The following is a 72,089-nucleotide window of genomic DNA, read 5'->3' as shown; positions in this document are numbered from 1 at the left end:
GTCCCGCTAAAGTGGGGGCTAAATGTAGTGTCCTAAATTGCACCCCATTGCAATTTTGACTGTAGTTTGAGCCCTCACCTTATCGGTGTCATCCCCATGCTTGATCAAGACAATCAAAGTCTCATTGGAGCTATGAACAATCTTGTACAATCGAAGTCTCAACTAGAGCCATGCACCAAGTCTCACAAGATATTTCCTAATCTATGAGTACAAGAGGATTACATCAAATATGTCATCAATTATAAAGTACAAAGAGGTGTGGCACTTTATAATAGTGAGTTATAATATAGCTCATGCAAGAGAATACAATTTGACAATGCAAATATGGAAACATGAAGATGCCCTATAGAAAACTGCAGATGAAAATGCCTCTGATTGGAATGTTGCCAAGAGATATAAAGGAGAAAACCGACCCGCCACACCCTCCCCTCGCCCCTGCCCACCCCTTTCCCCTTTGGATACTGGTTGAAGAATGTTGCAAGATAGGTATGTAGGCAAGGAAAAAATACCTTCCCCAAATTTGCTTATTAATGATTTTTTTTTTTAAGATTTAAAAAATCTTAATAAAAACATTTATTAAATGCCCAAAAATAGAAAACTTTATTAAATGCAATAAAGAAAATTTTGATTTTTTAAAATTAAATATAATAAAGAAAATTATTATTATTATTATTATTAATTATTAAAAATCTTATTAAAAAACTATTAACAACAATTTTTTTATTTAAGAAAAAACATTATTAAAAAATGTTTTTAAAAAAGTGATTTAAAAAAAATATTAATTAAAAAAAACTTGTCCGTAGAGCTCTATGTCCCCTACAAGTACTCTATGGGGGTTGCAAGGTCCCTACGTCACCCACAAAGGACTTGTGGGCTACAGGGTTTACCTACGGTAGCCGCAAGTACACCTACGTGCTGCAAGTGACCTGCTACCTTTGTACGGAAATTACATTTTTCCAATTAAAAAAATAACAAAAAAAACGCCACTAAATGTATTATGTTTAAAAAAAAAAAAAAATTAATAAAATTAAAAACTACGATTAAAATAAAAACACAGAAAATTTAAAAAATATTATTATTTTTTTTAATAAAATTGTACCTGCAAATCCGTATGGGCAACCAAGGTTTTTTTCTTTCCAGCTCAAATTGATGGAGGTCGATTTGGACGAGTGAACAGGCGATCTTGGGGTTTTTTTTGCCTTCTGAGGGCGATGGCAATGACCTAATTTGCCCAAAATGCTCCAAAATTGTAGATCGTTGTCAAGACAAGTCACCACCCTCCATCTTCAAATGGCTCTAGATTTGGCCTCGGATGTCGGATTTGGATGAAACAAAAGGCGATTCTGACTTCCTCAAACCTCCTCAATCCAATGGTAACATCATATTTGACCCATCAACCTCCAATAATTATTTACAATAGAAATCTCCAAAATGGAAAACCCCAAATTACATCATATTTCTCTCAATTGGCAAACCAATGACACTCTAATGGTTCTGATACCATGCAAGAATTTGCCAGGATCTAGAGTCCAATTGATAACACAAATAAGAGAGAATAAAATATGTGACAAGAATAAACTATATTCCTATCAAGATGCAAAACACCCAACTAACTGAGTTGATTGAATTGAATTGATTTTTTTATTGATTAGATATAATGTAAATGAGCCTCCTAATTCCCAAGTGTGTATCCTTCTAGTTTTACCTCTCATCTCAAACATGGTTCTCCTTATATTTATTTGTTTTTTTATGAGTACTAGGCCCACAAAACATTTAATGCATATTATCCTTACCTCCAATGACTTCGATAATTTTGACACCTCGTCTCCAACCAAGAAAGGAGAATATTTTGATAGTGAAAAATTATTCTGATTCCCCGTGCAAAATAATCATGCAGACACAACCAACTGTGACCTCACCATCAATAAAGCCTAACTAACTTCACAAACTGCAAACCTTTTTTAAAAATTAATTGAATATAATCCTAAAACTAGCGCTTGCACCAAAAGGAGGTGCAATGGTTAACCGATAGCAATATATGTTTTGGAAGTAGAAAATCTCATGATATAAAAATTACATTTATTAATAATAAAATATTGACATTTAACCTAAAACCTCCATAATAGAAAATCAGCTACATTTTCTATATGCTCTCTCTTCAAAAATAAGAATACACTTACAAATTTTTTTACTTGTTTCTATTATTAGTAGAAAGTGAATTACAATTGGGAGATATCATACTATATAATATAAACATATAATCTTATTTTAAATGTATTAAATTATATTTGTAATTGTATTGTATTTTTATTTAGAAATAGTTTTGCATTTAGAAATAAGTAGTTAAGGTTAGAGCTACTATTAATGTCTGGATTATAAGTCTAATGGAAGTTTAGCTTTAACAAAATGCTTGAAACCCCGTATTTAATTGCCCGCATTCCAATATTTCCAACAATTCAACTATTAAAGTTTATAAGATGAAGCACTATACAATTTTTTGAGGGTTGAGGCGTTTATTTTTAAGCAAGCTATATTCAGTGCATAAAATTTCATTCCAGTATAAATTTTGCCAAGGTTCCCTTGCTAGTGATAAAATTGAGGGAAAAAAAATTGTAAGCAAAAGCTAGAATGCAACCATAATAATGACATCCAAAGCACAACTAACTCAAACTTGAAGACCAGGGAAACTTTCATGTAGTTATGATCAGTGAAAGAAAGCACAAATTGGATTTGATTAAAAATATTTAAGCAACATTCAATCAAAAACAATTCAACAGGTGTATGAACATCCATCAAAACATTAAAAGAGAAGAATTTGACATATAGATTAGTTGCAACCACATTGGTACACATGTATACAATGCCTATTTTTAAAACATGAAAATATGTGTGTATGAACTCTAAATGACAATGGAATGGCTTGCATATTGAAGTATATGTGTGTGCATGAACTCTAAACAAGAGTGGAGTGGTTTGCATATTGATTTTCATCTTTGCATGCTTTGTATTGTTGGAAGTCGTATTTTGTAAGTTTTGCATGCTCAATTTTTCCATTTGTTCTCCTAACATTCTATGAGCCATATGATCTTGATTGCAGATTAGATCTATGGTTTATGGTACTTTGTTTCCATGCCTTCTTAAAAACTTCTAGAATCTTATACGTGCCTTTGATAGTGTTGATATTAGAGAATCTTATGGTTGTCACTTTATGTTACTACCTTTTTCACTTAAATAGTAGAATGAAACATTCATTGAAACTATGATAAGTGATTTACTTCAAGATTCTGCACAAATTGTGTCATGCTATGAACAATGTCAGTGAGAAAATATAAAGCTCACACTAAATTTTAAGCTTAAGAAATATATAAAAACAATAATCTTGATTGAAATAAAATAATATTTTAAATCAAATTTTAAAACTAATGTGAAAATTCCAATCTAAATTTAAAATATTTTAACAATTCTTAAACAATTTTTTTAATAAATTTCTTATAAGTATTAATGGATATTCAATAATCACTCTAAATCACAATTATAAAAATAGTATTATAAAATATCAAATTTCTATTTATAACCATTATAATTATTTGGATCTATATTTAAATAAATGTAAAAAATAGTACCATTTTAAAACTCGTTGGTAAACTATCCTATCGTGCTACATGAGTTAAATGTATTAGTGCGAAACAACTAGTCTATTCACATGGGAGTCTACGACAGGACATAAGAACATATTACAATACATTGTTTACACTGCGTCAAGGAAAAGATCAACATTGAACATAAAATTTATCTTTATCCTTCTCTCGCTAAACATATTTAAACATATATAATAATAACAATCCATATATAAATACATGCACACCAAAAAAATTCTTAATATAAATTTTAATTTTAAAATAGAAATAATACAAAAGTACATAATTTTTTTTAATTATAAAAAATATTTTTAAGAAAAATATTATATATGAAATTGATGAAAGTGTATGATTCAATATAGGGTATTTAGTTTATTATATATTTTGATTCTATTAAATTTAGGGATATCTTTGATTTCTAATTTTTATTGTCTTTTCACAAATTTACATTTAAGGATTGTTGATCACTTATTTAAATTATTACATATTTTGTTATTTAAAATTATGATAAAAATATCTTTTTTGGATAATTTTAAAAAATAACATTTTATTATTATTTAAAGTTGGGAGGCTATAATCCGGAGATTGGATAACGTTATTAAGAAATTATTTAAAATTATTAAAGATTTATAATTGAATGACCTCAATCTTATCTTCCAAATAAGATGTCTTTAACTTCATCATTTAAAATTCAAAACCCCTTATCTCCAAAATTTAAACATAACGTAATAAATGTTTAAATGAATTAGATCACACTAAATATTTAAATTAGACAAATCACTACTCTTCACAAAATATTATTTCATCAAGTATAAGTAACATTGATACATTTTTTATATTTTGAACCTTAAAATTTTTATTAATTTTAATTCATTAGTCTTCTTTAATATAGATGTTAAAAGGAAACTATGGCTCTGCGTGCGAAAAATCGATGCAAAGCATCGACAGCCATTTTCGAGCACCCAATCTGGCCGCGAGCAATCCATAGGGGCTTCGCTAATCGCTTCACTGTTCTAGCAAACAACTCTAGGATGGAGGATCCTGGTATGGCCATATCACGAACCCACGATCAAGAAGCCTTCTTTGCAAAAAACAAAATATTCTTTGATTAAGACGGTTAGGGCTCCCCCTCTTCCCTGTGAGGGCTGGGATCGGGACTGGCAGATGGTGAGTCGAAGAAATAAAAGGGCAATAGGGCAACCATTTTGCCACAACCGGATTTCTAATCACTTTCAGGGGGAGGGTTTTGTAAAACCTAATCGGTCAATCAGTGCCTATGCTCGAAATACATGATATTCCCCGGATAAATTTACTAAGGGTAAGGATATCCCAGGCCGCTGCTCTATCTTGAATCATCAACATTCAAAGGAAGTAAAGCATCCTAAAATGATTTCACCTACGGACCCTCCAACATTTTCAAACTGGACGATCATTGAAATTGATACCCAAATTCAGGCCAGGTATCAAATGCATTGCAATGAGCGCATGATCTTTGCTCGATGGAAAGGCTGGGGGATTCTGACAGAAATAATAGCTAACTGGTTGTCTTCTTCCTACAATAACCAGGTAAAAATCGACATCCTTCATAATAATTTCCTGGCTATTGAATGTGGTAATCAGGGTTTGAGAAATAAATTGCTAAATAAGGGCATATTATCATTCAAGGGTTTTGGGTTCGATTGTTGGGATTGGCAACCCTTCTTTCTCCCATCTTGTTTAAATTCCTATATGGTTAATAGAGCAATTTCTCTTGAAAAATTTCCTGTTGAATTACGTAATAATGAAATTTTTAAGAATAATAGGCAATAAAATTGCTAAATTTGTAGAAGTTAGAAAATCAGCCCTTAGCATCTTTAATCAGCTTTTGATCGTTAATATGAATATAAACATTAAATCTTTAGAGCCCATCACACTGAAATGCGACAATTACAGTCTAACCCTAGAATTACCCTTTTATAATGGCCCTTTCGATGACATTATCCCAAAAATGACCCCTTCTGATAAGCCTCACCCTGGATCGTGTGATGGCGTTTCATTCAGATTTATGGTCGGAGGGGGTTTTACTTTTGAAGGTTGTAAAGCTGAAACTAACCCCAAGCTTCACACTTCTGAGAACCTATGTCCTCTCTCCCATCCCATCAGCTCCCTTGCCAAGACCTCTCGCCCCCTTCTACCCACATTGCCAACCATCAATCTACCTATAACTGATCCATTGCCTAGGGTTATAGACCTAGAAGATGGCGAAATTAGGGAGTTTCCCCCTCTGGAGGGTCAACTAGGATTGGCTAAAAATTCATCATCTAGCCCTCTCATCCCACCAAAAAGGCTCTCCCCCAATTATGAAACTATCTCCCTCTGTGCAACTGGTGAAGAAGGATAGCGGCTCCCCGGTATTAGGAATGGCTCCCCTGAAGGGTCAATCAATCCCTCAAGTCTCAAGTGATGAGGCTTTTGAGGGGGCAGAGGATCACCATCTTCCTACGAAGGGTGTTTTTGAAACAATTATAGAAACAGAGAGTGACTGAGTGGCTAGGGAAATCAACATCATTGCCAATTTTGTAGGGGAAGAAGTAGTAAATGACCTTATGAATCAACTTGTTGATGAAATCTGTGATGATGAGGAATTGGAAAGACAAAGGGATCTCTACGTCAAAAATCTAGTGGATATTGCCAGAGTCAACTTAGAAATAGAGGAACTCTTTCTAACTCTAGATAAATTAGAAAATGATAATCCAAACACTCTAGGTATTCATATCTGTGCAGAGAGCAAGGACTCTCCAGACTGCGCTAAAATCAGCAGGAGAAGAGGCAGAAGATCCCTTGCTGAACTAAGATCAAAGGATGGGGAAGCAAGGGGTCAGTCTAAAATCTCATCTCTTTTTAATGCAGGGGAGGGGAAGTTCCTCCCCACAGAGCCATGAAAATCATAACATGGAATGTTAGGGGTCTGAATGCCCCTAACAAATAGTACATCCTAAAGCGTTGCATCTCTGATTCAAAACCAGACATAATTTTAATTCAAGAAACTAAAATGAATGCCTCTGAGATTGGCCTTTTTGAGAAAAAACTTGGCCCTCGACAGCTGATGCACTCCCCAGCTATAGGGGCCTCAAGAGGATTAGCAATCATTTGGGACTCTAGACTCATCTCGTTTACACCTCTAGAGATTAAGCAAAATTGGATAGGAGGAGCAGTAGCAAGCTATAAGAATAAGCTAAGATTCAATCTGATTAATGTTTATGGTCCCACCCAAAATAGGGATAAGGCTCGAGTGTGGATGGAACTTGAAGATTTCCTCAGAAATCACCCAAACGATGTCTGTATCATTGGGGGTGATTTCAATGCCATTACTAGGTTAGAAGATAAAAGAGGAGGAAGTAGCAGACTTCCTCCAGCAGTTGTCGATTTCAATCATTGGATCAATAGGAATTCCCTGCTGGAAATCCAGACGACAGAGAATGCCTTCACCTGGAATAATAGAAGGTTAGGTTTCAGTAACATTGCAGAGAAATTAGATAGGTTCTTGATCTATGGGGAACTCTTGGAGCTTAAGCACAACATGGAAGCAGAGCCTTTGCCTTTATCAGGATCTGACCACTTTCCACTCCAACTTAATTTATTGTCAGACCACTCCCCTAGAAATTGTCCTTTCAAATTTGAAAGCATGTGGTTCCGAGATGATAACTTTCTAAACCTTATTGAGAATTGGTGGAAAGGCTCTTCATTCTCAGGATCAAAGATGGTTATTGTTGCAAACAAGTTAAAGCTTATCAAAAGGAAGCTCTTGGAATGAAATAGGATAAATTTTGGGAATATTTTCGACAAAAAACTCTTAATAGAAAATGATCTTAAGAATGTTAACTTTGAAGTTCTAGAAAAGGGGATGGATGAACATCTCTTCCTTAAAGAAAAAGCACTACTCTCTGAGTATGAAAAGATCATGTCAAATGAAGAGATCTTCTGGAGACAAAATTCTAGGGAGACTTGGTTGAGTGATGGGGATCGTAACACCAAGTTTTTCCACAATAGTACCTGTAGACGTATAAAAATGACCATATTCCTAAATGAATATTTTATGTTCATTCCTCTATTTTAGTTAAATCTAATTTAACTAAATCACCCACATTCCTCTATTTAATTAAGTGAATTATTCAATTTATTTAATTAAATTCACTATAACCTTTTGCATCATTTAATTGAATAAATCATTTTATTTAATTAAACCCCTCTCTATCTACTTTTAATTAAATTTACATTTAATTAATAGTCCACCCCAAATTGAATAAATCTAATTTATTCAAATTCCCAAATTGCAACCAAATTGAAATAAAGCAATTTATTTTAATTAATTCTATTTTCCTCACCCACTTGCATTTTCCTACATATCCCACTTGCCTTCTAAACCCCCTTCCTAAATTCTTCTAGATTCTTCTAATCCTAATCAATTAGCCCAAGCCTATTCATTATCCCCTTTCCCTAAATTTGAGGAAGTCACTTCTCAAATTTGGAGTAAAGCCTTTGCCCCCAAATTTGGAAGGACTCTTACAAATTTGTGATAACTCAATGATGAATGGATAGTACTAACCCGGTACTGAGAGGGGGGGGTGAATCGGTATAGACAAAAATACAGTCCTAAACCGGTTTGACAGCAAACACTTCAAATGAATGGCAAACAGTGACACCGGTTTGAAACAGAGTGCAACCAGTAAAGCTAAGAATGACTGAGACAAGCATTAACCGGTTACTCACTTAGCTTTTCACTCAACTCAAGACTACACTACCATTTCACCCTTATGCATAAACATGTAATCTATCATTAGATCATAATAACAGCTAGTTCAACATGTTTTATTGACAGGCATAAAACAGAGAACCATCATATGCTTGATAGACAATAGGAAAGCATCACAAATGACACACATATTTTTCACGTGGAAACCCAACTGGGAAAAACCACGATGGGGATGAATACCCACAAGCTATTTTTGAACTCTTTAGAAGTCCGCTCTGTTAGGAGCCTTGTCCGGTTAGAGACATTACAATAGGTTCTGCTAGGAACCGATCCTATTAGGGATCACCCGGTTAAGGGATGGCTAGAATACCCAGTTAAGGGTTAAACCCTATTAAAGGTTACCTTGTTAGAGGATTTCAAGAACTCAATAGCTAAAGGATTTCAAACTCAATAGCTTTGAATTACCCTGTTAAAGGATTTACAACAAGCTGGTTAAGGCTACCCTGTTAAGGGATTTTCCAACTGTTGAGGTGGTTAGAGATTAACAGGTATTACAATGATCTGGTAACAACACTCAATGCTAATGCAGATCCGCTCGAGCTCCTCTTCACCTTCTGCACTTACACTCTACAGGCATCACTTCTCTCCTTTGGGTCTGGCAGGAATCACGTATCCATTCTCTTGGATACACACACACAACTTTTGCCAACAACCTCAGAAAGAGACACAACATCGACCTTATAGGAAAACAGATAGGTCGGTAGCATAAACCCTAAACCCTAAACCTGTTAGGTTAAGGAATTCAAACGGTTCAATCCTGACTGTTGAGTACACTGCATTAAATGTAGCAGTTCTTGATCCAATCTCAAGACATTCTCCATTGTCCATTTCCACCGATTTTATGGCGGCTGATAACCCATCACCGTTTTACAAACTTCTCACATTCCCGAGGTAGATAGGAACAATCTCCTTCATGCAAGATCCTTCACGCGCACAAGGCTTACATGGCAACACGATCTGTTCTTTGTTACCAGGCTAACTCATCACACAAAGTCACCGGTTGAGCCACACAGGCTTGAAGTACTTAAACCGGAAACCCTAAAGTTGAGACTACCAACCAGTAGTCATACAATACTTCCATGAGCCAATTCACATAACTATATGCCGGTTCATCATGAACAAACACACTGCTTCACTTTGGCACAAATGCCGGTTCACAGTGTTCTACTGGTTCTCTCATATGTCGATTCTCACTTCTTCAGCATATTGACATCAATGACAATATACAATGTCATTATGTCCTCATATTGGTTTACATAATGCCAACAATCTCCCCCTTTGGCATTGATGGCAATAAACAAAGATATCTTCTCCACTTCGCTTCTTCTCCCCCTTTGACAACAATGCCAAAGTGGAGGCACAAGCTTCCCTGTTCCATTATGTTGCTCCCCCTGAGGAGTAGCATCCTTCAACACATCAATCTTGAAGAAAAAATTGACTATACAATACCTGACTGATGTGGAGCATATACCTTTAGTTTACCTCTTGAAGGGGCAACACCCCTAACTCACCTCTTAAGTACATAAATGTAGCCTTTGGGAGAGGCTTGGTGAATATGTCTACTAACTGCTCCTGACTGGAAACATGTTCCAGTGCAATCTCTTTGTTCTGAACCTTTTCCCACAAGAAATGATACTTAAGCTCAAAGTGCTTGGTTCTAGAATGTAAAACCGGATTCTTGGAGATATTAATTGCACTAGTATTGTCACAAAATATACTTACCGGTTTAGATACAGGAACTTTGAAGCCATTTAATGCATGCTTCATCCAAATTGTCTGAGTGCAGTTCATGAAAGCTGCAACATACTCTGCTTCCACTATAGACTGAGAGATACAACTCTACTTCTTACTCATCCATTAGACCAATCTACCACCGAGAAAGAATGCACCACCTGTTGTGCTTTTCCAGTCATCTATATTGCCTGCCCAATCAACATCTGTGTATACTTTCAAGTTGAAATCTTTGCTATAAGGATACCATAATCCATAGTCAACAGTTCTTTTCAGATACCTAAGAATCCGCTTGACTGCAACCAAGTGAGATTCTCTTGGGCTTTTCTGGAATCTTGCAGTAATGCCAACTGCATGTGCAATATCCGGTCTGCTATGCACTACATAATGCAACTTACCAATCATCGATCAGTATTCCTTCTTATCAACCAATTCTGAGTCGTCTTCTTTAGATAGTTTACAACCAGTCACCATCAGAGTACTAACCAGTTTGCTATCTTCCATGCCAAAGGTCTTCAACACCTCTTTGACATACTTGGACTGAGTGATAAAGATTCCATCCTTCATCTGCTGGATTTGCAGTCCAATGAAGAATTTAATCTCCCCTATGAGTGACATTTCAAATTCTTTCTTCATCTCATCTGCAAACTCATGACTCATCTTGTCATCTCCCCCAAAGATAATGTCATCAACAAATACCTCACAGATCAGGATCTGATCTCCTTCAAACTTCAAGTAGATATTACTATCTTCACTTGTTCTCTCAAATCCAATCTTCACAAGATGGGAATGCAGACGTTCATACCATGCTCTAGGTGCCTGCTTTAGTCCATATAAGGCTTTATGTAGCCTACATACCATGTTACTGTCTTCAGATAGGGAAAACCCATCTGGTTGCTCAATATACACCTCCTCTTCAAGTACACCATTTAGGAATGCAGATTTTACATTCATTTGATATACTTTGAAACCTTTAAAAGTTGCATATGCAAGAAGCATACGGACTCCTTCCAATCTAGCTATGGGAGCAAAGGTTTCACCATAGTCTTCTCCTTCTTCTTGAGCATATCCTTTGCACACTAATCTGGCTTTGTTCCTAATCACTATGACATCCTCATTCAGCTTATTTTTGAAAACCCATTTAGTACCAATGACATTTTTGTGCTCTGGTCTGGGTACCAAAGACCATGTACCATTTTTCTCTATCTGGTCAAGTTCCTCTTCCATTGCCTTGATCCAGTCTTCATCCTTATGTGCCTCTTTGAATGATTTAGGCTCAAATTCAGAGATCATATATGAGTTTTCTCTGACCTTTCTTCTTGTAAGGATTCCTGCATCCTTATCTCCTATGATCTGCTTAGGATCACGATTCGGCTTGACATACCGAGGAATGGTCTTGATAGATTCCTCTTGCTTTTCTTCTTCATCCTCATCTCCATCAGTATCAACATCTACATTTGTTAGTGTAGGAACATTGTTACTGGTACTTGGTTGGCTGTCAACCGGTTCCCAGAAGGTTGCAACCGGTTCGTTTACCGCTTGCTCACTGTCGGTTTCCTCAATTTTCTCAAAGGTTTCATCAACTATTGCATTGATGCTTTCCATAATTCTCTGAGTCCTATTGTTGAAACACTTGAGAGCTTTGCTCTTGGTGGAATATCCTAAGAATATTCCCTCATCACATTTCGCATCAAATTTGCTCTGGTGTTCACTCCTCTCGATGTAACATTTGCTACCAAACACTCTAAAGTAGCTAACCACAAGTGTCTTACCGGTCCAATATTCATAAGGATTTTTATTCTTATTTTTCTTGATGAGTACCCGGTTCATTGTGTAGACTGCAGTGCTCACCGCTTCTCTCCAAAAGGTGTGAGCTACCTTTCCTTGAATCAACATGGTTCTAGGTGCTTCAACCACAGTCTGGTTATTCCTCTCTGCTAAGCCATTCTGTTGTGGAGTCTGGGGGGCAGACAATTGCCTCTTGATGCCATGTTCTTCATAGTACTTGTTGAATTCACCAGAAGTGAATTCCCCTCCTTGATCAGTTCTCGGGCACTTGATCCTTTTACCGCTTTCCTTCTCCACTAATGCTCTGAAAGCTTTGAACTTTACAAAGGCTTTAGTCTTGTCTTTCAAGAATGTGACCCACATCATTCTTGAGCAGTCGTCAGTGAGAATCATGAAGTACCTATCACCCTGCACACTTCTAGTTTTCATAGGACCACACAAATTAGTATGCACAAGGTCAAGCAAGTTGTCAGCAGTGAAAGATTTACCTTTAAAGGTTAAGGAAAACATTTTCCCCAATTGACACTCTCTGCACAAGATATTATCCGGTTTGCTTAGCACCGACAACCCTCTAACTACCTTGATCTTACTAGCTTTCACAATGTTATCAAAGTTTACATGGCAGAGTCTCCTATGCCATATCGAGCTATCATCAAATTTAGTCATAAGACATGTACTTATATTTGCATTCAGGTGAAATAGGTTACCTTTGGTCTGCATGTCAGTGGCCACCAATTCACCATTCTTTCCTTTGATTCTGCAAACTCCATTCTTGAATTCCAGAATGAGGCCACTGTCATTCAACTAGGCAACACTCAAAAGGTTGTGTCTAAGACCATCAACCCAATACACATTGTCAGCACTACTCTTTCCATTCAAAGAGATGGACCCTCTACCTTTGACCATGCATGGTGTATCATTGCCAAAGTGAACCACACCACCATCATACTCCTCCAAGGATAGAAACTTGCTCTGGTCACTAGTCATATGGTGAGAACAACCACTGTCAATGATCCACTCATTGGAATTATCAAACCGAGAGACAAGAGCCTTCTTATCTGACACATCTTCCTTGATAGCAACAAACACAATATCTTCATTTTCTTTATCCTCTCATTCTTCATCTGTGACACCTTCATTAATGGCCACAAAACAGTTTCTCCGGTTTCCTCCTTTGAATTTCTTGAACCTTTCCGGTTTGTCCTTGTTGTCACCATTAGGATAGTTTACAACAATATGTCCTATCCAGTTACAAGAAAAGCATTTCAAAGGAAGCTTACCTCTGTATTTGTCAGTTCCTTTAGGAAGTTTCCTGGAAAGGAGAGCTTCAAATGCCATCAGAATCTCCTCATCATCCATTTCTCTGCCCTGTCTTGGTTCACCACCAATGCTAGCTTCTTTTCCTTTTCTGGATGGTACTGCAGAAGCTTTAAAAGTTGATTCAGTCTTTTGAACACTGCCATCGAAACTATTTAGCTCATAGGCTGTCAACTTTGCAATGATGGAGTTTAGAGATACCTTAGTCTTATCTATTGATCTTAGCTCTTGAATAGCAGCAACCCTTATTGCATAGACCAGCAATGGGGATCTCAGGACTTTGCTTACCACAGTGGAATCTTCTATTTACCACCTGCACTCTTGATATCTCCAACAATTGTTTTGATTCTTATTCCATACCGTTGAATGGTCTCACCTTCAACCATCCGCATATCTTCAAACTTCCCTCTAAGGCTTTCTTCATTAGCCTATTTTACATGCTCATCACCGCCATAGATATTTTCAAGAGTATCCCATACCTCTTTGGGATTTACCTTATCCTGAAAATCAATAAACTTAATGTCAGATAAACTACTAATTAGGGCTTCCATGACTTGCCCATTCTCCTGCATCTCTCTCTTTTGGTCATCGGTAAGGGTACCGGTAGGAGCAACATAGGCAGTCTCAACATAGCTCCAGTGTTGAGAACCCATGCTTCTGATGTATATCTTCATTCTGTCTTTCCATATACTGAAATTTTCTCTATTAAACTTTGGACCTTCCCTCTTCATCATTAGACTAGGATCTTTACCTCAAGCGGTTAAGCTTATAGCATAGAGGACCTGGAGGACGCTCTGATACCAATTGATAACTCAATGATGAATGGATAGTACTAACCCAGTACTGAGAGGGGGGGGGTGAATCAGTACAGACAAAAATACAGTCCTAAACCGATTTGACAACAGACACTTCAAATGACTGGCAAACAGTGACACCGGTTTGAAACAGAGTGCAACCGGTAAAGATAAGAATGACTGAGACAAGCATTAACCGGTTACTTACTTAGCTTTTCACTCAACTCAAGACTACACTACCATTTTACCCTTATGCACAAACAAGTAATCTATCATCAGATCATAATAACAGCTAGTTCAACATGTTTTATTGACAGGCATAAAACACAGAACCATCATATGATTGACAAACAATAGGAAAGCATCACAAGATAAAAGCATCACATATGATACACATATTTTTCATGTGGAAACCCAACTGGGAAAAACCATGGTGGGGATGAATACCCACAAGCTATTTTTGAACTCTTTAGAAGTCCACTCTGTTAAGAGCCTTGTTCGATTAGAGACATTACACTAGGTTCGGCTAGGAATCGATCCTGTTAGGGATCACCTGGTTAAGGGGTGGCTAGAATACCCGATTAAGGGTTAAACCTTGTTAAAGGTTACCTTGTTAGAGGATTTCAAGAACTCAATAGCTAAAGGATTTCGAACTCAATAGCTTTGAATTACTCTAATAAAGGATTTACAGCAAGCCAGTTAAGGCTACCCTGTTAAAGGATTTTCCAACTGTTGAGGTGGTTAGAGATCAACAGGTATTACAATGATCTGGTAACAGCACTCAATGCCAATGCAGATCTGCTCAAGCTCCTCTTCACCTTCTACACTTACACTCTGTAGGTATCACTTCTCTCCTTTGGGTCTGGCAAGAATCACGTATCCCTTCTCTTGGATACACACACACAACTTTTGCCAACAACCTTAGAAAGAGACACAACATCGACCTTATAGGAAAACAAATAGGTCGGTAGCATAAACCCTAAACCCTAAACCTATTACGTTAAGGAATCCAAACGGTTCAATCCTGACCATTGAGTACACTGCATTAAATGCAATGGTTCTTGATCCAATCTCAAGACATTCTCCATCGTCCATTTCCACTGATTTTATGGCGGCTGATAACCCATCACACGTTATCACCGTTTTATAGACTTCTCACATTCCTGAGGTAGATAGGAACAATCTCCTTCATGCAAGATCCTTAATGCGCACAAGGCTTACGTGGCAACACGATCTGTTCTTTGTTACCATGCTAACTCATCACACAAAGTCACCGGTTGAGCCACACAGGCTTGAAGTACTTAAACCAGAAACCCTGAAGTTGATACTACCAACCGGTAGTCATACAATACTTCCATGAGCCGGTTCACATAACTATATGTTGGTTCATCATGAACAAACACACTGCTTCACTTTGGCACAAATGTTGGTTCACAATGTTCTACCGGTTCTCTCATACGCCAGTTCTCACTTGTTCAACATATTGACGTCAATGACAACATACAATGTCATTATGTCCTTATACCGGTTCACATAATGCCAACAATTTGTCCCCAAAGTCTTCAAATCATTAATGGTTAACTAACCCTTAGTGGCATGGTTAGGGAATTTTTGCCTAACTTAACCTCCATCTAACCCAAGGGTCTCGTCAAGCATTTATTGCTTTGACCATGGTTATTCCTTTAACCTTTGCACAAGAGTTTATGTCTTGGGTAAAAGCTTTATCCAATGGGTAAGCTTAACCTAACCTTAACCCTTACCTCCTAGGGTAACCATGAGGTCTTCTCAAGCATTTAATCCTTCTTACCTCTCCTCTCAACCAGCCTTATGTTGACAATTGTCACCATTTCATTGGTGAAAATTGTAAACATGGATTGACAACTTTCAATCTTGACCCTTGATCAACTCTTTCATTCTTGACCATCAATTGCCCTATTTTTGCTATAAATAGAGCTCTCCTTCCTCCATTTTAAAGATCCATGCAAGCTTTTAGTATCTCATTTATGCTCAATTTTATCAATATATCTAGTCTCTCTTTGCAATAGGAATTAATCTAATAAGCATTTTAGAGTATTTCCTTTATCATTAGCTTAACTCATAAACTAGTATATCATGTTAGGATATTATTTATACTAATCTTGTCATCTTATAATCTAGTTTATTGCATTTGTAGAATCATGCATAGATAGGATGCATTTTCATAACTAAAATGAATCATAAGCATCCCTCGTTCTTGCATTTGTCATCCCTAAACCACTTTGCTCAATGATCTAAGAGAAAAGGTATTGGTTTGAGGGACCTTGTGAGATAGAGAACCATGGAACCAACCTTGGGAAGTTGATTCATTCTTCATGACTCCATAACTTGCACCAAGAAGTCTTGTGGGTGTGTGAGAAAGCCTCTTTGAGCTTTATTTTTCACATTTCAAGTTTCATTGACCCGCTTTCCCCGCATATAGTACCAAGCAGAGGCGATGGGTTAACAAAATTTCTAGTATTAAGAATTGTTAGGGCTCCAGCCTATCGGAACCAGCTGAGATTGCCTCTGAGGCAGTAAGGTTCTTTGATAAAATTTTAAACAATTCTGAGGGCTCCAACCTAAAAGGCCAACTCAATATTATCAAGAATCTCCCAAAACTCACCAACGACGACCACAATAAAAACCTGCTTAAGAAATTCTCTGAGGAGGAAGTTAAATCTGTCCTTATGAAGATGAATCCCGATAAGGCACCGGGCCCCGATGGCTTCCCCACCAGCTTATGGGGATAGAGATTATGAAAGCTTTAGAAGGTGTTAAGAATTCAGGTAAGATTCTCAAGGAGATCAATAATACCTTCCTAGCACTCATTCCCAAAAAAGAGAAACCTGAGAGCTTCAATGACTTCAGACCTATCGCCTTATGCAATACCCTTTATAAACTCTTAACCAAAACTCTAGCAGCCAGATTTCAGAATCTTCTTCCTATCATCATTAGTGAAGAACAAACTGGTTTTGTAGCAGATAGATCTATCTATGATGGGATCATAATAGCCCAAGAGGCTATTCATTCAGTCCAGATCAATAGCGCCCCAAGCATGCTAGTTAAACTAGATATAAGTAAAGCTTATGACAAAGTTGATTGGTGCTTTTTATGTAAATGTCTGGAGGCATTTGGATTCTCCAAATTTTGGATCAACCTAATTTTTGAGTGTATCTCCATCTCTAAATTCTCTGTTATTGTTAATGGTTCCCCGAAAGGCTTATTTAGTAGTTCGAGAGGGCTTAGGCAAGGAGATCCTATGTCCCCCTTCCTCTTTATCATCATGGCAGAAGCCCTAGGGAGATCCATCTCTAAGGCTAAAGAGGAGGGAGGGATCCAAGGAATCCCTATTAGCAGTGGCCTCCCCTCCTTTACTTGTCAACAATTTGTTGATGATACTATGCTTTTTGGTCAAGAAAGTTCAAAGGAAGTGAGGGCATTCAAAGGCATCCTCAATTCCTATATGTTAGCTTCGGGGCAAGAGGTGAATCTGGAATATTCAGTAGTCTTCATGTTCAACATAAACCCCTTAATAGGAATGGAGATCTGCAAAATCCTAGAGATTAGCCAGGGGACTGTTCCTTGTAAATATCTTGGTATTTCCCTGGACAAGGGTAGGAGATCTTCAAAATTGTGGGACAACTTGGTGGATAAAATCAAGTCCAAGATTAACACCTGGAAAAAAAAATGGCTATCATCTGCTGGAAGGGCAACCTTGGTTAGATCAGTTTTGTCAGCGATGCCCATTTACCAGCTCTCCTGTGGACATCTATCTTCTTCCAAACTTGCAGAACTCAACAAGCATATCGAAAATTTCTTCTGGCAAGGTGCCAATGACGACCGAAAAATATCACTTGTGTCTTGGGACAAGATATGCAAACCTAAAGATGAAGGAGGGGTGGGAATTAAAAACCTCTGAGATCAAGGAAGAGCCCTAGGTGCCAAATTGGTTTGGAGAATTTTAGAAACCCCCACCTTAAGTGGGCAAGGTTGTTGCAACACAAATACCTTAATGGAGGGAACCCTATCCAAATCTTTAGAGAAATAAATCCTCCTAGAGGATCTTGCTTATGGAATTTCTTGCTAGATTGCAGGAGTATTATTTCAGAAAAACTTACATGGAATCTAGGGACAGGGGATAAAGCCCTCTTTTGGTCTGATTCATGGAGTGGGTATATGGAAATTGAGAATATTTATGACTTTGGTGCCACCCGTTACCTCCTTGAATCACACAAAGGACTCTTGTTAAAACTCTATATCTCCCCTTTAGTGGAAGGGGGAGGATGACAGTGGATCGAGAGGTATGATGAGGATATTCCGTAAGGGGATAAAAGTAAACTCATGGCAATTCTTAGGTCAAGGAGCATAGCCTTTGGTCACTATGAGGATAAGCTTGTATGGGATGGTTCCTTAAGAGGAGAATATAATTCCAAGGATGGATATTCTCACATATCCAAAGCATATATTAGACCTATGTTTGGGCTCCCCTTCAAACTCTGTTGGGATAGATACTGCCTTCCTAAGGCCGGCTTTTTCTCTTGGCTTGCGATTCAGAAGAAGCTCCTAACTGCAGACAAATTTAGGAGAATGGGATATAAGGGTCCAAGTAGATGTCCTCTTTGTGAGGCGGATGAAGAAGACACCAACCATCTTCTCCTCAACTGCCCTTTTTCTTACCAATGTTGGGTTTGGTTCGCCAAGAAACTTGAGTGGTCTGCAGCCTTTCCTCACACCATCTCTGGTATGCTCAAAGCATGGCCTCTCCTTAGGCGAGGTTGTATCTTTGAGGGTTTATGGACATCTCTCCCATCTTTTATAATATGGGAGTTGTGGAAAGAAAGAAATAAACGTCTCTTTAGAAATGAAAAACTTGAAGTCCACAAAATTATCAATAGAATTGAGTCGGCTATTATTGAGCTCATAAACAACCGGCTTTCATTTGGCATAGCTAAGAATGCCTCAGTAACCTACTGGGATGAAAAAATGAAAAAACGTCGGGTGGGCTTATCTTTTCCTCCCTTTGTAGGGGATGGCCCTGGTGTAAATCTCCGATCAAGAGCTAAATGCAGGTGGCAACCTCCAGGAAAAGGATGGGTTAAATTAAACTTTGATGGGGCTTCTTGCGACAATCCGGGGCAAGCAGGTATAGGATGCTCTGTTCATAACTAGGAAAGCCAAGAAATTGCTATCCTTGCTTCCCTTGTGGGCATCAAAACAAATAATTGGGCGGAATTGATGGCCCTGGTGGAAGGCTTACATCTCTGTAGGAAATTAGGAGTTAAAAATTTGGATATTGAAGGGGATTTGGCTATTATTGTCAATGCTCTTAGGAAAGGCAACATGCCTAACTGGAGACTAAATACTTTGCTCGTAGAACATACACTTATTGTTTAGATTAAGCAAAATGGTTGTCTCTTTGGTGTCGTGCTTTCATTTGTTACTTCAGAAAATCATCTATCAACACTAAAAACTCAAGGCAAATTTCCAAAATTGTAGAAAAACAACCAAATCAGGGTAGTTTAGCGCATAAGAGAAACTTCTTAGCGCATAGGAACCATCTTTTAGCACATTAAACCCTATCTTTAGCGCGTAAAGTCTTAACAGTAGCGCTTCACCAAGATCTAAAAACCAAGCAGTATCAGTTAGCACGTCATACAAACAGTTTAGTGCGTAAACACAACAACTTAGCGCGTGGAAGGCAAACTTTAGCACGTAGAGTTTAACTGTTAGCGCATAGAAGGCCCATATTAGCGCATGACCTTTTGAACAAAAGTTGAAATAGAGTTACACACATTTAACTAGTTAGCGCGTTGAAGCATCAGCTTAGCGCATGGGGTCTTTTCATTAGCGCTTTGAGAATGTTATGTAGTGCATAGAGTCTTTGTTTTAGCACATAGCCAAAACCAAAAAAACAGGGGGCAAAACAGAGGTCAATTTTGAAAATTTTGAGAACAATTTCAAAAAATTTCCTTCATCAACCTGAACTTCGTCAATTTGAAAACCAAAAACAGAGTATCAAAAGCTATTTCTACAAGCAAATTTCCATCAAGCAAAGTTGTCTAAAATCTAAAACTAGTCTCAAGATAAACATATCTCTCCTATCAAAATCAGGAAACATCATCACAAGTGGCAAATAGGTCCTTTAAATAAAACGGATTTCTATCCCAAAACACACTTGTTTAAAACTCCAAGTTGTCAAATCAAGTTTCCATATCGGGAAAGCTTGTATTCCATATCATTTGACACACTTTGTCGTGAGGGGGCATCTAAACCTTCACTTTGATAAAGTAAAGCTTGAGTTTCCAAAACAAGCTAAACTAAATCCAAAAACAAATCAAAGGAAACCATTGATTGCTTGTACATGACTAATCCTCATATTCTAAGAAGAAAGAATATTTATCATAACACTAAGTTGAAGAAACAGCAATCGAGTTCTTTGAAACTTGCTAAAAGAAATAGATTTTTATACATCAATCATCAACTCTTCAAATCTCATCAAACATTCCTTCATCATATATGGTTATATCTTGAAAACAAAACAAACGAATTTGACAAGGAACCATTAAGGAGTAGAGGATTCTATTAGAAGTCCGCACTCAGCCAACAAATAAATCGTGGAGGGAAGATCAATCTGGCATTCTTTCCCGAAGAGTGCATCACTTACAACATACCCCGAGTCGAACCACCAACCCCTAAACAAAACATTGAAGAAGAGTTCATTCCTTTTGTCACAGAGAGCTTCTACTAGATTCCCACTATTACTCGCTCTCAACGAAACAAACAAAGTGAAATGCAATCAGAATCTAGCATGAATCGGAGATTATCAAATCCTTTTGAGTGTCCAAATCTAGAGGACACCAAATTTTTTGAAGAACTTCTTCAAGAATGTCAAGAGAGCACTTCGTTTTAAAAACTTGTGGAAAGACTCATGGAAAATGACAAGGAAAAATACTTACTCATGCTCACAAGCAAAGGAGTTAAACTTCCGGAAGACTTGGACACAAACATTTTTCGAATAGGATCTCGACATTGTGAATATCAAGAATGACAAAGAGAAGAAGAAACCCATGACCCTGAACAAAACACACCTGAACAAAATATACCAGAATAGAACTTGCCTGAGCAAGGCATCCCTGAGAAAAACAACCCCGAGCAAAACATACCATTCCATACACCATTTCAGCCTAGAATTAATGCAAGGGAAGAATTCTTCCCTCGGAAAAATAATGCACCTTTGATTGCTCTTACTCAACAAATGCAAATGTTACAAAGACAAATGCAAGACATGGAACAAGGGACAGCAGTACGGTATTCATTAACTGAAATTTGTCCTTATCCGTTTGACAGAAGATTTAACATGGTACCTTTTCCTCCAAACTCAGACGTTCCCAAATTTGACAAGTATGATGGAAAAAGCGATCCATGTGATCATGTTTGAGAATTTTGTACAATGAGTCTTGAATTTGCTCACGATGATACCTATTTGATGAGGTTATTCCCAAGAAGCTTGGGAGGACAAACAATGGAATGGTTATCCAAAATCACACCTCCCATCAGATCATTCGATGAACTAGTCAATAAATTCATAACTCAATATTCCTATAACATTCAACATGTTATTACCATGTTAGACGTCTGTAACACCAAACAGAAAAACAATGAAACATTCATGATCTTCCTTCAATGTTGGTGGCGTATGGTTTCAAGATATCCTTGAGATGTGCCTGAAAAGGAAAAGATGGAAGTTTTCCTCGAAAACTTGAATAGTGAGATGAGTTACAGACTCAAACTCCAATGCATACCATCGTTTGCTAAATTGATTGAGAATGACATCCAAGTAGAAGAAGCATGTGTCAAGAAAGGAACGTTGAAATTTTTCAAAGAAGGAACAAGTTCATCCAATTACAACAACCAAAACAACAACAACTTAGACAAATCTAGATTCTGGACTAGAAACAAAAACACTGGAAATGAAGGAGGAAATGAATCAAATGATCCAAAATCAAAACAGCCCGTGCTCGCATTAGCAGGTAATCCTCAAGCTACAAAGAATCCCAAAAATGCTAACCCAGGCACTAACACTTATGCACCGAATACCAATCAAGATCAACCCAACCCAACAATACCCAAAACAATAACACCAATCGAGGACCTAATCCAAACTCACGGGGTAACACAAACAACTTTCCAAAACACATTGACACACCACTGGGGCAATCACTGGAGTCAGCATTCAGAGAACTTCTGGAAAAAAAAATTATCTCTTTACCTGCAATCAGCAACTTTGAACCACCAATCAAACCACCCTGGTGGAATGACTCACACTTTTGTGATTTTCATCGCAACAAAGGTCATCAAACAAATGATTGCATGAGACTGAAAAACATTGTTCAGTGCATGATCAATAGAGGTGATTTAACGGTCGATGGTCTCAAGACAAATGGTGACCACAGAGCTTTCAAGAATCCTCTTCCAAACTATAACAAGGATGGAGCTTCAACCTCAAACGATACACGTGGAGCTCGTATCAATCACATATACAATAACACCATCAATCACATATCAGCTGAGGACAATCAAGTCAATGTTATCACAATCAAAGACAGACGTGAACATGAATCCGTCAACATAACAATCAGAGCTCAAAAATATGTCTTGAAGGGACATATGTCAACAACAAATACCATACCCAAAATTCAATATGATCTAGTCAGTCAACTGCACAAAACTCCTGCTCAAATATCTATACTTGAGTTACTGAAACTTTTGCCAAAACACAAAGACATATTGGAACAAGCGTTACTAGAAACAAATGTACCTCAAGATCTGGATGCTGATAAATTCCAAACCATGGTGGCTCATATGACAGAGCCTCATAACCTCACTTTTTCTGAGCATGATAATATCTCATTAAGCCATCCACACAATACTCCACTCCATATTGAATTCATGGTCTATAAACACCGAGTTAAACAAGTATTAATAGATGGAGGAGCTAGACTTAATATTTGTACCTTAAAACTTATCCGTGCATTAGGATTCTCTGAAGAGTCTATTGATCCACGCAAAAAGATTACTATAAAGGCATATGATGATGAGGAAAGATCATCTAAAGGAACAGTGGTGTTGCCAATTCAAGTAGGACCGATACAAAAGGATACTATGTGCCAGGTCTTAGACATAGACCTCACATACAATATCTTATTGGGTCAACCCTAGATACATGAAATGCAAGCAGTACCCTCCACATATCACCAGTGTGTTAAATTCCCCTACGATGGGCAGGAGGTTTCTATATCAGCTGATCATAATCTATTTCAGCATTGTAATGCTATGGGGGCAGCCCAAGACAACTTGGTTCAACATAATAGAGAGAAACAAAATTCCTCAACACCAGATCTTCAACAAGAAAAGTCTACATCACTATCTATGGATTTCAAGCAGAAAATACAAATCAAAGAACAAGGCATGTGAGAATATTCTTTGGAACCCATGTGTTTGGATAACTTGCCAACATCACCTAGATCTCATGAATTACCTACAACATCAACACATCAAGAAACTCAGCCCATCACCAAGTTTGATGGCACATTTATCCAACTCAGAACTCTAGCACATGAATCCGAGGAAAAGGACATCCTTAGTTGGCTATACAAAGATGAGGAAGAAGACAGAGCAACTACTGTGGAAGTAGCTATACCAACACACTTGTATGGGAAAGGTTACTTAATCATGCAACAAATGGGGTATAATGGCAAAGGACCTATTGGTAAGCGTCAGGAAGGCGTCATAGAACCATTGGATCCTCCTTCACAATTCAGTAAAGACAAAAAGGGATTGGGCTTTGAACTCACTCTACTACCAAAGAAGGCACCACACAAATATCAAAAACCTCAGTGGAAAGCAAAGAAGAAGTACAAGGAAGACTCCTGGTAGGAGGCACTATTTGAGTCAGCTGAGACAATACGCAAAGAATGTGAATATCAAGAAAGGAAGCAATATCAAGAGAAGCCCATCATTCCAAATAAGGAAACATCTACAGAAGTGCATCACATTCAAGAACCAATATCCAACAAAGAAGAATCACCTCCTGATAACATCATTCCTCCCCAAGGAGACACAATATATGAACAAATACAAAATGTAGAAGTAGGATCTAACACAGAGTCAGAGCAAACTATCAAACTTGTATCAATCATCAAAGACCCGTTCTCACCTTACAATATACTAGTTCACAACACCGATAGAATCTGGGATGATATCTCTGAGACTGATTCCAATGAATATGAATGGGGCAGTTGTTATAACATTCCTGAAGATATTTGTGCCAATAACAATAATACACCCATCTCTCAAGAAGAATGCAACACACAATCTAGACCACTTGAATTTGGTCCACAAAATATCTATGACGCCAAGGAAAATGAGTAGCGACATTATGAGCAAGTCTATGAAGAAAATGATACCATCAAAGACCTCGACAAAATCCTTAACTTCTTTAACACCCAAACTAATCATGATGAAACCTTCGTCCTGGCAATTACGGCGGTCGAACTTGATCCACCCAATGACTCCTTACCACTTGTCTTCCCTGACCTCATTGACTGGGACAAACCTGAAACTCATGATATACCAATTTTCCCAAATGACGAATCCATTATCCATTACTTATGTATCGTTAACCCAGAAACACTCTACCAGTGAACAAAGTAACGATGTCTACAACTAGGGGAGTGCCAAGTCTCTCAGTCGCAAAAATGAGCAAAATAAAAGATCTACTGCTGAAAACCAATCAATGGTAGCACTAGATCACACAAAAGTAAAAATAAAGGACACATCTGAGGGTGAAAACCTTTTTAAGTCACCTAAAGATGGGAGACTTGACACTCTTCCTAAGAATTATCATGAGTGATCACCCATATTGAGTGAGCCCACTCAATCAATCAACATTGGTACTACAGAAGCAACCAAAACTATACACCTTGCAAAATCTCTAACAGAGGAAGAAAGATCAGAATTTGTTAAATTCTTTGAAGAAAAGCAAATCAAATTTGCTTGGTCATATGCCGATATGCCTGGGATTGATCCACATTTAATCATGCATCATTTATCCATTGCTTGAGGAACTAAACCAATCAAGCAAAAACTAAGAAAGATGAATCCACAGGTAGCACCCATGGTCAAAGTTGAACTAAAGAAACTTTTAGATGTCGGATTTATCTGACCCATCGACTATGTTGAATGGATCTCCAACATTGTACTAGTATCAAAACCAGATGGCAGTATCAGAATATGCATTGATTTTAGAGATGTCAACAAAGCCTGTCCAAAGGACGACTTTCCTTTGCCCAGTATCGACATAATTGTAGACCTCACAGCAAGCCATGCAATGCTATCACTAATGGATGGTTTTTCAGGGTATAATCAAATCAAGATAGCCCCAGAGGATCAAGATAGAACAATGTTTACCTGTCCGTGGGGAACTTACTATTGGAATGTCATGCCTTTTGGCTTAAAGAATGCAGGAGCAACTTATCAACGTGCAATGACAACAATCTTTCATGACATGATGCATACCTTCATGGAAGACTATGTGGATGATTTACTAGCTAAATCCTTTGCCCGAGCAGAACATCTAAGCATCTTAGAAAAGATTTTTGATAGATTGGAGAAATTCCAAGTTAGGCTCAACCCTAAGAAGTGTGTCTTCGGGGTTACATCAGGCAAGTTACTAGGCTACATAGTTTTAGCTAAAGGTATTGAAGTAGATCTAGCAAAGGTACAGGCCATTATGGAGATGCCACCACCAAAGAACATCAACCAACTTAGATCTCTACAAGGACGACTCCAATCAATCAGGAGATTCATCGCTCAACTAGCAGATAAAAGTCTACCATTCAATCATTTGCTAGATAAAAATGTACCGTTCAGATGGGAAACCAAATGTGCAGAATCATTCTATCAAATCAAGAAATACTTGATGAACCCACCAGTTCTAGTACCACCAATAGCAGGGAAGCCACTCATTCTCTACATTTCAACAATAGACATATCACTAGGGGCATTGTTAGCACAAGAAGATCAACAAGGCAAGGAACAAGCTATATACTACATCAACAGGACATTGAACAGATATGAACTCAACTATACATTCATTGAGAAAGCTTGTATAACAGTGGTATTTGCCTCTCAAAAATTCCGGCACTACATGCTAGCTCACACAATAAAGTTGTTTGCAAAAACTGATCCTCTCAAATATTTACTTAGTAAAGCAGCTCTTATAGGCAAATTGGCTAAATGGGTCATGATCCTTAGTGAATTTGATATCCACTACATAGAACGACGAGCTATCAAAGGACAAGAAATTGCAGATCAACTGGCTGAAGCACCACTACCTGGAAAACAAACTATAGAGATTGAATTTCTAGACAGAGACGTTCTTGCTATCTCTGCCAAATAATGGACCTTATATTTTGATGGATCCTACACGCAACATGGCTCAGGTGTTGGCATTATGTTCATCACCCATGAAGGACACCTATACCAAGATCATATAGGCTTATGTTTCCATGCACAAATAACATTGTTGAATATGAGGCATTGGTTATAGGCATCAAAATGGTCGTCGAATGGAGAATAACAGAGTTAAAAGTCTATGGAGATTCACAAGTAGTCATCAATCAAATCAACAATGACTATCAAACAAAGGACGACAAGCTGCTACCCTACAAGCGAATGGTGGATGATTTCAAGCAATATTTTGTACACATCACCTTCAAACAAATACCAAGATTAGACAACAGAGTAGCCGATGGCTACTATCGCTTCACTACTGCAAATCCCAAAGCAACAGAGCCGTTACGAGTTTCTGGTAGAGCAACTGTTCTCCCTAGCCTATGACCACTCTGATTCCCATGTTATCTATGCCTTGACCGGTTTTGACTCTCCTTTATATGGACCGATATATGACTATCTTAAGAACAATATCCTACCCATTGACTTGTCCCGAAACCAAAAACGTAACTTTATATGACAAGCCACTTGTTATACTCTTACCACTGATACTTTGTACCGTCGAGGTCTAGATGGTACTCTTCTTCATTGCCTTGATCGTAATGAATCTGACTCCACTTTACATGAGCTTCACGAAGGTATCTATGGCACACATTCACGTGGTACTACTCTTGCTAAAAAGCTTCTAAGAATGGGATATTATTGGCCGACAATGGAAAAAGACTCTTACCACTTTGCCAAGAAGTGTCCTAAATGCCAAATCCATGGCAATCTTATACATGCACCAGCATAGGAACTGTATCCATTCACAATATCCTGGCCCTTTTGCCAGTGGGAACTAGACTTAGTCAGCAAAATTCATCCTTCATCTTCAAATGGACACAAGTTAATTATAACTGCAATGGAATACTTTACCAAATGGATTGAAGCAGTCCCCATGACCACCTTGACTGGGAAACAAATTGCCTCTTTTATCTTTAACTATCTAATCTGCAGATATGGCATTCCAAGTTCCATCATCACAGATAATGGACGACCTTTCAAAAACCAAGATGTACGAGAACTATGTCAAAATTTCAAAATCCAACATCGTTTTTCTACACCTTACTACCCACAGGGGAATGGTCAGGCAGAAGCATCCAACAAAACAATATTGAAAATCCTAAAGAAAACAGTGAATGATGCATGCAAAGATTGGCATATACAACTCAATCTAGCACTTTGGGCATACAGAACTAGCATCCGCACACCTACAAGAGCTACACCATATTCATTGGTATATGGATCAGAAGCAATTTTACCCTTGGAGGTAGAAATTCCATCTCTCAGAGTCTCTTTGAAAGGCTTAATCCCAGATGAAGAGTATCGAGTTAACCGACTACAAGAGCTTGAACTTCTAGATGAATGACGCCAACGTGCCTATACTCATCTCAAAGCATATTAGCAATGCATGTGCAGGAGCTACAACCATAAGTTCATTCCCATAATTTTTTAAATTGGAGACCTAGTACTGAAAGACATTCCTAGAAATCAGCAATATCGGGAAAAGAAAGGGAAGTTTGAACCTAACTGGTTGGGTCCCTATGTCATTATATTAGCTTATGGATTAGGCGCCTATCAACTAACAACTTCAAAAGGAGATGTACTTGACGAACCAACTAACAACATCCATCTGAAGAAATACTACACTTGAGTAGTCTAAATGCACAAAAAAGTCAAAAAAAAAAAAATATCCAAAAAATCAAGAAAAAGCAAATAAAAAGGTACAATAAAAGCAACTAGTGAAAACCTAGCAACATGCACTATTTGTGAGAGGACAACTCCTCTATCTATATCCATACTATTATATCCATAGTCAATCACTATCGGCCATCGCCTGACAGTTCTATCGCAATATCCATCCAGGCCATACTTAGCGTAGTCATTATCCTGGTTTATCCACATATTCTTTCACCACATCTCACCATGGTTGGTAATCACTGTACATATCCACATTGAGAAGTACACTTGGCTAGGGGCGGTAATCAAACCTTGTAGCACAAACAAGTCGTCAAAACTGGTCGCTAACTCAGAATATCATATTTAGCAAAACAACACGATCGCAAAGCAAAACATTGATCGCTTAACATGATTCACAAAATATGATGGATGATTTTCTGAAGTATCAAATGTTGCATCTGGCATAAAGTTTTGACTATTTTTGCACTTGAACTTTTTGAACTATTGGATCCTCTATATTTTCTCAACAATGCTTCAAAGCTAGAGAACGTCGTGGGGACTCCAATATTTTCTTAGTTTTCTGTCTATGAGGCAATCATCTATACTATGTAAATACGTGTCTCAAGACGTGATTCACATCACTGAAGACATGAATCCACTTTACGCATACAAATGATTTAATCTTGTCTGTTTCTACGCAATCCGCACTTCGATCGTCCTAGTTCAATTATACCTTGACGCTTGTGCTATCTTGCAAAATCAAAAATCATGTAAATTTTTCTCAGGTCATTATGGTTCAATTACACCATTATGCTTATATAAATTTTCAACATACCCCAAACCAAATCAATGCAACATACAAAGAAAGAAAACACAATGTGGCTATACAGGGATGACAAATGCAGAATGAGGATGCTCAAAAGCAATTAGTTGCATATCATTTTACAATTAGTTGCATATCATTTTACAATTAGCTACACATCATTATCATATCAATCTTGCATTTAGTTGCACATCATTATCATTATCATGCATCTCATTTTCAAGATACATCTCACAGCATATCATTATCATACATCTCATTTCCAAGATACATCTCACAAAATCCTGCATTATCACATCGCATACATCTATCTAAGCATTGCATCATCATAGAATAATCAAAAGCATATAGAAAGCATAATTCATAACACATCACATGAAGATCAAATAAAATGGTGTCATATATATATATATATCTCAAAAAATGATCAATGTACAAAATATGTCATGTCTGTGCCAAATACAACAAAATGATCAAAAAAACAATAGAGACAACGTCTCTCAGGTATGACTATCTCTTGAAGGCGATGGTCTCGCTATAGATGACCTAGCACCTGGATCTCCAGGTGGATCCTGTCTAGGAGGCCTTGTCATGCCTCTACTCTTCGTCCTCGACCTAGTCTCTCGAGATCGACTAGATCTCAACTGTGTAAAACTCTGCACTCTCTGCTCCCTGGGCATCACATTCTCATAATGACGCCGGTAATACTCCGACTCCTTGGCTCTCAAAGCCAACTCTCTCAAGGTGTGTCTCATTGGACCACCTACTGCCGCTCTTTGCACACTCACCGCGAGCTCCTCTGCTCGACCTCGTCGCTCCATCTCAGTATCATGCTATGTGGTCAGAGTAATATGACGTTGATGCGCCAACAACTGTGTCTGCAAATGTTGCACTGACAACTAAAATGATCTAATCTGTGCATCCTCTGCATGCGTCAGAATCTGCATCTGTAGGGGTACCCCATGTCCCTCTGTCTGTCCTCGGTGTTGGTGGAGGTAAAACATCTGACCGCCTCCTCTGGGCTGGTCGTCTGAAATCATCATACCCTCCCACTACCGCTATCACCTCCCCAACCCTCTCCTCACCTGTAGCTCTGATATCCAAACCTCCTCTCCCTCTATCCACCGCCACCCGCCGCCCTACCCTCTCACCCTATATCCCCTATCACCACCATCTCCACCTCTCTCTCCTCTCCTCCCCCGATCAAGTCTCCCTCGATCCAATCTCCTCCTCTCTCCTCACTCACCTCGACCACCACCTCTATCACCACCTCCTCCATCATCACCCCCTCAGCCACCACCTCCATCCTCTATCTCCTCCCTAGCCTCTCCTCGCTAATCATCCTCATCGTCATCAAAAGCAAAAATCATCTCCGCTGGATCTGATATCTGAGCCACTACACGCACTGCAAAGAATGTTGCAAACTCGTCAGTCATCCCTGCATCCACTATCTCAAGGGCAAAATCCTAAATTTGGCCGGCTAAATGAAAGAACTCCTCCACTGTCATCGTGCTATCAATCGTCGGTCCCCAATCTAGAATGTCCTGTCTCCGTCGAGCATAAAAACATGCTCCCTATGGAATCCCCTGCTGACAACCATATTGCCGCAGCACCCGGCTATGCAAAAACCTCTCAATCACAAAGGGCATCCGCCCTATCAAGTGTCTGGTCATGTAAACATAGGGCATCTCCATCCCATCCTCTGTCCATACCTCGCAACCTGTATATGGTCGCCAGACGACCGTATCAATATCATCTAGCACTCTCCTCCAGTGCTCTAGTTTGCTCAGCTTACGCTGGACAACTATCCCTATGTATCTATATGCATACGCACACCCAACAAGCCTATCTTTGTCCACCAATGGCCTAGCTATGGGAATATGCTCCCACGCTCATACCTGTAGCAGTGTCACTCCAATTGATAAACTACCATAACCCAAGTATACCACTTGATGTAAATCCCTGTATAAGTGGGCCAACATAGCCGACCCCCATGCAAATCAGCGACCCTGCGTCACCATATCCTCTAGAACCAATCCCCACCCCACTGCTAGTCCCTTCGACCTACAGTCGGGACATAAGAACCCACCTATGAAACCTGCCAGCACTGATGGTAGAGGAGCATAATCCAAATCCAAGAACTCCTGCCAGGGGATCTCATACCTGCAAACAGTATCATCCTACAAAATTCGGTGAAGTGCCTTAGTCCCCTCCTCCTCGGTCTGCTCATAAGGTAGCAATGCACCTACCACAGGAATCTGTAAAATCTAGTAACAATCCTCAGGCATAACTGTCATCTCCCCCGTCGCCAAATGGAAGGTGTTCGTATCACTGTGCCACCTCTCAACCAATGTTGTCAATAAACCCTGATTTATGATAAACCGAGGCATATCTAATAATGAGGTCAAGCCACACCTCTCAATAATGTCTCTATCTACCTATGTCAATCGTGGTATCAAGGACCACGGTCTCGAAAATCGCTCACGCGACTAAACCACTCCAAGACGCTCCTATCAAAAAGAAAAGCAAGTCCAATATCAGTTTCCTCATCAAAACACATGGATATCAAAATCAAATTCATCTCAAAACTTGAAAACTTTGAACAATTCCAATCAAGTTCCACATCATATCAAATCCATCAAATCATATCAACTTGTAACACAACTCAAGTTTCACAATCATATCAACTTGTAACACAACTCAAGTTTCATATCAACTTGTAAAATAACTCAAGTTTCACATTCATATCAGCTTGTAAAACAACTCAAGTTCCACAATCAATGCAGCTTGTAAAACAACTCAAGCTCCACAATTCATATCAAACACATCATATCAAAATCGCATGAAATCTATATCAACTTGAAAAAATCGCAAATCAAATCAAGTTATATTGGAACTCATATTGGACAAACAAAGACAACAGACACACAAACTGACAGATTACACTTATCCCGACAGAACTGGCACCAACCTACAAATTTTCTTCATTCCCACATCACACTATACCAATTTTTTTTCCCTATGCGCTAAACAATTTTGTCTACACGCTAAATTGTTTATCATGCGCTAACCTGTCCTCTCCACGTGCTACCCAATTTACACTATGCACTAGACAGACCCTACGTGCTACCCTTTTCTTCCAGAGCACCACCTAATCTACCCTAAGCGCTAAAACTACCCTATGCGCTAACCTATCCCTCTTTTGTGCTACCTATCTAGCCCTATGCGCTAGGTCACACCTACGCGTTATCTGGACCTGCCCATGTGACCCCCTGGCAACCCTATGCGCTACCCATTTTACCCACTGCTCTACCCTATGCACCTGATACGCTAACCTAATCCTATGCGCTAACCTAGTCTACCTATGCGCTACCCTAAATCTTTCGGACGCTACCTAAATTCATTAAAACCTACGCGCTACGAAATTTATCGTATGCGCTACGCTTTGACCTCGATGCACTAAAACGTAAAATCTGTGCGACAAAATAAAAAAACATGACTAAAAATGACAAAATAAAAAATAAAAAAAGGGGTCAAAAGGGCTGACTTACTAGTAGTCCATACGCGGTAGGCCTCCAATATCTTCACACGCGCTCGAATCGATGAGAAGAATACGGAATTGGCATGTTGACTTCTCTCCAAGTGTCACTTTCTCCAAAGTCAACAAGTACAAATGAGACAAAAAGGAATAACTTTTTCCCTCTTATAGGGTAAACCGAAATTAGGGTTATGTGGAGAAACACGAAAATCGCTCGTGGTGTCTCATTTAACTCTACCAAACATCATTATCGGGAGATGAATCAATTTATCGCATTCAACATAGACCAAAATTTAAAATGCCATTAAATTTATCCAAATCAAATCAAATTTTCAAAATTTTGATTCAACTCCCGAGGGGGCATTATCAACATCATTTAAATCTGGGGCATCGTTTATAAAATTTGGGGCATGACATGAAAATCTCAAAATGACATAAAAACTGATCACAACCAAATCAAAATGACACATCATTTTCTTTGAATCAACATGTGCACACACGTCACTTCAAAGAGGGGCAAAATGTAGACGTATAAAAATGACCATATTCCTAAATGAATATTTTATGTTTATTCCTCTATTTTAGTTAAATCTAATTTAACTAAATCACCCACATTCCTCTATTTAATTAAGTAAATTATTCAATTTATTTAATTAAATTCACTATAACCTTTTGCATCATTTAATTGAAAAAATCATTTTATTTAATTAAGCCCTTTCTATCTACTTTTAATTAAATTTACATTTAATTAATAGTTCACCCCAAATTGAATAAATCTAATTTATTCAAATTCCCAAATTGCAACCAAATTGAAATAAAGCAATTTATTTTAATTAATTCTATTTTTCTCACCCACTTGCATTTTCCTACATCCCCCACTCGCCTTCTAAACCCCCTTCCTAAATTCTTCTAGATTCTTCTAATCCTAATCAATTAGCCCAAGCCTATTCATTATCCCCTTTCCCTAAATTTGAGGAGGTCACTTCTCAAATTTGGAGTAAAGTCTTCAAAAGGCATTAAAGCCTTTATAACTTGTTGAATGCCCCCAAAATTGGAAGGACTCTTACAAATTTGTCCCCAAAGTCTTCAAACCATTAATGGTTAACTAACCCTTAGTGGCATGGTTAGGGACTTTTTGCCTAACTTAACCTCCATCTAACCCAAGGGTCTCATCAAGCATTTATTGCTTTGACCATGGTTATTCCATTAACCTTTGCACAAGAGTTTACCTCTTGGGTAAAAGCTTTATCCAATGGGTAACCTTAACCTAACCTTAACCCTTACCTTCTAGGGTAACCATGAGGTCTTCTCAAGCATTTAATGCTTCTTACCTCTCCTCTCAACCAACCTTATGTTGACAATTGTCACCATTTCATTGGTGAAAATTGTAAACATGGATTGACAACTTTCAATCTTGACCCTTGATCAACTCTTTCAATCTTGACCATCCATTGCCCTATTTTTTCTATAAATAGAGCTCTCCTTCCTCCATTTTAGAGATCCATGCAAGCTTTTAGTATCTCATTTATGCTCAATTTTATAAATATATCTAGTCTCTCTTTGCAATAGGAATTAATCTAATAAGCATTTTAGAGTATTTCCTTTATCATTAGCTTAACTCATAAACTAGTATATCATGTTAGGATAGTATTTATACTAATCTTGTCATCTTATAATCTAGTTTATTGCATTTGTAGAATCATGCATAGATAGGATGCATTTTCATAACTAAAATGAATCATAAGCATCCCTCGTTCTTGCATTTGTCATCCCTAAACCACTTTGCTCAATGATCTGAGAGCAAAGGCATTGGTTTGAGGGACCTTGTGAGATAGAGAACCATGGAACCAACCTTGGGAAGTTGAGTCATTCTTCATGACTCCATAACTTGCACCAAGAAGTCCTGTGGGTGTGTGAGCAAGCCTCTTTGAGCTTTATTTTTCACATTTCAAGTTTCATTGACCCGCTTTCTCCGCATACAATACCAAGCAGAGGTGATGGGTTAACAAAATTTCTAGTATTAAGAATTGTTAGGGCTCCAGCCTGTCGGAACCAACTGAGATTGCCTCTGAGGCAGTAAGGTTTTTTGAAAAAAATTTAAACAATTATGAGGGATCCAACCTAAAAGGCCAACTCAATATTATCAAGAATCTCCCAAAACTCATCAACGATGACCACAATAAAAACCCGCTTAAGAAATTCTCTGAGTAGGAAGTTAAATCTGTCCTTATGAAGATGAATCCCGATAAGGCACCGGGCTCGGATGGCTTCCCCACCAGCTTTTTAAAAAAATGCTGGGGTTTTATGGGGACAGAGATCACGAAAGCTTTATAAGGTGTTAGGAATTCAGGTAAGATTCTCAAGGAGATCAATAATACCTTCCTAGCACTAATCCCCAAAAAAGAGAAACCTGAGAGCTTCAATGACTTCAGACCTATAGCCTTATGCAATACCCTTTATAAAATCTTAACCAAAACTCTAGCAGCCAGACTTCAGAATCTTCTTCCTATCATCATTAGTGAAGAACAAACTGGTTTTGTAGCAGATAGATCTATCTATGATGGGATCATAATAGCCCAAGAGGCTATTCATTCAGTCCAGATAAATGGCGCCCCAATCATGCTAGTTAAACGAGATATAATTAAAGCTTATGACAAAGTTGATTGGCGCTTTTTATGTAAATGTCTGGAGGCATTTGGCTTCTCCAAAATTTGGATCAACCTAATTTTTGAGTGTATCTCCACCTCTAAATTCTCTGTTATTGTTAACGGTTCCCCGGAAGGCTTCTTTAGTAGTTCGAGAGGGCTTAGGCAAGGAGATCCTATGTCCTCCTTCCTCTATATCATCATGGCAGAAGGCCTAGGGAGATCCATCTCTAAGGCTAAAGAGTTTGAGAATATTTATGACTTTGGTGCCACCCGTTACCTCCTTGAATCACATAGAGGACTCTTGTTAAAAAAATATATCTCCCCTTCAGTGGAAGAGGGAGGATGGTAGTGGATCGAGAGGGATGATGAGGATATTCCATCAGGGGATAAAAGTAAACTCATGGCAATTCTTAGGTCAAGGAGCATAGCCTTTGGTCGCTATGAGGATAAGCTCGTATGGGATGGTTCCTTAAGAGGAGAATATAATTCCAAGGATGGATACTCTCACATATCCAAAGCATAGATTAGACCTATGTCTGAGCTCCCCTTGAAACTCTGCTGGGATAGATATTGCCTTCCTAAGGCCGGCTTTTTCTCTTGGCTTGCGATTCAGAACAAGCTCCTAACTGCAGAAAAATTTAGGAGAATGGGATATGAGGGTCCAAGTAGATGTCCTCTTTGTGAGGCGGATGAAGAAGACACAAACCATCTTCTCCTCAACTGCCCTTTTTCTTACCGATGCTGGGTTTGGTTTACCAAGAAACTTGAGTGGTCTGCGGCCTTTCCTCACACCATCTCTGGTATGCTCAAAGCATGGCCTCTCCTTAGGCGAGGCTGTATCTTTGAGGTTTTATGGACATCTCTCCCATCTTTTATAATATGGGAGCTGTGGCAAGAAAGAAATAGACGTCTCTTTAGAAATGAAAAACTTGAAGTCCACAAAATTATCAATAGAATTGAGTCGGCTATTATTGAGCTCATAAACAACTGGCTTTCATCTAGCATAGTTAAGAATGCCTCAGTAACCTACTAGGATGAAAAAATGAAAAAACATTGGGTGGGCTTATCTTTTCCTCCCTTTGTAGGGGATGGCCCTGGTGTAAATCTCCGATCAAGAGCTGAATGCAGGTGGCAGCCTCCAGGAAAAGGATGGGTTAAATTAAACTTTGATGGGGCTTCCCGCGACAATCCGGGGCAAGCAGGTATAGGATGCTCTGTTCATAACTGGGAAAGCCAAGAAATCGCTATCCTTGCTTCCCTTGTGGGCATCAAAACCAATAATTGGGTGGAATTGATGGCCCTAGTGGAAGGCTTACATCTCTGTAGGAAATTAGGAGTTAAAAAATTGGATATTGAAGGGGATTCAGCTATTATTGTCAACACTCTTAGGAAAGGTAGCATGCCTAACTGGAGACTAAATACTTTGTTGTCAAAGGTTGTTGACTTATGCAAAGATTTTGATAGGTTCATAGTCAATCATATTTATAGGGAAGGTAACAAAAGAGCTAACGAGTTGGCCAACATGGGAGTGAATGGCATCAAACTCCCCCCTATTCCTCCCTGAGGCTATCTCTCCTCTTATTTTTTGCCCACTATTTGTCAGCATGTATTTCCTCCCATCCCTCATGTCTCTCCCTCCAAGATCTCATTAGCCATACCTTATTTCACCCTCTATTAGACCTTTCCATGATACTCTGCATATATATATATATATATATATATATATATATATATATATATATAAATGCATATATATACATATTTAGACATACATACATGTCTGCATCCTCATTCACAAACAAATACTCATGTATTTAGATAAAATCTTTAGGATATTCTTACATTAATACACATATACAAATACTTATACATGGATTCATTTTTTTTACACAGGACACCCCGTCCTTAAGGTTGGGCAGAGGCTCAATCTTCAAACACTTTCGTTATTAGATTCTTAGGCATTTAGATAATCTCCCTATATTATACTTATATCAACTTTCACAACATTATATATATATATATAGACACACACACACACACACACACACACACACACACACACACACACACACACACACACACACACACACACACACACACACACACACACAAGGTTCTCAGAGGTATATATATTTCTTTACATTTATAAACATATATATAAAGATACACATTTTCCAATATCTCCTTTTATTTACATATATTTTTCTGATCCTTATATATTTATTTATATATATTCTTACAAATATTTATAGGAATATGTGTCTTTATATACACATATTTATTTATACTAAGAAACATATTTGTGATTATATATTCATATATTTATATTTATTGATACATTTATATATAGGTGGATATACACTTATACACATATTTTATATATATTTATAGATATTTATTTATTCCTCTGATATAATCCTCTTATAGATAGATGTCTATGCATATATATAGGTTTATATATACCTTTCTCATAGATTTCATTTATGCTTTTTAACTTGAGTATCCCTGATTGTAGCCCATGCCCCTCACAAGTCTTGTTGCATAGCTAGGATAAGTTTTAAGACTAGAAGGAGGCAATACCATTCATAAATAGGCATAGGTATATAAACATGCCTGCATATCTTGCAATCCAGATATATTTAGTCACGAATATATGGGTATTACTATTTAGGAAGATATTGCCTTCTTCTAGGATTAAAAATTACCCAACTATCCTCTTCTTTATTTTCGTAAAAGCATCTCTATTTTTAGTCGACTACAGTAGATGTATGAAATGTCCTAGGTCGGACATCATACATCAACTCTCTATCTCGATTAAATCTTCAATGACGGCTCCTTGCAAGATGAGGGGACATTCCTTCACTGATTAGACAGATGAAGTACCCGTAGCTTGATAGCTAAAGGCGGTGGTAATTATGACCTTGATCCTCGGAGAATGCATTCCCTGCCTCGTAACTATTCATCATTAAGTTGCTCATTATGAAGCATTATAAGTGCAAGTTCTATTTAGAATGCCTAGCTGGTTTTCTGGGTCATTTCTCATTTTGAGCTGCGATGGATACCCCTCTTAGGCTACTAGGGTTAAAACGCCAAATCGCCTTTGTGGGTGAGATCAAGGAAGAAAGACTGAAGGGTATTCTTACCCAACGTAACCCTCTGATCTCTAAAGCTGTAATAAATTTTTTAGGGAATGACATCATCACAAATGAGGACCGGACCGGAGCAAACCCTGACATTGCAGCTATGTTTTTAGCCCTTGCATTGCATTTTGAGAAAGATAGGGATATTGTGGTGAAGCTGTGCAAGAAGGTCTTCATAAAAGACATCCTTGGTGAATTGGAAAGGGTGGTGATCAACATAGATGAGGAGCTTACAGCTCCCAAACCTTGGGATTATGATATTCTTATCAGAATGAATAACCCAGTGCCTCGCTTCCCCATTCTAGTGATCAATGACCCGGTTGCCTTCAAAGCTCTTCGCCCTGTTAGAAGTAGAAACTTCCATTTCCTCTCATGGATTCTTCAAGTCAAAAAATCTCCCTGTGAGAAATGACTGATTAACTATCTGGAGGTGGAGAATATCACGATTATCCCTAATAATATGACAATCCCACGCTCCCCTGCGGGACCTTCAGCATCAACTCCAGAGAGCTTTGGCTCCAAGCCTCCTCACAGGCTAGGCAAGAAGGGTTGAAGCTCCTTATGGTTGGCATGCATCTAGGTTTCTGCATTTCCTTGTGTGTAGCTTGATCATTTTTGGTGGCTTGCCTTTTGTCTTCGAGGCACTCTTTTTTTATGTTCTTAGAAGTAACAGACCAAATCATATGGTTGTATTTTCATCGCTTAGAGATCTTTGTTTATGTTTTGTTAAAATCGATCTATATGTGAACTCACACACACACACACACACACACACACACACACATATATATATGTGTGTATATGTAGACGTATAAAAATGACCATATTCCTAAATGATTATTTTATGTTCATTTCTCTATTTGATTAAATCCAATTTAATTAAATTACCCACATTCCTCTATTTAATTAAGTAAATTACTCAATTTATTTAAATTAAATTCACTATACCCATTTAATGAATAAATCATTTTATTCAATTAAAACCCCCCTATCCACTTTTAATTAAATTCAAATTTAATTAAATAGTTATCCTAAAATTGAATAAATATAATTTATTTAATTTCTCCAAATTGCAACCAAATTGAATTAAATTAATTTTATTTCAATTAAATCCTATTATCCCTCCATCCACTTGCAAAATCCTAAACCCCTTTCTAATCCCTTCTAGAATCTTCTAATCGCTTCTAATTAACATAACCCCTCCTCTAAACTTTGTCACATCCCTAAGCAAAGGGAAGTCACTTCTCAAAACCTCAAAGTCTTTGATAACCATTAAAGGCTTCCAACTTTCAACCACTTAATCCCCCAAAGTCTCCAATAACCATTAATGGTTAACTCAAACCCTCTTACATGGTTAAAGAATTTGTTTTAACTCAACCTTCACCCAACCCAAGGGTCTCATCAGGCCTTTAATGCTTTGACCATGATTATCTCTTAATCATTTGCACAAAGGTTTATCCTTGGATTAACTCTTAATCCAGTGGGTAATCCTAACTTAAGCTTGACCCTTACCCTCTAGATAACCATGAGGTCTCCTCAGGCATTTAATGCCTCCAACCCCTTCTCTCAACCCAACCCTATGTTGACACTTGTCACCATTTCATTGGTGCCAATTACAAACATGGATCCCCAACTTTCAAACTCAACCCTTGATCTACCCTTTCAATCCTGACCATCCATTGCCCTATTTTTGCTATAAATAGAGCTCTCATTCCTCCATTTCTACATATAGAGAATCCCTCAAATTTGTAGTATCACACTTATGCTCAAATACATTCAAGCTTTCATATCTCATTTTATGCTTATCATTTTAGCCTCTCTTTTAAATCAGGAATTAGTCTAAATATGCATGTTTAGAATACTTTCTTTATCATTTAGCTCAATCATAGACTAAATATATCATGTTAGGATAGTACTCATACTAACCTTGTCATCTTATCATCTAGTTTATTGCATTTTAAAATCATGCATAGCTTAGAATGCATCTCATACTAAAATCTATCAAAGCATCCCTCATTCTTGCATTTGCCATCCCTAAACCATTTTGCTCAGTGATCTGAGAGCAAAAACATTGGTTTGAGGGACATTGTGAGATAGAGAACCATGGGACCAAACTTGGGAAGTTGAGTAATACTTCATTACTCCATAGCTTGCACCAAGAAGTCCTGTGTGTGTGTGGACTAGTATTTAGCAATATTTTCACATATTAAATTCTATCAGCCCACTTTTCCCGCATACAATATCAATATATATATATATATATATATATATATATATATATATATATATATATATATATATATATATATATATATATATATATCATCCTTCTGGCATATTCAGTTCATTCTTAGTGATCTCCAGTATAAGCTCCTTAGGACTGAGGCCGCAGGGAGAATTTTTCATTTTTATGACATACAATTTAGGCATGGATGGAATTCTGTTTGAACCAAATTCTATGATGGATAGTAGCTCCCCGGGTTATCTGTGCAGATCTGTTATAGGAGTTTACTTCTTGAGCCTCCCCATAAATCTACGATGGATCTCGAACATTGACCTTTCATTATGTTTCTGGAAATTCTATGACTGATATCTTGAGTTTTTGTGTTAACAGGAGGACCATTTGGCAGGTATGATCATATGGTGTTATTTAGATTAGAAGATGATCTCTGCTCGTTTTTTCTAACTTTTTTTGGTAAGAAACGTCGCAAGTATTTGTGTAGCTTAGGGGCAGGGCCTGCTTCACCTTGGTATCTCAAGTAAAGAATGATCTCCGCTCACAAGAAGAAGAGTCTTCCCATTGGCAGATTGCTACTCTATTCACAGAAAGGTTTCTTCAAGACTATCTAGGACATGGTTCCATTATCAGACCATTATTGTAATTTAAACTATATTTTTTCTTCTGACCCTTACAGGATCTGGGCTAGACCGGAGGTTTTCTTTCCTCCATTCTTTCCTACCGGTGTCCACACTGAATGGAGGTGTATTTGTAACTATTTTTTAAATTAATAAAATTCTTGGCCTCGGCCTTTTATCAATCAAAAAAAAAATATAGATGTTAAAAGAATTATTTTCGCACTTTATGTTTTTATATCACATATTAATGATCATCTCTTTAATTTTATTATCATATTTGGATTTATATAACTACAAAATCAATGGCTATTTTAAAACTATTTGATGATATTATATTAGAATTTTAAATAAGAATCTCATTTTTTTTAAACTGAAAAAAATGCAATGTAAAGAGTAAAATGTAATTTAAGACTACCGAGATTATGCCCAGAAGCATCTACAATGACATCAAAATATCTGTAAACAAAAAATCATTTTTGAAACAATTTGACATGCAATGAAAGTGTTACTTTATTACTCCAAATAAAATACAACGCTAGTTTATAAAAATGAATAATTTTATATTTATATTTTAGACCTCTAATAATAAAAAAGTTGTTGGTTTGAACCTCCTCTTTTAATCTCAAACACATCCATCACATCTATCTCTCTATTTTAAGCCTCCTTGTGAAGAGAGTTCGAGACTTCAAAATGTAAATAATTTCTATAACTATTCATTGCGGTTCTTTCCATAAAAGCAGTTTTTTAAGAATGCTATCTATTTATGCTCTCCTATACGTCTGCGCTTCTCTGCACCCACACCATTTTTTACACTTCTGATTTGCTTTAATTAATTTCTATAACTAGGTACCCGACGTATTCACTGGTTACAAAACCAATTTTCTTTGCGCAGTGGTTTTCAGTGCCCCGTTTTTCAAAGCATTTTCCTTGATATTTCCTGGTTCTTTCCACATCTACAATTTTTACTGAGTACCATCTACTATTTAGCCGATAGACCATATATATGTGGAGAAACCCCACAGGATTCTCCTCATGTTGACGCTGCCGTCGAATTGGTCCCCGTGAAAACGTACCGGTTTAAAGCTCTGTAATTTGCTCTCTGGTGGTTTTATCTCCTCGTTTTTGACCTTTCTGGCATGTTTTGCAATCGTTATTACCATTTGCACGGACGAAAGGCATGTCTCATACTTAATCAAACACGTTAGAGGGGATTTTAAATTACTTTGTGAGTTGATAATTCTATACAGTATATTTACTGATTGCAACGGTACAACACGCTTTTCAAAAAAAGAATTTCGCGGCTTTTAAGGAGAGCTTTTCCATCCTTATCTCCTTTTTCCACTCGTTTTCTTCGGTACAACCTGAGTTCAAATCCTACAAATGGATAAGGTATGTACGTTTCGGTTGTCTCTCACTATACAATTTCCATGAGTCTCCTCTCCTTCATGGTTTCTTCATTAAAACAGCTCTGATTTGTTTTCCTTGTTCGGGCATGCCTTCATTTATACCAATCCTCAGCCTTTGGTTGTGAAGCATTTCAAAGCAGCCCCCTCATGTGTTTCAATCTGTTTCTATGGCTGGCTCTTCGAACATTGCGGGTGCTTTTGAGAAGTTAAAATCTCTGCTGATAATTCATTGTTTTTCCATTCTTTCACCGCTTCACTGCTTTGTATGAAGTTTTACAACCATTCCTTCCATCGCTTCACCGCCTGTTTTCACTGTGTAAACCCCCATATCTTAGTTTTGGCTAGGTTTCAGTGTAAACTGTACCATGAATGACAATGAGATCTATTGGTTGTAGAAAAGGCAGGTAATTCTCTATGTTGAATTCGTATTTTGTAGTTACAAGTTTTGTTGCTCTTTTAATGTTATTATATGTACAGAATTTAAAGGAAACAGAGAAAATATATAATGTCAGATGTGTTTGCTAGGATTTGTCTACGCATTACTGTGAAGGAGAGAGTAACATGTCAGTTGTAGGAAAATTGGTAGTTTAAGTCCAATTTGACTTCTGTGTCATATTTACAATATACACCTTCTAAATCATTACTTCATTGTTTTGTCCAAACCATATCTTACTATCGGCGTAACCATTGCATCTTTTTTGGTGCAAGTGCTAGTTATGCTTATTCCTATACCATTCCCTCTGCCCTTCCTTCTGCTCTTCGCTACATAGAAAAGGGAAAGTATGCGAAGGCGTTCATTAAATATGAAGGGAAGAGGAGATATGAAGAGAAGAGGAGATATATAGAGAAGCTTAAGGAGTGGAAGGAAGCCCTCCAATCTGTTTCATTAATTAGCCGATGGGCTTTTGTGCCAGACCTTTCTCGTGCCTAAAAACAGGCATAATCCACCGTCCAACAGTTTTGCAATTTGAAATTATGCAGGCTAGAGCACAAAATTAACCTAGGCTTAGTAATGACAGAACTAAGGTAAATTTATCAAACTGAAGCATCTTCAGAAATCTCAGATCGAACAATATTAATCATCTGGAGAGTAATAGACTGACCTAAGCCGAGTTAACTAAGGTATTGTTGTAATGGATTTGCAAAAGTAGAAAGAATATTACAGATCAGAAATTATCTATATTTCATGGCGATTTGGGGACAGGGACGAGGAGTGGGGATGGTAGGGGGTGCATTTTAGGGACAACAGTCTGAGGACCATTTTTAGGGACATCGGGGGTGCAACAATATAAATGAATTTCTCAATATATACATATATATGATTTTTTTAAAATATATTAATTAAGAGAGGTAGAAACATACTCAAATTACTACGAGTATAACAGCAACCTTACATTTATCTCAAGTCTCTTCACCTAAATAGTGTGTCTAAATATACATTCTTGAGCGATTGTAAGCTCAATAGTCAATACAAGTTATAAATAACAGTATTATAGTCTTCAGTTTTGGACCTTTGACAAGATATTCGTATCAACACTTAATCTTTCTACCTATGAGAGCATGGTAAACGATGTCCTATGTATTGTAGAACTAAGGCTTATTCATTGTAAGCTTGTGTTATATGGCGAGGCATTCCTACCCCTCAAACCCCCATCACTGTAAGTGCCGACAGTGATATTGTTGATCAATAGTCTCCAGCAGCAATGGTGCAGCCTCCAATGCACAGTCAATGGCCACAAAATTATAAAATAAAATGTATGTTATGAAATTTTCAGTTGTTCTTTTGCATATAGGGTGAAAAAGAGGTGTGAAAGGTTTGTGAGACCCCACACCCCTCTAAAACCCAGTAAAAATTTGTCATCCACCAGATAGTGCATGCGAAGAAAAGTCCAACAGAAGATCAATTGCAGGAGGACAGAGAATGTTTCAAACTGTAATTAAAGGAATGTTTTAACACCACTTCCAATTTTATGTCTCCATTATTGTATGTACAAACTCAAAAATTACATCATATTGGAATGTTTTCTTCAGCACATTCGCAGTTGTGAGTGTAATGTAATGTCCCTGCTAATTTCTGATATGAAATCCTAATATTTTTCACTTGGCCATTTCATCAAACACATGGCTGTCATAGTTTAATCTGCTGATCTCAGTTTCAGTTTGACTTTAAGGATATTCCAAGGCAAATTCTACATGTAATTCGGGCCACAACAATGATAGAATATCATAGAAATAACTTGGAACAACAACCACAATGAATTGGGGATAAACAAAGTTCATTATCAGACACATCTACTTGCTGTCATTTAATCAAATGGTTGGCATACATCTTCAGATTCCTGACCAAATAAAATACAGTCCTACAACTAATTCAATCCTCATTAAGGACCGTTACAATATACTGTCAAGGAGCTAAAGCATTGACTGATTTACAAGACTAAGTCTCAGATTTTTTGAGAACTATGGACTGATATAAGCTCACACATTTACAACTGTAACAAAGGTATGGAATGCTAAAAAAGAAACCTGATTTGATGTCCCCAAGTACAGCGATGAAGATGCAAGCCAAGGTCCTCAATTATGATGTCTTCTAGGTGCAAGATCGAAGCCCACTATATGCTGTCCCTGCTGCTGCTAAGGGAAGTCTGAGACCAAGTAAAATCTGCATCTCGTGTCTTCTTATTCCTCCAAACAAATCGAACCTTCCTCCCAAATGTAGCACCTTTCTCCCAAAAGGGTCTCCAAGCTATTACAATCAACCAATAGCTCAGATCGAAGGGTTTAACCCACAAGCCTGCACCAGGTCCGATTCCAATATAAATTCAAAATGACACCTAAATGACTTGCAAATGATCCAAATAATATCGCCTTCTCTTATTGATTTTGGAATCACCAATGGTCAAAATTGATGCACATAGAAGATGGTATAAGCAAAATCGTGGAGATGGTCTTCTGCAACTGAAATCACGACAGCACTAGATACTTCGATTTGCCTCCAACAATTACAATAGGTAATGCCTAGATGATTTGGGGAAATCGCTGTCTAATATGGCTCAAGGTATGCCTTCACCATTACACAAAGTGAATCCTCAAAATCTGCAAGTCTGAAACCTCCACGATCTGATATGAATAATCTTCTTTTAGCTCAAATAGGAAGACTAGAGTATCCTCCTCTCAACTGCGAATTTGTCTTCAAAGAAGACTTCATAAATTAGGCACTGATGTAGATTCCGTCACGAACCTACTCCCAAGATGAAGAACTAGGGTTTCGTCCAGCCCTTCTACCAATCTACTGAAGGTTTGTGTCTTCCACACATCAGTCATGTCATCATAACCAAATCAATCTCCAATCTGTTTGATCATCCATTACCCTCTTCTATTTATCCTTTTCATAACCCATCACGAGATTCCTTCTAGAAGAGGGTAGGTACACTTTATTATTTATTAAGTGACTTTAATTATTTTTAATTTTATACTTTAGTCACTATTTAATTAAATTAATTAAATATAAAGTCACTTTTTAATTCTTAATTTATTTAATGACTTTATAAGAAATTAATTTAATTAATTTGTCCTTATTTCGCCACTTAGCCAAAAGGCTAAGACTCCCTAAAAGACTAGCAAAAATGGGGACATTACATGTAAACAATATTAGAGAAACTTGACAGGGTTTGAAATCTATTACATGTGTTGTAATAGCTCTTTTACTTGGTTGCACATGAGTTTGGATGTTTCAATGGCGGGTTACTAAGTAGATGAAGTTGCTAATGGTATTCACTGATGCTTAATGAATAGATCACTTTCAATTTGTCATTTTCTCTTGCCAATTCTCCTCGTTGATTGTGACTTTGCAACCCTAGGATAGACACCAGTCTGTTGGTGTTTTATTATCTATATAGAGGTTAGAGACAGCTAGTTTACTTAGTCAAGTGACAGTCTTAGGTGCTGAGTATACAGGTTGGATTTAGCTATCATCAAGTTCATTGTTGCTTATCAAAAAGTTATTCCAATACCTATTTAGGTATATTCCTAGGAATACCCTTCCGAGCTCAAAGTGAGCTCAAGTATATAAAATAAACCCACTCTTGTAAAGTTGGCAGCTCAATGTTCTCCATGGTTCTGTAGATGAACTGATTTTGCTCACTGGTCGACAACCATAGTCCTGTGAGGAGAGAGTGCAGTTCTAAAAAATGGAGCAGTGATCTTGAGTACCAAGAAGAAATATAATATAAAAAAAAACTAATAAGCTTCTACCCTATTAGGACTACAATGTGGCTTGACTTTGTATAAATGCCATTGGGCTTCGAGAAAAAGCTTTGAATATCATCCTTACTGTTAAAGTATGCGAAGGCGTTCATTAAATATGAAGAGAAGAGGAGATACGTGGAGAAGCTTAAGGAGTGGAAGGAAGCCCTCCAATCTGTTTCATTCATCACAGGCTATGTAATCAGCAGCGATTTCAAGTAAGATCTCTGTTTGTTTTTATTTTATTTTCTTATGAAATTTTTAGATTTTAGGCAGTCAATTCAATTAGCAGATAGGCTCTTGTGCCAGGCCTGTCTCACGCCTGAAAACAGGCATAATCCACCGTCCAACAATTTTGCAATTACCGGAATGGCTGAAAACATTCCTTACACCTGTAAACAAATCAAACCAAGCAAAGATTTTTTTCAAAATACAGTAAAAAATAGAAACACCGGAAAAATGGTAATTTAAAAATAGAAACAGCCAAAAAAATTGCAGTTAAAAACAAACCAACACAAGTTAAGCCGTGTCCAACTGGAGTTAAAGTCAAATCGCAATGAGTATTATGGGAGTTAAATCAAATCACAATGTTTATGCCAAACTCGAGTTGTCGAGGATATAGTATGCATGACCAAACATGGTGCATGATGCGTGTATGGGTGCTATTTTGGGAATAGGCTATTTAACTGTTGCAGCCATCATGTATAGTATGTATAGTTGCAGTTAGCTGTTAAGCATATGTATTTCTTAATGAAATCAGCCAGTATATTTTTCTTGTCAGATGCAGCCTGCTAAAAATCTATAAAGCCATCTCGGACAATAAAAGATATAACCCTTAAAAACTAGGATAAAAAGAAGGGTTTTGTAAATTGTCTGCAAAGTAAGAGAATCAGATGAAATATCTTAGAGGATTTAAATCTTCATTGCTTATTATCACTTCTATAAGTTTTTGCCATTCGAAGTGCTTCATTTACAGGTTAGAGACAAGCCAATGTTAAATTATGCATTTCTTTGTAGGCATTATAATTTTGAACAGTGTTTTGGTATTATTTAATTCTGGGTATTATTTATTATTATTGTTTTGACTTTGACTTTTGCAATTGTGAATTTATTAGTATTTTACAGGTCCTTGCTTATTGATTCTATAATTGAAGGCTTCAATATGGAAATTGTTTTTGGAAAACCATTCACTTGTTGTTTTTTTTTTGGTCGATAAAGGCAAAGCCATAAATTTATATTATAAGAAGGATAACTTTTTAGAGAGATATACTCAAAGAGTTCTTGCAGATCATAAAAAACCACAAAATATGATACTGTGTCCGTCATCTACACTAAAAGGAGAAAGAGCCTCCTACCAGAGTCTGAGAATTAACAAGATTTTCTTTAAAATACTGAAAGCACACAAAAAAACAGGGGAGTGCATATCTCTGAAAATTTGAATGGAGCATTTGCAGTGGTTACGATCTTGACCCCTCCTGCGACCACGACCATGTGGATGGCCCCTGCTGCGACCCGGACCACTGCTCCCACCACTTTTAGAAACATTCAGAATGGCAACCTGAGGATCTTCACTCGAGAGAGGAGGGTCAATTGGTTCTTCTTCCTGGAGGAAGCCATTAAGGATTGCATAGTCTTTGAAGTCCTTGTCTTTGTTTTGGTCTCCGGGCTGATTAGGAAGGATTCTCTACTTCAAATAGCCGACCGCCACTGAAACGTTTTGCTTGTGCTCTCTCATGTCAGGCCCTTTTAGGTCCAGAAGGAGAGGATAATAGGTGACACTTTCACCTTCCTCATGGGTTGCCTCAATGCAGACCTTGGAACACTCGAACCAGGTAAGGTGTAATATAAAACCTTGTCGAGCCCACCTTACATTTAAGGCTCAAAAAGCTCAGAGGCCAAGATAGAGGTGATAGCTTCAGAGAACCCTGTATCAAGAACAAAGGCCACGAATCGAGAGGAAATTTGCGTGTTATCCTTGTAGAATTCCTTTCTGTTGAGGTGATCTTGTCCCAAAATCATTTTTGTTGCAGTGAGGATGAGGGGGTTAACCGTGCGGAGCAAGCACTTGAGTCTGAGGTTTGTTATTTCCTTGAAGCAACATTGACGAACATGACTGAAAAGAGAGATTGGCGTATCAACCCCAAGGCAAGGAATGTGTTTTGAAGATATCTTGACAACAATCCTGGAAGGAGGCTCTGCCATTGCCAATTTTGAAGCAAAGAAACCCTGCAAAAAAACACGGAACCAAACAGCCTGCAAGGAATGAGTTAATAAAAAGGACAAAACAAATTCTTGAAAAGGATGAATTCCTTCAATTAAGATGGCACTTAATTCATTCGAGAGATGTTTGCCGCTATTTTATAGGACGTAGCCAGCCCGCAAGCGAATGCTAGCTTCACCTCTTCGCCCTTAGATATGCCTTGACAATCTCAAAATGGAGATGCCGTCATGACTAATGTTGATTAACGCATCAAGTTAGAGCCACCACTTGAAGATATTAATGTGCCCTTCACCTTCTTCGATTGTCAAGACAAATTAGTTGGACGAGGCCTTAAATGCCGGAGCCGTTGAGAGAGAGGAATTCGATGAAAATTCTGGCTGCGTTAGATGATCTCAAGGACGGCTATTGATCATCATGGCAAAGAAGAGGAAAAGCTATCTGTTCTGTAGGAAAATAATCCACCAAAATTCTGCCAAGGATAGTAATTACCAACCCAGAGGGAATAAGAGGAGATGAGGCGTTTTCAATTTTAACCAAGCCATATTTTTCTCTCCATTTTTAAAGTTGAGTGAGGAAGGTTGGTCACCACCAAACTCGATTGAAGGCAAAGGACAACACGTACCTTGGAGATCGGCTATTTTAGCTAGGAAGGGCGGCCTCACTCGAGGAGATCATAAATGTGGCTCTGGCCACAATCCTTCAACATCACCGATCATGGTTTGCCGACGGCTTGCAATTAAACCCACTTCTGGAAGGAAATATTGCCATGTCAACTTGGAAGTTGAATGGTATATTTCTGCTACTAGTGAACACATCAGTCGACGACAAGTCAATAGTCCATGGAAAGACTGACAACATCCTATCGAAGATCATTTAAACTATATGACTGTTTGTCTATACATGAATGGCCAATATTATCAAACTCTTTCAAATTAAAAAAAGGTGGCGGGAAAAGCTAAAGGCTGGAAAAGAAGTAGGGAGCAACGGTTGATTCTACTAGCATCTTCTCAATAAGTTATTATTTTGGGTTTTGATATTGGTCCTCTGCCCACCAACTTAGTTTTGTCCCTTCAGCTGCTAATTTGTAAAGCTGTTCTGCCTCCATGTTGGCTTCTCTATAAATATGCCTGATAGAAAAGTTATCGAACTCTTCAAGTACCAATAAGATATTTTCCAATAAAGCCTTTAGTCGCCAATTGGGGGTGTTCTTAGATCTAACCCTATTTATCAGGATGGCTGAGTCCCCTTCAATTTCTATGTCCTTGATACCTCTCTTGAAGCACTCTAAAAGACCAATAAGAAGAGCTTTGAACTTTATTCACTTGTCTTTCAATCCACCCGTCTTCTCTCTTTTTCAATATGATAAAAATGAGTTGTATTATATGATTTCAAAAAGGATAACATTATTTTTGTATCTGATTATCCCCCTATTAGTATTTGTGGCACAAAAAATGTTTGCATCCAACTATAATTTGAGTTTAGTTCTATACTTTCAAGTATTTTATCTTCCGAGTATTTGTCATATCTCATGATACTGAATGTTTAGAAGCAAAAGAATAGGTACATGATGGGTTAGAAGTACTGTCAAAATGTTATAGAGGAATTTAAGAGTGACGTGATTGTGAAAAGAGGCATGATAAATCATCTTCACATTTATTTTATTTTATTAAAAATATTATCATACAATATATTGTTATATTACTTCTACAAGTTAAGAGCTAGTAACTAGAAAATTAAATTAATAATGTCAAAGGACATGAATAAAGTTCATTGTAAAAAGAATAAATAAATATATTAATGATTTAAGTGCTAAATAATTTATTTAAGGGTATAAAGTAAAAGTACGAATAATTGTCATTAAGTAGTAATTATTATTGAATACATATATATGTTCAAGTTAAAGAGTTATTATGATGGTAATCCCACTTAGTTTAGTGTCGAATCAAAGAGTGTTTTGTTCTGATTTAAATAATGTATATATTATTAAAAATCTCCTAATAAATAAACCTCCATCAAAATCAACTGAAATCAAAATTGAAGTTAAGTCAAATAAACATTCATTGGCGGATATAAAAAATTAGATCAACAACTGCAGGGGAAAGGACAATGAATTAAAGAAACTGCACTTATGATGATGGGATGCGGATGTGAATTGGCCACATTAGTAACATTGTAAGCTTTGTTCGTTTTCTAGGTCCATGCAGTAATACAGGTTTAGTGGATGAGGGCTGTAATTACTTCAATCACATTAGTAACCTTATTGCATCATTAATTCAAATATTTTGAGAGCTTCCTTGCAAAATCAATTTTGTGCATGTCCTCTAATCATTACATTCCATGAGATGACATCTCTTTGATGCATTCTGTCAAACAGTTCAGGTACTTTGTCTGTGATTCACATTTTGCATACATGTCTACCTCATTTCCAACTATAATATCTGACAAAATTCCCCCCACCATTATGCTTTGATGGATGTATATGCCCCGTTCCAAAGCTGCCATTTTGGCACAGGCAGGGAGGATGCTGGCAAAAAATTCGGCTTTACACCTGCCAATTCGATTTTCTTGAAAGTTTCTAAAGCCTTCTCAACAAATTCATTGTTTGCATATCCTACAATCATTGCATTGAGATGACATCTCTTTGAGGCATTCTGTCAAACAGTCCACATGCCTTGTCTGTGCTTCCACATTTTGCATACATGTCTACCAGAGCATTTCCAAGTATACTGGACAAAAATCCACCTTCCATTTTGCTTTGATGGATATATGTTCCAAAGCTACCATTTTACCGGGAGTACGGAGGATGCTAGCGAACGTTGTGGAATCTGACTTTACACCTACTAAATGCATTTGCTTGGATGTCTCTAAAGCTTTTTCATCAAGTCCATTTTGTGCAAATCTTATAATCATTGCAGTCCTTGAGACCACATTTCTTTCAGGGATACCATTGTGCCCTGTCGGCTTCCACATTTTGCATACATGTCTACCAGAGCAGTTGCAACTCCAGCATTTGACAAAAATCCTCTATCCTTCATGCTTTGATGGATGTCCATACCTTGTTTCAAAGCTGCCATTTTGGCACGAACAGGGAGGATGCTAGCAAAGGTAGTGAAAATGTATGTATATATCATCTTTCACAATCCATAGACTCTATTTTCATGTTGCTGTTCTATATCATTGTTTAGTGAACAATAGAGAAGAATCATCATTCACAATCCAGAGTCTCTATTTTCATGTCTCTGTTCTATATCATTGTTTAGTGAACAAAAGAGAAGAACGATGCACACAAAACTTTCTCAATTTGCAGGGCAGTTTTGTGTGCGTCGTTCTTCTCTTTTGTTCACTAAACAATGATATAGAACAGAGACATGGAAATAGAGACTCTGGATTGTGAATGATGATTCTTCTCTATTGTTCACTAAACAATGATATAGAACAGCAACATGAAAATAGAGTCTATGGATTGTGAATGATGATTGCAGTGCAACACACTTTAAATAAGTAATGCTTGACTCTTAGTACTCTTGATCTTTTGTAAGTTTTCGCTTTTGTGCCATAAATGGAAAACATAGACATGAATTCATGCTTTGTTCGAAGCCCTCAGTCTATTTCGTGTTAGTACTTGTTGTGACGTTTTCACACATCGCCCCATTGCCAATGGGGACCCATGTTTTTTGCTTTTTAGGGTTTGTTTTTGGGTCTTTTAGGGTTTTGTTAGTTAGCCTTTGCATTTTGAGTGTCGCCCATGTGATCAATAGGATAGCGAGTCCGGCTTGAGTGATGTCCTGATCCTGAAATTTGGCTAAGTCTGGAATGTCCTGATCCTGAAATTTGACTAAGTCTGGAAACTGAAAAACCTCAAAAAACTAGATTTTGCAATATAACTCCTGGAGGTCTGAAACCACTCTCAAACATCCTGAAAGTATATATGGAATATAACTTAAAGTATAAGAACTTATACTTAAATGTTATATTCCATTAAAATTGCCCTGATAGAGAGTTCGAAAAGTCAAATTTCGCTCCTGACCTTCATTGAGGGTCCAGAGCGAAAAGCGCTCCTGTCCCTCTCCAAGGGTCCAAGGCGAATCGCTCATGTCCCTCACCAAGGGTCCAGAGCGAAAAAGCTTAGTGGAGACATTCCTGACCTTGTTTGGACAAATTGAGACATCAAAGGCATGAAGGAAGACGCAATCGATCCGTTGAAGATAATTTTCGAAGCTAGCAAAACACAAGTGAGCTTATAAATGCAAAATCGCTCCTGTCCTTCTCCCAGGGACCAGGGCGAAAATGGTTCTAAGGAGCATTCGTTCCAAAAATTGAATAGATCAAACTCAAGGTTTCAAGTAAAATGCCATTTTGGACGTCCAGGATGAAGTGTTGAACGTGAAAAACAAGAATTGCAAGGCTAAAGTGTAAGGGCGCTCCTGTCCCTCTCCCAGGGACCAGAGCGATCTTGTTGATGTCCATTATCTTGCCATGCCTAGGCGCCAATATCATCTATGACACATTAAATGCCAATTTCGATGAAACCTTGAGATATTTAAAAAAATTAAATTGGCATTTAAAAATAGCGCATAAGGTATTTAATTAATTAATTTAGCCTTTTAAAAATCGAAATTATTAACTACAAAGGCATTTAAATTAATTAATTATTAAATTAAATAAAAAGGGAGAGCGCTTGGGGATACTATTTTAATGTTTGTTTTTTTAAAAAGTCGGCCTCCTTTTTATTTAAGTTTTGTTTATTATTTGCCTTATTTTCTAAGTCGGCCTATGGGCAATTAAAGAGATGAGCGCCTATATAAGAAGGGTATTTTGAAACATTTTAATCCATCATTCACTCATCATTTCAAATGCGATTTGGAAGGGCAAAGAAGAAGTGCGAAATCTAGCTTGTGTGGAGCGAATTTCTACCAAGTGTGGAGACTAAGGAAGGCGAAATTCATCTTGAAGGCTATGGGAGAGGCATATTTCTTGCTAGATTGGAGGATAATTTCCAGATTTTTGAAGACATTTGAAGGCGAATTTCCAGATCTTGAAGAGGCTAGTGGAAGATGGAGTTCTTTTCCAAGCTAAAGGAGGCGCATTTTGCTAAAGGGAGCTTTGATCTACACTTTGCCTAGCGAATTCACCTTATTTTTGCATCTTTTTCTAGAATTAATTCTCAAGTGGAGGTATGGCGTAATCACCTTGGCACCATTTTTGAAGATTTAAATTTTGCTTTGAAAATCCTAAATTAGGAAATGATAACTCAAGATTTATCATGAGGTTTCCTAAATTAAAATCTTGAATCTTCCTTTTAAAGTTTAATTTTTAGATTTCAAGATATATTACTAATTTTGAAATGTTGTGTAGGTATCAAGATGGTGACTCCCAAACTCGAAGGATCTACAAGTCGGAAGGCTCTCATCAAGGAAAATCAAGCCAGAACAAGGACGATCAAGCAAGGACAAGGACGACCTTCTTCGATCCAGCCTAGCATTGACAAGGGCGACCTCCTCCAACCTAGCATCGACAAGGACGACCTTCTTCGATCCAGCATCATCAAGATAAGGGCGACCTCTTCCAATCCAGTATTCCAAGGCAAGGTACAACAATCGTCCTGCACATCAAGGACACAAGAAGTTAGAGCAAAGGGTTCGTTGAGGAAGCCAATAGTTCCAGATGAATTAATTAAAGCTAGCTTCTCAACAACATTAAGTTGAATATCTACCAAGTTACAAGTGTCAGACAAGGTGGCATCCCAATCATCGCTCATCCAGTCAGTGTGTTCCACCTCCGCATGTCCAGATTCAATGTACCTAACTCATGGAAGGTGGCACAAACTCCGATGTACCTACCCCAGCTATCCATTGGTGGAATTTTCTAGAGAGGACATGCGTCCAAGCAATACAATTTTATCATTGGTCAAGCATTAAATGTTATGTAATGGTTGTAACAAACCCTAATTAGGGTTTTCAGTGTAAGATCTTGGCCATCGATCTCAAATTGATCTAAGCCATCTAATTGTATTGAGGGCACTATATAAGCCCTGGCATTTCATTTGTAAAGGATAATTAGCAATTAGAAATAATTAGAAAGAGTTGTAAATAATAGAAAGCAGTTAGTAGATAGAGAGTAGTTAGAAATTGATAGAATAGTAATTAGAGTAGAATAGGAGGACAAGGCAAGAAATTGTTGCCATTGATTGTAAACAAACTCCATTTTCATTGAAGTAATGGTGAAGTGTGTCGTTTCTTGCAATTTGCATGGTTTCTTGTTGAGTCTTCAATCCTAGATGGTAGATGATTAGATGAATGGAGGAAATGTGATTGATTGATGATGGAATTCGTATATCCATACTACTAGCAGTTTGTTGATTGCAGACTTGCCTTGTGTAGTCAACTGGAATCATTCAGCTTAAGCTCAATTTCAATTTGTCGCTTCTTCATTGATATGCATCAACTTGATGGTGTCTATGCCTGCGGTGATGATTTGAACATCATAAAGCTTCCCTTAGAAGATCGCACTAGCCTTGTGGAGATGGTCCATTGATGTCAAAACAAGACCTAGTTAGAGTTTCATCAAAAATCAAATCATTGCTCCTACATTCTTAGTATTAGGATTAGATCTTCTCTTCGCCCTCATCCTTTTTCCATTTTTTCAAATCTAAGCCAGTAAGAGCCTGTGTTCCAGCAAAGCAGATCGGAAGTTCAATCATCAGATGTAAGTCCCCTTGTGATTCCAGCAAATCACATCATACCACTGGAGCTTATCCACACGTGGAGACCCTACATACAGGAACCTTGAAGTCATCTCGATTGATCCTTTTCGCGACATCTTCAGCATTCGGAGGCTTTATTCAAGAGAGGATAAGGTACCTTTAGGTATTTTATTCTGTGTTCGATAGTGTACAAAATACACGTCAACAGTACTAGAACACATAAGACACTAGTTGCTTGATCAACATTCTTCCATAGTCCAGATTGTGCTATCCTAATCTTCTCTTCCACAACTGCCCTGCCACTTTGACAGGAACTACGCTGCAGTGCATCCCTTGCTTTACTAGACGTTCACTACTTGCTTGAGGACTGGATGCTGAAAAATTGATTGAATCTGACTATTAAATCAATAGGAGGTGAAATATAAGTGTCAAAAAGAGTTAACAATATGTTAACTTACTGATCTGTAGAACTTGACTGTTACAATGAAGATTTGAAAAAGTTATCAACTTTTTCATTCCTAGGTTCCTCCATTTCGTACATTTTGTCCATATTTCTCTTTGGTTTTATTTTATCAAAATGGCAGGAAGATTCAGCCTATAAAGAGACACAATAAAATATATCGAGGGTGTCTTCTTTGAGTGTCTCAAGTTATGGCTATATAGTTTGACATTGTCTTCACATTTTGAATGAATTTGTGTTTTGTGCTTTAATTCCCATGTTCTTGAATGCAATGTCTAAAATAGATTCTTAATCCGCTCAACAAAATTGACGTAGTTAGAATGAAACGATGGGAAAACAAGCCATAAAGCAAATACAACATGAACTATAAATAACATTGACTTTTTCATCCAATCTGTTATTTTGTTTTCACTATTCACATAGAAACTACAAGGAGCAAGGAAATGATTTTCTCAAGAAGCAAGAGATGACTCATAAATATAACTATCTTAATTTGAAAAATGCAATGAAGCTGTATGCCTTAAAGGAAGAAGGCAAAATAATGTGGGTACATCTTGTGCAAAAAAATCTGTGGTTTTAAGTACTTGGATGATGTTTCACTTGTTATATAAAAAAGCACTACATTCAAGATGTAGAATCAAATGAAATGCTGAAGTACATAATTAAAAGAAGACAAACCTAGCTAAGGCAGAGTGAAATAGGAGAAGAGACAGAGAAATAAGATTTAGGGTCAAGGATTGTATAAAAAAGTGAGAATTTATCATAGCTTCCATGAATCTCCCTACCCTTCGTTATACCTCCGGTTTGAGCACATACTGGAAGAGTAATTGCAACCATATTTGTATCAAGTTTTATATCTTCAAACTATATTTCACATAAGAGATATAATGGCTTTTGAAAGCACCCATTCTGTGAATATCCTACAATCATTCTATGCCCATTATATATAGCTTTGAAAGATCCTCTTTTGATGGCTTTTATTATGCAATCACATTGAAATTGACATTAGCTTTTCATCATTATTGTTTTAGACTTAAACCTTGCTTTTTGATTTGGCATTTCCATACTTAAAAAAATGCAATGCCTATTTTATTGAAAATTGTAAATTATGTTATAATACCTATGGTTTGTTGCCTATGTTGTAAAGTTTGAACAAAATTTTGATGAATGTTTGTGGGTTTACTTATCTTAATTAATAATTTTCATTGTTGTAGGCAATGTTGCCCTTTTCTACACTTCGAACATGCCTTGAGATGATCATCATTGTCAAATGTGGGAAGATGAAGAACATAATTTTGCCAGCAAAATTTGGGGAACTGCTAATAACAAAATGCATAGAACTAAAAACATTAGCAATTTGTGATATTAGTGAGTTGTCAATCGTTGTCTAGCAGAGCTCTTTGAATTGGATTACAATTGAAAATTGTGACAAGCTGCAAATTATAAAAGGTATTGATGAGCTGCATGCATTAAAAAGTGTTACCTTGTTGAATTGTCCGTATCTTGTAGAGTTGCTTTTTTTCTGCACTTCGAACATGTTGCAATTGAACATGAACATGTTCGAAGTGCAGAAAAAGACAACTCTTCAAGCTTCGGACAATTCAACAAGTTAACACTTTTTAATGTATGTGGCTCATCAATACCTTTTATAGTCTGCAGCTTGTCACAATTTTCAATTGTAATCCGATTCAAATAGTTCAGTTGGACAACATTTGACAACTCACTATTATCACAAATTGTTAATGGTTTTAGTTCTATGCATTTTTTATTAGCAGTTCCCCAAATTTTGATAAGCAATTAATGTAATCGTGATCGCCTATTTGAATGTGTTCTAGTGTGTGACAAAATAATGGAGGGGTATAGGTTGTGCTTAAAGAAAGGTGAAGAATGGAGAATTCAACATATATTACATAGAATTATTGATAGGTTATACGACAAATAACTGCAAGGTCATCTTCTTAGAAATTATGGTGCTTTTGACTTTCTAGAAGATGGGAGAGGATATTTTTAAGTGTAAATTGGTAAGTGGTACATATATATTCCTATCACTTATTTCGTGTTTTTGAATGCCTTCTTTGTTTATTGCCAATGCCTAATTTTCTCTCAAAATAGATCTCTAAGTATTAGTGTACTAATTTAGATTCTTGAATTCCTAGTAATCAAAATTGAAATTTTGAATAATTTCCCAACGTTGCTTCTTTAGGGGCACATTTTTCTTTTCATATGGTTGATTATGTTGTGCGATCTGGCATGCTCTACCAATGTTTGGGCTATTGGATATTTTGTTTGTAATTAACTTCTTAAAGTATATGATACCGGATCTATTCCCTTAATGACCTGGTTTCATGATTAGCGATTTGCAAGACCCTATCTTTCACGAGTGGTCAATTGATTCTTATTGCAATAAAAACTGTCAATGTAGAAATATGTACCAGGAGGCAAGTCCATATGCTGTCACGCTAGAGATGTCCTCCGATATTAAGACAATATGCACATGGAGCCATGCTACTGTCTATAAAATTTGGTAGTGATTTGCAATTAAGTAGTGTTGTGCAAGATGGAAATCATCTGTCTGATCTAGCTTTTTATGATTTTTCATTAAAATCACCTTTAAAACCTTTTCAGGAAAAAATGAATCACTGTGTATAAATTCATCGCTCTGCCACAATTTTTTGTGATTTTGCATTGAAACTATCAGTAGGAATTTTTCAGAAAAAAGTGACTGCACAAATTGCTCTACCTGAGTGCTGATGGAAGTTTGCATCTCTCCATTGTTGCCTCTCAAAGACAGTGACCCAACCCAGCTCCAAATTTTAAGGTGAAGATTCACTTTTTTCCAAAAAAGGTTTCACACATCTTTGCAGAATTATACTTGTGGATCATGATTTTCAAGCCAAAATTGCAGATTTTGGACTGGCAGGGCTCTTTCTAGAGGATCAGACACATCTTACCACAAGAGTCGGTGGTACAAGGTAAGATTTCTTTACCCGCGTGTATATGTTATCCCCTTGTCTCTGTTAAAATCTAAAATATGAACTTATTTATTGCCTATGATTTTGGGTTTTGTTCAGAGGGTATACTGCACCAGAATATGCTGTTCATGGTCATCTGACTGATAAGGCTGTTTATCCTAAACTTCCACCACATATGGAACTCCTTTTGGAATGGGTAGGCTTCAAAGGGAAGGTTTATTAATCATCTAAATTTAGGATTATTTTAAATGAAAACATTTAGATTTATTTAGTAATTATAAATTTGCAATTTTTTTTGAAATTATAGAAAAATAAAGTATGTTATAAATTTGTAGAGAGGTTATTTAAGATTTGTCACATAATGTAGGAATTTACAAGGTCTTCACAGGAATTAGTTAAAAGTGAAAAATTCTCTAAGTGGATTAGATCCCAACACTACTTTAGTAAAGCCCAACAAAATGATTGTAATAATAATTTAAAAAATAATCAAAAAGAAAAGTGGTCAGCAATGAACTGATTGTAGGTGGAATTCACTTTCAATAGTACTATTTTAAAAGATTTGTTGAAAAAAATTCATTAAGTAGTATGTATTTTAGTTTGAATAACATATTTTAAGCTTAAATTTGTTTGAAGTGGTTCATCTTCAGTCATATCAATATGAGATCTTACTAAAGAAGGGTATGATTTTAGATGAGCTACCTGAAGAAATCAATGATTAAAGTATGCTGTCTAAACCTGACTGCAATCTTTTATCATTAATCTTGATTTCTCGCATGTCCTTGTCCTTGATTTCTCTCATCTTGATGATAGATCATGAATTGTGATGGGATTTGTTCATGACAAAAAATTGATACAAAATCAAATCAAGAAATATATCAACAATATTTACATGGATTGTGGAAATATGCTATCATTAATCTGATTGCAATCTGCTTAATGAACCCTTGAATACATGTGCAGGCATGGAATTTATACAAGAATGAAGAGACATTTAGCTTGGTAGACTGAAGATTAATTGAAGAAGAACCAGAGCTGAATAGAGAATAGATATTGATAGACAAGGAGCTCCTGCACTGAGGCCATTGATGTCCAAAGTGGTTTCATGTTCACAAGGGACACAAAGATTTTGGCTCAGCCCAATCGCCCGACATTTATTGACAACAATTCCACTTTAAAAGGTTTGGGTTTGGTTAATTTAGGGTGGATGAAACCTTCATCAACAGCAACATCCCAAGCTGCCCTATCCATCTCTTTTGAACCACGTTAAGTCAAGTGTGTAGCCAGCTCTTTTACACCACGTCCTGTCTCCAATGCCCTTTGACATGGAAATCATTCCTCAGTTTATGTTTAGCATATTGATTATATAGAGAAATAGGTTATAGTTTTTTCATTATTAGTTCCTGCCAACAGGAAACTATAGCGAAGGCTTAAACAGTAATTCTTTATTAATCTTTTCCTGTTCAGCCAATCAATTTGCTAGAAAATTTTGCATAGTTTTATTTTCAACTATATGCAATCAAGAAGATGCTCATTTTTTAGTTGAAATTTTGGTGCACCATATTTTGGCGATCACTGATTCGCATTGCAGAGGGCTGCTCAGATTTCGACAGGAGAGAATGCACGATTGCAGAGGCACACACGGTTTCAGAGGAGCCTGCAGAAGCAGGGCTGCAGGTAACATTTGGCTGTTAGGGTTATAGCTGTCTCTGCATGCTGGTTTCAAGTGGAAGATTGTGGAAGATTTTAGGGCATAGGGTGGAGTGTCGGCCCTAATAAAAAATGCCAAAACCTTTTCAGAATGCAACAGTTGCTCTGGATACTAGGGCCGCACGGGATAATCTGTCATTATGGAGTTCTCTAAACACAATATGTATGACCGAAATTTTACACAATTATTTTGCTGATAAGTTGTCACTGGCATTGCAGGTTAGTTGCTAAAAACACCATGCGAGTTGTTGCAGATTTTGCTGTAAAAGTTTACGGTGACTGCAATTTCTGTCTTTACGGTGAACTGGGATTTATCTTTGAAGGTATGGATTACAATTTCTCCTTTAAATTCGCCTAAATATAAAGCAATTCAATAACATTAGTAATCGTTAGGGTTTCCGGGGTTTAATGTGTGGATTATCTGAATTCATAATGACATTGCCGGTTAACCAAAGTGAAAATATTGAGCGATTTACTTCGATGCTTTGCATGAATGGAAGGACAAACTTGTAGTCAATAAATCTCTGTGATCATATTTATCATTATATATTTCTGTCGTTTGTGGCAGAAATATTTTTTACCTGAATATTGACTATATCCATAAGCTTTATATTTTAAAAAACAGAGATGTAATGCAGAAACCTCAAATTTTGAAGTCTTCTTTTAGTTTTTGTGTAAATGTTTGAACTCAATTTTTTCTTCTGCTTAGGTTCCATGACGGGTTTATATTTTGTTAAATTCAATCGGGTTTTGCACTGGTTACATCTGTTGGGATAAATCGCTCTAGCGAGTTGGATGTAGTATTTTACCTATTTTACCTGATTTTCACACATGATCATGGCTTTGAATATTAATCATATCTCTTGATGATTTGAGGTTGTATCTTCACTATGGCAGATCCAATGTTGTCACTTCTTCAGTTCATCCCATTGAAGCAAATTTTGAATTGCATTTGGTGCCTGTTGACGTGTATTTTGTACACAATCATACACAGAATAAAATACCCAAAGGTACCTTATCCTCTCTTGAATAAAGTCTCTGATTGCTGAAGATATCGCAAAAAAGGATCAATCAGGGTGACTCCAATGTTCTTTTATGTGGGGTCTCTACGTGTGGATAAGCTCCAGTGGTATGATGTGATTTGCTGGAATCACAAGGGGACTTACATTTGATGATTGAACTTCTGATCTGCTTTGCTGGAACACAGGCTCTTACTAGCTTAGATTTGAAAAAATGGAAAAAGGATGAGGGCGAAGAGAGGATCTAATCCTAATACTAAGAATGTAGGAGCAATGATTGATCTTTGATGAAACTCTAACTAGGTCTTGTTTTGACATCGCAGGACCATCTCCACAAGGCTAGTGCGATCTTCGAAGGGAAGCTTTATGATGTTCAAATCATCACTGCAGGCATAGACACCATCAGGTTGATGCATATCAATGAAGAAGCGACAATTGAAGTTACGCTTAAGCTGAATGATTCCAGTTGACTACACAAGGCAAGTCTGCAATCAACAAACTGCTAGTAGTATGGATATGCGAATTTCACCATCAATCAAGCATATTTCTTCCACTCATCTAATAACATGAAATCAAATATGAGAAGTATAAAGACCATGCAAATTGTCGAATCGACCCATAAATTTCACCATTTCTTCCATGAAGTTACAAGTCTTTTACAACAACATCTTGGCAACAATCTTTGCTTTCTCTCTCTACTCTACTCTAATTACTATTCTATCAACTAGCTAACTACTCTCTATTTGTCTTCTAACCGCTTTCCAACTCCTTCTAACTGCCTTTACAAATGAAATGCCAGGGCTTATATAGTGCCCTCAATACAATTTGATGGCTTTGATCAATTCAAGATCAATGGCCAAGATTTTACAATGAAAACCCTAATTAGGGTTTGTTACAACCATTACATAACATTTAATGCTTGACCAATGATAAAATTGTATTGTTTGGACACATGTCCTCTCTAGAAAAATCGACCAATGGATAGCCGGGGTAGGTACATCGGAGTTTGTGCCACCTTCCATGAGTTAGGTACATTGAATCTGGAAATGCTGAGGTGGACCACACTGACTGGAGAAGTGATGACTAGGATGCCACCTCGTCTGACACTTGTAACTTGGTAAATATTCAACTTGGTGTTGTTGAGAAGCTAGCTTTAATTAATTCATCTGGAACTATCTGCTTCTTCAACGAACCCTTGTTCTAACTTCTTGTGTCCTTGATGTGCAGGACGATTGATGTACCTTGCCTTGGAATACTGGATTGGAGAAGTCGCCCTTGATGACGTTAGTCCAAAGAAGGCCGTCCTTGTCGATGCTAGGCTGGAGGAGGTCGCCCTTGTCCTTGCTTGACCGTCCTTGATCTGGCTTGATTTTCCTTGAGGAGAGTCTTCCGACTTGTGGATCTTTCGAGCTTGGGAGTCGCCATCTTGGTACCAACACAACATTTCAAAATTAGTAATATATCTTTGCAACGTGGAAATATAAACTAGAAAGAGGATTTAAGTTTTAAATTAGGAAACCTCATGATAAATCTTTGAATTATCATTTCCTAAATTTAACTAAGCCACTTGAGATTGAAAATTCAAAATTCAAAATTGAGACTAGGAGAATCTCGCCATACCTCCACTTGGGAATTAACTCTAAGAAAAGATGCAAAATTAAGCAAGTTTGCTAGGCAAAATGTGGATCAAAGTCTTCAAAATGTGCTTCTTCTATCAACTTCACCACTTCTAGCCTTCAATGTCTTGAGGAAAATTCGCTCCACCTCTAGCCTTCAACTCGTACTCCTTCTTGGACCAGATTTCGCACTCCTTTATTGCTCCTTCAAAATCGCACTTGGACAAATGATTGAAAGATGGATTAACATGCTCAACACACCCCTCTTATATAGGCGCTCATCTTGATAATTGCCCCTAGGCCGACTTGGAAAATAGGCCCAAAAAACAAATAAAATTTAATAAAAGAGGGGGCCGACCTTGCAAAATAATACCCCAAGTGCTCCCTTCCTTTTTTAAAAATTTAATTTAATAATAATTAATTAAATGTCTTTGTAATTAAAAACCTCGATTTTTTAAAGGCTTTAAATTAATTATTGAATGTCCATGCGCTATTTTTAAATACCAATTTAATTAAATCTTTCACATTTTTATCGAATTTGGCATTTTAATGTAATTCGAAAATATTGGCGCCTAAGCATGGGAGGAATAAGGGACACTAACCATATCGCTCTGGTCCCTGGGAGAGGGACAGGAGCGCTCCTTCATTTTGGCCTTGTTTTTCTTGTTTTTCGCGTTTAGAGTCATGTCTTAGACGTCCAAAATAATATTTTAATTGGGAATCTTGAGCTTAATTCGTCCCTTTTGTGGAAGGAGTGCGCCTTAAAGTACTTTCGCCCTGGTCCCTTGGTGAGGGACAGGAGCGAACTTGCCCTTTTCCTTGGGTCTTTGTCTCTTTAATCACCAATTTATATCGCAAGGCAAGTAACAATGTTATCCATTCATTCCATGCATACTTTACTCGTCCTTTACAATGCAAATTTGATATTTGAGTGAATATCGCCCTGGTCCCTTGGTGAGGGACAGGAGCGAACCTTTGTTCCTTGTGCTCATCCTTGTTTATATCAACTTGCAACTGTCTTCACGGTGTAAAATGATGTTCCTTACTCCCTTTTGAACACTTGAAATGTGAGTGGCAACTTAAACTTGGACACACTTGAACATTTCGCTCTGGTCCCTTGGAGAGGGACAGGAGCGAACTTCATTTTCTAGGCTCAATCACACTTTGCCCATGTTTAAAATTATCTTCAACGGACTTGTTGCGCCTCCTTTGCTTGCCTCAAACTTAACACTTACTCGATCTTCGCCCAAAACTTGTCTTATAGGGAAAATCGCTCTGGTCCCTGAGAGAGGGACGGGAGCTATCACTTAAATTCGCCCTGGTCCCTGGCAGAGGGATAGGAGCGATTTTGCTTCTAGGGTCAATTTTCCTCATGATTGCGCTTTCAAGTTATATTCAACTGATAAAATGTATCTCCTTTGATCTTCTCAATTCGCGAAATCGTTCAAATCTTTCAAGGACAAGGCAATTTTGGATTTCAAGCTCCGGTCCTTCAGTGAGGAACAAGAGCGATTTTTGTCCTCCAGGCCCAAATGCTTCACTTTTCACCATGAAATGTCTTTGCTAGGGAAGATATCATCCTGCTTCATGCTATGAATAAAAGTTCGAGTCCAAACAAGGTCTAAAAATGTGTATATGAATAAAATCGCTCTGGTCCCTTGGTGAGGGACAGGAGCGAATTTACCTTTCTAGACAAATACTCCATCATTTCATCGTCCTTAATCAAGTCTGGATGCTCTATCAGGTTCATTTTGTCCTCCATCATGCCTTTGATGTCTCAATTTGTCCAAACAAGGTCAGGAATGACTCCATTAAGCTTTTTCGCTCTGGACCCTTGGTGAGGGACAGAAGCGATTCGCCTTGGACCCTTGGAGAGGGACATGAGCGCTTTTCGCTCTGGACCCTCAGTGAAGGACAGGAGCGAAATTTGACTTTTCGAACTCTCTATCAGGACAATTTTAATGGAATATAACATTTAAGTATAAGAAAGAAGAACACTTATACTTTAAGTTATATTCCATATATACTTTCAGGATGTTTGAGAGTGGTTTCGGACCTCCAGGAGTTATATTGCAAAATCTAGTTTTTTGAGGTCTTTCAGTTTCCAGACTTAGTCAAATTCAGGATCAGGACATTCCAGACTTAGCCAAATTTCAGGATCAGGACTTTCAGACTTAGCCAAATTTCAAGATCAGGACATCACTCAAGCCGGACTCGCTATCCTATTGATCTCCCCGACAGCACTCAAAATGCAAAGGCTAACTAACAAAACCCTAAAAGACCAAAAAACAAACCCTAAAAAGCAAAAAAAACATGGGTCCCCATTTGCAATGGGGCGATGTGTGAAATGGTCACAACAGTGCCCTAATATTACCTTTCTTTAGGCAACCATCTCACCCAATGCCAAACACACTATCCCTTCGAATCATGTTGTTGTTTGAGTAGCAGACATATCGATGCTGAAATCACTAATGCAGTTGGCACTCAACATTGCAACATTCTGCTTCCACGCGAGTCAACAAAGTATGCACAACTCTCTTGACCACCATGTCACACTGAGTGATGAACAATTTTTCTATGAATGACACTAAACACCTTCTAAAGGTAATGAACCATTTATTGATTTTGAGGCATCTATTTGATCTTTTACTAAAATATATATACTACTGAACAATCATCATTCAACATCTATCTAGTTTAGCAAAATTACCAAAAACTGCTAAACAATTGGTACTCTACAACAAACATCACGTTTTCCTCCTTTGTTTGGTTTTCATTTTTTTTTCCTGTGTGTGTTTCTCTCATGGGCTTACTTGGGTCAGGACTTGGCATTTCTCAGTCTTACCTATTCCCCTAGCTATGAATGGTCTCTAAACATAACTTACTTTTCCTTGCTATGATCTGTCGAACCCAGTTCTGACAGAGCACTTGCTATTACTTTTTTAACTATGTTAGATCCTGCAAAAAAATCTCTTTTTCAATTAGTTCATTCAAGAACCAAACTAAATTCTAGAAAAAATACTCAAGACAACTTTAAGCATGCTATGAAAAAGGTGAGATTGTCACGGGGTTAAAAGGTATGATAAGAAATTAGGAATGAGAATATAAGAGCAAAAATAATGGATCTAGTTTTCATCATGACATCTATTTGATATTTAAGAGAAAAATAAGTTGAATGAAAGACAATTTTCTGTGTACGAGTATTGTAGAAGCAGCAGTGGTCACTACAAAAATAAAACACCTCTTATCCATGTGTAGGAGTATGCTAGTTTTTAATATAGTCACTTGGTTGTGAAAACAATTCTAAACAAGTTCCACTGATAGGAAGGGCTTATAGATCAGAAGAATGCATGCTAGTATTTCAAATAAATTTTAAAGATTGTTTCCATTATCATCCGTTATAATTCAATTATGTTGTGCATCTCTTAAAGGTTTTGTTGATTGTTGATTTTGCTGCAAATAGCATGCTATTATGTTCGATAGATAATTTTTATCTGGAACTTTTAATCCAGATTCCCTTTCATTTGTACTAGTGTTACGTTTGTTAGTCTATGCTCTTTCTTTTGTATAAGTGTTAAATTAGAAGTTTTCATATAATTTGTTTGAATTTTTGAAAAAAATTCAGTAGCAAGTTTTGATGCCTTTTATAGGAGGGGTGCATTTTTTTGTATAAAGTTGGAAGTTTGAAACAACTGTGTTGTTAGCTGGCAATTTGAACTCTTGGCTATCGGATTTTTTTTTCCTTCCGGGGGAGGCACATTCGCTGAAGGTTGAGAAGGTATTGTTCAAGGGCAAGTCAGAATATCAAGATGTGATGGTTTTTCAGGTTTGTTATAATTTGAATAATTGGGCTTCATCGATACCATAATTTCTCATGTCCCTTATTTCAAGGTTAAATTCTGTTTTTATTTCTGGATTGTCTTAGGTACTTCCAATCCATTTAATAGCATTGTTTGATATTCTGGTTGCAGTCATCATCATATGGAAAAGTACTTGTGCTTGATGGGGTGGTTTGGTTGTCTGAAAAAGATGAATGTGCCTACCAAGAGATGATAGCACATCTTCCTCTTTGTTCAATTCCAACTCCAAAAAAGGTCATTATAGCTTTATCTACATTCATTTTAATATCCCAGTTAATGTTAGATGAAGTATAGAAACATGAACTTGTAAGCCAAATAATGTGGAGCTTTATCTTGGTCCTATGTCATGCGATTTTTCTTAGTGTCTGTGGGCATTCTTGACCATCCTGTCAACTTCTCTTCTAATTACTATTGCAAATATTAACTACGATTACTTCAAATCCATATGCTCATACTGGTACATACTCCCCTTCATTTTTGAGAATGTTACTAAAGTGTGCTTTCCAGCACAAGTTCCATGTGTTTTAAGAACACCACTTGTGAATTTGTAACAGCATTTCTAACACAATACTAATGATATTGTTTATCTGAACACATTTTGTATGCTTTTGGAGAATATCACTGACAAGTGACAAATGAAAGCTTTTTTGTATATCTCAGTGTTGTAAGGTAGAAGAGAATTCATTCAAATTATCTGTAGTGTATTTCAAATATGTAAGTAAACTGTTTTCTATTAATGTTAAATTATTCTTCCACTGAGGTGGATGACATGTCCTGAATTTGATTTGAGCTATCCTGAATAAACGCCAGAGCATTTCTACGCTGCAATAACCTGAGTATGTTAGATTTTGAAAATATTTCTCGGGTCAATACCATTACATCTTTGTGATCTCAATTGCAACATGCATTGTTCTCCAGGTACTATATACTTTAATATCATGGGATATTAATTTGGTTTAATTCATTTGCAGTAAGTATGGCTGGAGTTAACGTAGAAAACTGTTTCATTATAAATAGAAAAAAACTCTATAAGTATCTTCAGTATACGACAATTTATTCCTTTGGCTTTCTTTTGCTATCTCTCCTCTTTTTTATTTTTCTTATGAATTTGTGACAATGCAAAGTTATGGAGTGTTTCAACAATCTATCATGAAATCCTAATTTATTTAGATGTTTGGTTTATGTTTGTCCTTTTTCTTGATTCACATTTGTTATATTTCTCTCCATTTTGCTATTTTGCAAATGATTTCTCATGGATTAATTGGTTCTGCACTTTTTTTCTTGATAATGTACTCTTTTCCATGATGAAATGGGAGGAATCGCTATACCAATTTCTGAAATATTTACTATATTCTGTAGCTTTTCAAAACATATTTTGAAGCAGAAGTAAGAAAGCCTCATTCTTTCACACTCAGGTCTGTATAATATGTCTCATACATATGAAACCATATACATTTAATTTTTATTTTTTTTGTTATTTATCATATATGAATAGATCATATATATATAGATCAGATTCATGAATATAGAAAAAAGAAAAAGCATTGTAATTGCTGGAAAAAACAAGCCCACCAAAGGGCACTAAACAAGATCACCAATTTGATTTGATCATTAGCTATGTAATTGTAAGTTTTTTATGATATCCTATTGATTTTTGTATTTTAAAAACCATTTTCATCTCTCAAATAGAATCAAAATAAACTTGTGTTCTATAAAGTTTTCTCTTTTAAAAGCAAGGTTTCTATATACTTGTCTGAGAAAATAAACAGAAGTTGCATTCCAAACTGATATGGATTATAATCAATTTATTAATAAAAAGAAACAGTGTTTAGTGATTTTCTTTTTTAAAAGCAAGATTGCTATATACTTTTCGCTTGTCTGAGAAAATAAACAGAAGTAGCATTCCAGACTAATATAGATTATAATCAATTTTTTAATAAAAAACAGTGTTCCACGGAAACGCATTCCCCCCCCGGCCCAAGCCCCCCATCCCCGAAGCCCGTCCCCACGTCTCCCCATACCCAACGGTCGTGGAACACTGATAAAAAGAACAGTGTTTAGTGATTTTCTGCATATTATTTTCTACTGTAAATTACAGAATTTGTGCAATACTCATACAGCCAGGAAGAACAGAAAGTTACAGTTGACCAAGAGCAAACTGTAACTGTGAATCTGATCAACATCACACAACTTGTAAGAAGCATAACAAAGTCGTAACAATTAAATGGCATACAAAACAGATACAGACCTTACATTCTTTGGCAGGAACTTTGCTGCTCTGCGGCACTTGTTCTATTTAGATTAGGAGTTCAACGTACTGCTGGGTTTCTGATTTTGGTTTGCAGTTATTATAAACCTCTCCTCTTCAAGGTCTAATAGAAATAAAGAGGACCCTGAGGATGTAAATCTCGAATCATGAAACCATAACACACTTCAATTTCAATGGAGTGTCATTTATCATAGATGACAGCTTGTTTTTTCCTTAACTATTTACTTAAGACTCAAATTTTTCTTTGCAGGTTTATAGCCAAATTTTCTCTGTTTTTCGCTGCAATTCACTGTACTTTGTGTAATGCAGTATTTAATATGAAACAAGCATATTCAAATATGTCGTTATTAAAATCTTTTGTGCAGTTTTAAAGGTTAGAAATTACGTCTTCTTAATTTTTTATAATTAAAAAATATATTTTATAAAAATAAAATGTTTGTGTTAAATCATATTCACATTTGTAGAAATTAATTGTTTTATAAAATTTTGTATTTCAAATATCAAAATTTTAATTAGTGATGTAAATTATTTTATATCTTTTATATAACTTCTTTATTGATATTATGGCCAATTTATATATTTTATATAAAATAAATGATAAATATGTGACAATCATAATATTAATAGCAATTTAAATGATACAAATTTATTGATAGAAAATTATTTACAAGTCATATTAATTCAAATTTTAGACTTAATACTATGAAATTTATAACTTATTAAAACAATCATACTAATGAACGACTTTAATCAAATTCTAAAACATTTTTGATGATTAAACTTGGGTACTAATAGATACAACATTTAAATCTAGATAATTTGTGTGACAAGTTTAAGAAGATATTCAATTCTCATACATAAGCATTTAGAATTGTATTAATTATAAACATGAAAATACAAGAGATGCGACATAAACATCAATGCTTATTGTGTTACTAGTCAGTCCAAGTGGCTATGACTATATGCGTGTAACAAATTTTTACCCTATCTAATTCTAAAGGGGATCCACCTAGCAGAAGGTCGGCAAAATTGAAGGAAGAGCAAGCATATTAATACCTAAGAAAAGACCCCTCATCGATGAGCGGGAAAGGAAGGGATGTCCACTCACGAGCGATCTCAACTAAGATGGTCAGCGAAGATTATGTAATTATCTCCATTCTGTCCAAGAAGAGGCCAAATTAGAAACTAGCTAACGATGATCTGGACCCTTTCCTTAATACATTTAATAACTATGATTGAGTCTCCTTCAATTACAATTTTGCTATAGTTGAGTTCTCTACATTTACGGAGACCCAAAAATAGTCCTTTGAATTTGGTTTCGTTATTCATTCCTATTGGAAGAGGGGGAGCTGTTTTGCTTACAATGGAGCCTTCCCTGATAAAACAACCATCACCATAGCTCCTAGTGTTGCCTCTTGAGACCCAATCAAAATTCATTTTAAACCACACTATCTACAGAGCTTGCCATTTAGATGGCTTCCTTAGTCACTCTATTTTTGAGTCACCTAGGCCCACAATTGGAGGATTTAGTACTCCAAACAAATTTCTCTTTTATGCATGCATCCAAAATTCTAAAATAAGTGGACTTCTATATTTGAATCTGAATTTGCAATTGACAACCTCAACAATTGTTGCTCCCACTTTGTTCAAGAAAGACTTTGTATCTCTTGAAATTGAAGGATCCTTCTATTTCTCTCCTTCCACACTTCCCATTGTGAGATTGAGAGAATTATTGATCAATTAATAGTCAAAGGTTGCATCTATGGTAATGAGGGTCCATGAGCAAAACAAGCTCAAAATATCCCTTAGGAGTTCACTTCACCATCCTAGATTTCCACAAAGCCACCTCCAACATTCATGCACAAAGAGACAACAAAGGAATAGATGTTCCATAGTTTCGTCACTACTTTTGAAAGCTTGTACCTAGATGGACCCGAGAGCTCCATCCTTTAAAAAAAATTTGTTGAAGAGAACCCCTTGTAAATTAATGTTGTTTTCTTCTTATCCAAGTTTCCTTGTTGAAAAGATTCCTCTTTCTCTAATCTATCTTTTTCTTCGCTCTACCAGACAAAGAAAGGCATTACACTAAATACGTAGTTAGAGCAGAAAGAACTGGCTTCGACATCAAGATTTTACCAGCCCAAGATAACTAGTGTCCTTGTAATTAGGCTACCTTACTAGAAATCTTCTCACATAAGTTGTCCCAAAGTTCTTTTTCTCCAATGGTTTTATCCAAGGTAAGACTAAGGTATGTGCGTGGAAGAAGGCCATGTTTGAAACCTATAACTTTGTTAGT

The 72,089-nt window shown here is 37.0% G+C and overlaps 2 protein-coding genes across 17 annotated transcripts; both read left to right on the top strand.

The window, feature by feature from the left end:
• The first annotated feature begins 6,669 nt into the window (after positions 1–6,669).
• Positions 6,670–7,431, top strand: LOC131040608 (uncharacterized). The gene has a single exon (XM_057973564.2). The coding sequence runs from the start codon at positions 6,670–6,672 to the stop codon at positions 7,429–7,431; it is 762 nt and encodes a 253-aa protein (XP_057829547.2).
• A 34,633-nt stretch (positions 7,432–42,064) lies between these two features.
• Positions 42,065–68,178, top strand: LOC131040600 (spermidine synthase 1-like). Of its 16 annotated transcripts, none has more exons than XR_009104885.2 (9): positions 42,065–42,704; positions 42,834–43,125; positions 58,976–59,168; positions 59,256–59,322; positions 59,422–59,518; positions 60,283–60,996; positions 61,249–61,352; positions 67,315–67,490; positions 67,636–68,178. XR_009104885.2 is itself a non-coding variant. In XM_059207787.1 (4 exons), exons 2-4 carry the CDS (start codon positions 61,268–61,270, stop codon positions 67,816–67,818), a joined length of 390 nt encoding a protein of 129 aa, XP_059063770.1. In that variant the 5' UTR covers positions 59,535–60,996; positions 61,249–61,267; the 3' UTR covers positions 67,819–68,178. The 16 variants fall into 16 exon arrangements, 1 of the variants encoding a protein (XP_059063770.1); XR_009358402.1 differs by lacking the exon at positions 42,065–42,704 and having other exon boundaries at positions 42,717–43,125; positions 60,283–60,500; positions 60,911–60,996; XR_009358399.1 differs by lacking the exon at positions 42,065–42,704 and having other exon boundaries at positions 42,717–43,125; positions 60,283–60,594; positions 60,923–60,996.
• The last annotated feature ends 3,911 nt before the right edge of the window (positions 68,179–72,089 follow it).

Source organism: Cryptomeria japonica, chromosome 7 (genome assembly GCF_030272615.1).
Source record: "Cryptomeria japonica chromosome 7, Sugi_1.0, whole genome shotgun sequence".
NCBI classification, from domain to species: Eukaryota; Viridiplantae; Streptophyta; class Pinopsida; order Cupressales; family Cupressaceae; genus Cryptomeria; species Cryptomeria japonica.
The sequence above is the reverse complement of the archived record's forward strand: the minus strand, read 5'-3'. Positions and strand labels throughout refer to the sequence as shown.

What these genes read in the sequence shown, in the direction of transcription:
- LOC131040608 (XM_057973564.2), top strand. Translation starts at nt 6,670, where the DNA reads ATGAATGCCTCTGAGATTGGCCTTTTTGAGAAAAAACTTGGCCCTCGA.
- LOC131040600 (XM_059207787.1), top strand. Translation starts at nt 61,268, where the DNA reads ATGCGAGTTGTTGCAGATTTTGCTGTAAAAGTTTACGGTGACTGCAAT. An exon ending in ACTGGGATTTATCTTTGAAG is followed by an intron (nt 61,353 to 67,368) that starts GTATGGATTACA and finishes CTGTGTTGTTAG; the next exon opens with CTGGCAATTTGAACTCTTGG. An exon ending in AAGATGTGATGGTTTTTCAG is followed by an intron (nt 67,491 to 67,635) that starts GTTTGTTATAAT and finishes TTCTGGTTGCAG; the next exon opens with TCATCATCATATGGAAAAGT.